Source organism: Mya arenaria, chromosome 6 (assembly GCF_026914265.1).
Source record: "Mya arenaria isolate MELC-2E11 chromosome 6, ASM2691426v1".
Lineage (NCBI taxonomy): Eukaryota > Metazoa > Mollusca > Bivalvia > Myida > Myidae > Mya > Mya arenaria.
The window spans coordinates 24,833,931-24,906,019 of NC_069127.1; the positions used below are offsets into that span (position 1 = coordinate 24,833,931).

The following is a 72,089-nucleotide window of genomic DNA, read 5'->3' on the forward strand; positions in this document are numbered from 1 at the left end:
GAACGTCGTCAGTGTAAACCCTGTCCAGAATTATGGTTAGAATGCTACATTAGCTCTTAACCCAGATTTTGACTGCGTCAACTCGGTGTTACACATTTTTTTGAAATCAGTCGGCCTGCATTTGACGTTATGGTATGCACGTAGACAAATTTTGAAATTTTGAGCCTGAACACATTCTAAATAGTTCCATTCTTTAATTGAAACATTCTGTTAGTGCTTTTGTCCCAATACATTTTACTGTTATTATGGAAGTGTTTGTGTTGGCGTTTTTGGGGCTTTTTATGTTTTTACACGATGAACATCATGGTATATATTCATTCGATCACCCTTTGCAATAATTGATATTATATAATTATGAAGACAACGCTCTAGAAGAGATGCTAACAGTACAATACTGTGTATCCTTTTCAGTTGCTTGCAATACATGAACAAAAATGACCCCTGCTTTGGTGCACAAGGCCAGAGCCCAAACGACAATGAAATATTGTCAAAAACAAATTACTTTCATGCTCGAAATCTTAAATACTTTGACAAAAATAACTTGATGAGAAATGTTGTTTTTGATATTTAAAAATTTGCTATTTTGAGTCAAGGTCTCAAACTCATACTGAAGACATTAGTGAATATGGTAATACATCAACCTAAAATACTTTAATCCATTTCTTTGACTAATTTGCAGAGAAGGAATAGCTCATATTTACTTATTCTGTGAAAAGAGTTTGAGGCTCATATTTTGAACGAAAGCCCTTTAATGAAATACACTTTATTTCATGAAGTTATTTTTGACAGGAAATGTGTAAATCATTGTTAAACGTGGTATTTGCTACATATAAGGCAAATTTACCATTATTGCTCAACTAAGTGAAGATGTGCAGTTTTTGTGTGTGTCAAACTCGGACTCAAGACGTATGGGAATTCGCCCCATTGATCTAAAATTATGAGCTGAGTTCAATCACGTGCGTCTGCCCAAATTTGAAAATCAGTGTTGCATGATTTTAATAAATCCTAATTTCTAGTGACCACTTTCCGCCAAAAAAATAAAATTGCTCGACATATCCAGTGGTACGACATTTGTATTATTATTTTGCAGTCTTCTCAGTTTTGTAACCTGGCTTTCCAATACCAAGATAACCATTACTACCTACCTATCTACCTACATACATACCTATTGGGTATTATAATTGATCTTTGCGTGCAATGATTCCATTACTAAATTTGATCCCAATTAAGCAACTCTGTGAAAAGAAGCAGTCACGCACTGTTGTGTAAAATGTGCCAGTTGAACTTTTAACCACAGATCGAGCAAAAATAATTGGAAATTGAATTTTCTTGTTAAAATCAGTCACTTATTTATGAACAAAAATAGAAATAAAACATTTTTACGTTTTGTAGAGGCCATGTAATGATTGTTAGCTTGCTTTATAAGTCACATTACTCATTCTTTTTGGCATATTCCTCTCCATGCCGAAGTATGTACGATTAAGAGTTTTCTTTTTATATCACTTGAGTGAGTTTTACTTAAATTTTGACGAAATAAAGTTTGCTATTAAAGTCATTATATGAATATGATCATTTAGAACTGTTGCACTCCTTCCTCGAATGTTCCAAACGCATTTTTTTCTGACTACTGTTCGTTTATTGTTATGCTTTTGTTTACAACAGTTTCGAAATTTCAAACATTTAGAATGCGATTAATATTTGTGTTTTTCAATATAATGAGCATATACATAAATCCAAATACAATAAAAAGGATGCCCTTTAAAGAACATTCCAGTACATGTGTCTAATGTATTTGAGCATCTTTCAATTTAAGTTTCGATAGCATCAATCAAATGTGCCACGGTGTTGAATCCGCTTTCCGTACCAATATTTACCACGGTTTATATCAACTAAAGTAAATGACTTACTTCTGGAAGATATATTGAAATTTTGATGTCCATGGAAACAGCATTAAAATAATATATCACATACATAGTAATTTTATTTTGCTGTAAGAAAGACCGGTCACTCAACAATTGAATTTCTCAAAATATTTTATACTTTACCAAGTTGAGGCTAACGATATAAGGAATTATTGTTTGATTGTTATCTAATATATTGTATCAATAACTATGTTAAGTTTTGATATATTGAAATATTTCAAATGTGGGAAGGTCATTTTTCAGATTTTACAGAATAGTCTCCCTTAATTATATTCAATTCATATTTTGGAATATGCCTCGACAGATCAATTACATGATATTTACAACTTTTTTGCATTTGAGTTAGGGTTTTAGTTTTATCATAGTTAATGTAATTTAGGGAAAGAAATGCTCTTATTATAGATCTCGAAAATAAATCGAATCAAAAGAAACATAATTAACCTATTTCTTTTTTACTTTTACGACAATTACTAGCGATTTCTGATCCACAACTTACCTAGAAATTTTGCAAACATACTGTTTAAATGCTTATTACGGACCCTTGCAAGGTTCGTGAAATGTTTACATGGCCCGATTCATCACAAGGTCACGTGTTACAGCTAAAGTGTCCCTACCGACAGCAATCAGGAACTGCAAGTACATACGCTTCCTGACTTCGATTTCATCAGATATATTATATACAATTTTGTAGCGAATGGTTATATAAAATCTTAGAGCCTTCTTAGACATTAATGTTTAGATAAAATGTTCTTACTGTCCTTGATTATAACGTATGTAGTTTGCTGAGAACCATATTATGACACAATGTCTGTTTAATTGTAAAACAATAACATAGTAATAGTACATAGGTATAAATAATAAATTCATTTGATGATAAAACAGAAAAGAAAGAGCTCATTTTTTATTATTGCTTTGTTGACGGTTTCCAATTTGTTGGAACAACATGTACCATTGCGAACGTTTGAGAGTATTCGTGTGGTTCTTTATAAGTCCATTCCATTATGATATAGACTTTCATTAAAGCAGACTTATTTCGCGAAAATGTCATTTTAATAAATGGAATGCTACATTTCAGTTGATATCACAGCACATGGCGTGACGCAGAGATATCATCTAGTCCACTTAATGACGAAAATGCAATGGAACTGCTGGAACATAGCCAGCGGACATAGAAAGGAGAGTTTGAGCTGAACACGTTGTAAAAGTGATGAGTCAATATTAATTTCATCACGGAATCATTTTAAGGTAGATAATTGTCATCTTAGTTTAAGTGATTAGTGGAGTGGTACCGTTTCCTTAGCTTTCTTACATTTGAAATAGGTAAACTGATAGGAGGTGTACATTATTTAGACCATTACACAATAACAAAGTTGTACTTATTTTCAAGTTTCATTTTAATGGTCTATAACCCAGGCTTTGCATAAAGCTTCTCTGTGCCAAGGTCAAATATACATGTTATTAAAAACAATACCGTACCGTGACCCTATTAAGAACTTCTTTGTTTTCAGATTATTTTAACGGAATGTCTTCATCTCTGAATGCCTTATCTAACTCTTGAGAAATACGACAAAGACCAATAAATCACAGACACCAGAAACAGCAGCTCAGAACAAACTGACAAAATCCTCAATGTTGAAATCGACACTGAAACCATCCCAAAACTCGAATTTCTGTTTCTGAAAATAAAATTCATTGATTTAATGTGTTTTGTTTTAACAAAATGTATAGAGCATTGAACTACTGTATGTTTTTACACATAATCAATATGTTGCGGGCCATTCCCGAAAAAAAAAGAGACACTAATCTGCTGCTATCCTCTAATTAGGATCTTACACTTCATTAAGACAGTATATTCCTAAGGGAAATGGTTTAATCTACATATAAGCTAATCCAAGTTTACTCGAATAAACAAAAGGGTAACATGTGTGAGTATCGCATTTTTATTTAGCCCAAATAATTGCCCAAGACTCATTTTCAATGATTTAGAGCGTCAAAACTATTTAAAGGGAGAAGATTCCTAAATTTATACAAACTTACATATAGTGATCTTTGTTTATATATATTAAGGCTGTCTTCACCTACAATTACCTATTAACTTAACATCGCTAACAGGTCCGACTTAGATATCATTAATGCGACTGTTCTTCAAAAAAGAAAAGAACAAAAATAGGCTAATTACGTATACGATCTTGTCGATTCCGCTTCTTGAGACATTCCTTATGATAGGAAGGAACTTTTTGACTGATTATCGCAGATAAAATGTTTCTACAAGCTATTAAGAATTTCTTTGAAACTTTGCTTATTCTGTGCGAGACGTTATTTCAAATATGAAATATTTTTCATGGCAAAGCCTTCATGGTGTCCAAAGAATGACATATTATAATTTGATATCAATTGTCTGGTATGACTTTTCTTTAAGTTTTCTTAACATTGATCAAAACCCACCTGACTCCATTTTTTTCAAACAGCATTGTAAGCTTCAGGAAAAAATAAGGTTTAACTAAAAGTGTAGTATGTTTTACTTTGTGATACTGACAAGTCGTGTCTTCATCAGATATCTGTGCGTTTAATCTAATTTCTTATCAATGACATTCAGAAGAAACCAAAACTCATATATGTTTCTCGAAATAAAACCGATATTCTCTCCGAATTTCTAATATACTTTTTATTTCAGTCAGGGCGTGACAGCTGTTGCCTGTATTGGGTTTATGACAAAATGCGGAGTGAAAACCGAATGGATGTATTGTCAACGTAGCTGGAGGCGCTGACACATAATGCTGCCACTGCACTCATATATATATTTTGGCTTTGATCATGGTCCACAAATGTTTACAGTCCAAATAGAAAACCTAAAAATGGTTTGCGGCGCTTATTAAAAGTTGTATTTGTAATGAACAATTCATGATAAGGGATGCTTTAAAAACGATATGACACATAATACACCTTCAATAATGTGTTTGAACGTTTCTGTTAAAAAATTGACCAATGTAATGGTACAAAAATATATTTTTCGAAGTAATGTATTTTTGGGGTTTTTATTGACATTTTAATTATACCGATACAATATGATAGTGCGCAGGTGGCTTCGAACTGTGAAGGCATCTCCTTTATTATTCCCGTGGTATTAATGGTACTGGAGAATGGCATCAGCGAGGGAAATAAGGTTGCTTTGCAAATCATCTCATGCGTTGGCTGCGCGTTTGATCTTATTGTATTTGTTTTAACTCCCATTACAGTGTTGGCATTTATGCACGAATAGCTTTACACCATAAAGTAAAACCTTAAAAAATGATACATTTTATAACTCTTTCAACCTTTTTTTATAGGAGTAGCATGCATGAATATGACAACAAAAGGCACTTGTCCTAAAATCAAGAACAATATTAAACGAAATCATATAACCGCAGTAATATTTTGAAAATGATTTAACCAGATTAAAATGGAGTGAAGTGTGCGTGCGTGCGTGCGTGCGTGCGTGCGTGTGTGCGTGTGTATGTGTGTGTGTGTTTTCGTATATCTTAAACAAGAGTTTCATCCCAACTTATAATGTTAAAGCATAGCACTATCCTCTCTTGACACTATATCTAAGGACGTTTTCATATACATTTTTCGCCATTTTTGATGCATGATCAACCATTGTATTTTGTACTCATGGGCTTATGTCTACTGTATATGCTTTCCAATAAACATTTATAATATATAAATGGTTCTGGTTAAGATTGCCAGATATAAATTTATGATGTAAGAAACTGCTTAACACAGGGTCAAGGACTGTACACCAGATTGGCACCCAAAAAGTTTTTTCTGTAACGGATCTCAGGACAATTATTTAATGAAATGTTTTACTCTTTGATATCATAATTGTAAAAAAAGAGTCGGAGACCGGGTTTGAAAAGGTGTCGCCAAAATTACAGTCCAGTGCTGTATCCACTGTGCTACGAGGGCTTACTCAACACAGAATATTTAAGCTATATACCTAACATGGTCATATCACGTGATAACATCGATTAGCCAATCACGCATAAGGAATATATTCTACTAGGTAGATATACCTAGTAATATTTTTTAATGGAAAAATACGAAAAAACTGCGAAAAATAAATTAATTGTAAACTATGTGGTACTTCAGTTAGTAAATTCCAATGCATTATACACTCAACATCTTTATTTCCCCCATGGCTGGAGATATTCATGGTATATACAAACATTTATAGACATAGAACGTATACAATATATGTATAATAATAGTACAGTTCAAAATTATTGCGTATTGGTGTCAAAATATTTATACAAACATTGCAGGATAGAGCTTCTTATCTAAGTATAAATAGAAAGCTTATATTCTACATGCAAATAAGATTAGTCTATTTGACTTCCATGATAGTATAGTTGTATGTGATTCGCCGCTTGGATGCAAAAATCTTATCAAAACGAAATACAAGAGATTTGGATCAGCGAGTTGTAGCATACATAATTTTGTTTACGTTAGAAGGATAACATGAGCATAGATTAATTGATAAGAATAATCCATAAATTGCCTTGCAGTTTTATATGAAAAATGTCACTATGTTGCATGGTCGTTCCCGCCTAGACGAAATAGCACAATGTAGAGCTTGGATTTTACTAACGAATAGTTAGTAAAAGTATCTGTTTAAACAGCTTGTAATAAATTTAAAACATAATTTCAAAAATACGACGTGTTGATCGATTTCCAGTAGTGGCTCGATTGGGGCCCGTAAAACCTTTACGCACCAGGTAAGGCTGTCAAGAGAAGAAAGAGTGTCACAAAAGTCGTGGTTGAAAGCTTCTTTTAGTTGGTTTCTAAAGTTTGCTTTTTGGAATAGTGTAGCTTTACATTCACACAGAACATGTGTCAGTTCTTCCTGGTATATCCTGTCACATTTAATGCAGGTTCTTGTCGCAAGCACAGCTGATCTGCACCATAGTTTTGCTATTAATCTAAGAGTCTCCCTGAATACACTTTTTCTTGAAACAGAGTATATTATAGAAGGCGAGACTACAGGGTGGAGGATTCGAAACAATATAAAGTCACAGTCATTTGCGGTTCGATTTTTCCAGGAGTTGAGTTCTAGTAATTTGACTGAGTTATTAACAATCCTTTTCCATGTTGTTTTGAGTGGTAATTGAAATGACACGGTAAGGTACTCATTAAGTAAAAATTGCAAATTGTACTGTGAGTATTCTGCATATGTCCGGGATAAAACCAAGTTTAACAGAGTAATTGTCTTCCAAATACATACAATATTTCCTGATGAAAATCTCTTTCGTTATACAATGTTGAGGCAAACTTTTATACAAAAACATCAGTTTGCGTTTATCGATCTGGCCACAGAGGCGGTTAAGTCCGAGCATGGATTCCGACATATCAGATCTAACTTGGGAGGGAAAACCTTGCACTTTCTTTGCCACAAGTGTTGAAATCGATCGACTGTTTTTGTGTCATTTACGGTCATGTTGTTCCATAGTTCAGAGCCGTAAAGTGTTATCGGGACAATAAACTTTTGGTATAAGCTGCATGAAACGAGAGGGCCTACTCCGAACGGATGGACACCCTGCCCGACCATAGAGAATAGGGCATTTTTCGCTTTTTGAATGCGTTGTGTTATGCGTCCGTGCAGTTTTAAGTTTGAATCCTGCAATATACCTAGATGAGAAGTGGATGTGACTTGTTGGATGATACGCTCACCGTACATGATAAGGATTTGGGGGACGCTGCGGCGTGGTGAAAATACTATTACATCAGATTTGTTGACATTCATTTCTATGTTCCAACGTTGACAATACGAGTAGACTATATCGACCATACACTGGAGGTCGTAGGGACAGAAAGCGACGAGTGATATGTCGTCTGCAAATGCGGGACTTCCGGAATTCACAGAAGGCAACTGGAGAGATGTCGTAATAACGCGTCTATATACACCAGGTAGTAGAAAGTGAAAAGTACCCCACCTTGTCTGACGCCACGTACGACGTCGAAGGCGTCTGACGTTAAGCCTTGACCGACGCGGATAATACATCTGAGGGATATATATGAGGATTGGATAATCCGTAGGGGTTTACCTTTGATACCAAGTCTACCTAGTTTAAGTAAGAGTGCTTGGTGTCGGACAGTATGGAAGGCAGCCTTTTGATCTAGGCATGCTACGTACGCGTGACTACCATTGTCAACAGCGTGGTAAATCATTTCCTGGAGGTTAAATGCGGCTGTCAAGCAGCTGAGACCCTTTCGAAACCCGTTTTGTTGGGGACTAGGAAATAGTGACTTGTTTAGTAAAAGGTTGGCGTATATTCTGTCGGCCAAGAGCTTTTCAAAGATTTTACAAAAACAAGGTATAAGAGATATTGGTCTATAGCTTGATGGATCTCGCTTATCTTTACCTTTGCCTTTGTAAATTGGAACCAGTACGCTTGTTTTCCATGCGCTTGGAGATGACTCGTGCTTGATTACAGCATTGAATAAGAATGTGAGCGCTCTAGTTATTGCTGGCCCACCTAGTAATACATGCTCGTTCAGTTTACCATCGTGACCAGGGCTTTTGTGTTTGGCGAGTGCCTGTGTGACCTTTTGTATTTCTTCCGGTGTGAAGGGAAGTGTGATAAAGTGGGAAAGGTCTCGATTTTCACTATTTACGTTCAGAAAGCTATTTAGTTCGGCCTCGTCACGGTAAGCGAGGGTATCTTGACTATTTGAACAGCTAAAGACGTTAGAGAAGTGGTGCATAAATCCTTCTGAGTTGAGTTGAGTTGAATTGTTGAGTACAATCCCTTTAAAGATTTAATCATTCATTATGTTCTTATTCTATTATTAAAATGAATTGATGATATGTTGCTTAGATATCCTTTAATAAATCCTCATCGTCTTTTTTGTTCAGCGTGTTTGTTAGAAAGAGAAATACATCCTTAGACAGAAACGTTACTCGGTAATCGTGCTAATCTTACGATTATGGCAAGTATATTGTTAAGCTAGTGGTGTTGGCGTCGTTGCGAAATGACTGTCTACTAGCTTTCATATGCTGGACGACCTTTAAGGTTATTTACTTCGCCATCCTCAAAATATTTGATATTTCAGCTCAAAAGTACTTGGTTTGGAAGGGGTATGCTGTTGTTTTTTTGGCAGCGGTTTTAAATAAGGAGTGAACAATTTAAATTGTTCAAGTACGTAGCATTTTGATATCAAATAGAATAGGAAATCGAAACTTCCGTTCTCAGTGAAATTACATGTACAACTGATTATATTTTTAACAAAGCTTACTTCCCTTTCCATTTACTATCTCCGAAATAATGACAAACAACCAAATTCAATTACTGATTTGTAATCTGTATCTTAACGCGCTGATTTGCTAGCAAATGCGCCAATGATTGAAGAACTCTATAAACTGCAGTAAGTTCACGCCATGTAGAAGACTGCACAGACTCCTCTTCACACCAAATTCCATGGGAAACCTCGTTTTCTGCAGTTACTACATAACCAGCATAACCAGTACAGCATGCATCAGAATATACTACTTTAGAGCATTTGTGCGATTCGTAAATATCTCTGCTATTAATACAGTCCAAGTTTTTCTGCCCAAATTTAATCTGACATACACTTTCATCAGACAACTTAATATACGAATCCCAACCTTTTGCCTGTACTATGTCAATTCTCAAACACCGTGTCATAAAATTATGAAATTATCTGACCTACTAAGCTGGCTAGTTTTCTCCCGTCTACACGTCTACGTACTTTAAGCGCTGTCAAAACATCGATTATAGTATTTTTGACCTTCATCAATCTACTCTCGGGTATAAAGATATTGCCTTCTTTAGAATTAAGCAATGTCCCTATATATATAAAACTTTGAACCGGGAGACATACAGACTTTTCTGCATTAGGAATAAACCCAGAGGCCAGCAAATCCTTTTTTTATTTCAAACCCGATTTGTAAAGTACCCTCGTACGAATCACTGCATCCAAAACCATCATCTAAAAACATATATACTAACTTTCCCTCAGTTCTCCATTTTGAAATAAGCGGTCTAGTTAATTTAGTGAAAACATAACAAGCTGAAGAAAGTCCAAAAGGCAATACTAAAAATTTATAGTACGATACAGAACCTCTTTCATCTTGCCATGCAAATCCTAGGAACAATGTGGCAAGAAAATTTCAAGAAAATGATAAGCACTGGTTAGATCAAATTTTATCATGAAATACCCTTTTTGTAAAAAAGCGAGTGGAACTTTAATGTCGTCATATTTAACGGTCTGTTTCCATAAGTGCTTATTTACAAACCTGAGATCAAGAATCAATCTTTTCTTCCCAGAACTTTGTATAGAAACTGTCAGTGGGTTCACAACAAGAGGAGCTGTATTACATTTCTGTATCAACGCTCGATCTGACAAATCTTAAATTGCTCCAGATACAAATTCAGATTCCTGCAATGCAGACTTATTATTTTTAACAAAACATTTAGAAGGCATACTGAAAAATGGGATTTTGTAACCAAACTCTATCAAATCCGTTATAAAACTGCTAGCATGGATATCTTTCCAAAATTGTAAATTTTCTTTAAGTCTACCTTTAACAAGAATATTCTTTTGGCCCTGTTCATATTCATAATAATCGTGAGTGAAACGTTCATAGTCAAAATTATACTCGTCTTTCATGTCCAAATAATTTCTTTGCAATAGGCTGGTCTCCATTTTCGGACTTAATGACATGGGGGCATTCTCTCCGGAAATGACGGAAGTCTCCACAAGCTAAGCACGACCCTCTGTTAATGGGACTTGCTCCGAAGACCGGAATGACTGGACCTCCCTGGTAACCTCGAAAGGATCTGGCAGGAAATGGCTGCTGCAGCATTGGTCTGTTAGAAACCGGAAATGGAGACACATTATTAGCGTCACTGGCACGACTAACAGTTGCAGGTGCGGGCTTACACTTCGTCGCAGGACGCTTGAGCTTGAGAGCCCGGTTTTCTGCTTAGTAGATTTTTGCCTCATCGTCGCTGTCGCTCGCTATCGGATTAGCTTCGTACAGTCTAACCGTCTCCCAACCACCTGGAGACGAGTCCGCTATCCGTATGAGCTTGTTACGCTTACGGAGTTTCTCTGTTACGTTTTTCAACAGTTCCATTCAGTAATCAACTTTACTGTGCTCCAAAGCCCAGCTGGCTTGTTTAGTGATATCTTCCAACTCCGCGTTGAAGTCGAATTGAACACTATTTCCATGAAATTTCCAAACTAAGTCTTTAGCAATTTTTAACTTTTTCACCTCAGAATTTACAGTATAATTGTTTCCCTGAAATTCTTCTCGTAAAGATGAAACTTCCTTTCTCTGGTGTCGCAGTTAAATCAAAACCTGCTGTAATTGATTTTCTATTTCTGTACCGCCACGTGGTTTTTCCTCGGTCATTGTTAAAGTAAGCAGACGAAAAAAATTTACGTTCGTGTTCATCGGCTGCCCAAAGCTGAATGAGCCTAAACTGAGATTTGCACGAAAACCTCGTGCAACTATTTAAACTTGCGACACCTGACGGAGTTATTTATCGATACAAAGGGAAATCAATTTTCTAATAATACTAATACTAATTCATTGCATTCAAACATAGAAAATTACATTTCTTTAAGTATTCGGAAACTACATCGTTATTTGAAAAATGTCCGGTATGATTAATGTCATATCCTTATTTGCACAGTTTTGGCTATTATTGTGACACTGGCTGGGAACAACCGATCACAACATTCTGGGATGAAAGAGGAAACACTTTTGTATTATTATCATTTATTATCATTAAGTTAGATTTTACAGTATCCGCATTCATTGAGCTGCCATTCGCTTACTAACTTTGATAGCTATCAGAAAGTGCATGTCTATTTGACAATATGATATGAATTTGAAAACAATGACCGTTTGTGCACTTAATGCATGCCTAAGTTGTTAGAAGATATGAAAATTATGACATGTGCTTGAGATTCAAATAACGATAAAGCCAAAATGCACATGAGTCCAGATGGTGGATACCATATCATAACTATTAACTGAAAATATGTATTTGGAGTAAATTGCATTTTTTGGCGTATTATATAATTACATTCATAACGAATTATTGTAATGAGTAGCCGAATCAAGATGTATCAAAATAAGTGCAAATTTGTATCCGCGTTGGAAGTATTCAAATTTCCGGACATGTATTATGTCTGTACTTGTGTTTAAATCATACTCGACCAATAAACGGACAGTGATAAACTTGTGACTTGTGAAATAAACGTTGTGAAGATAGTAGTTGATTAAACAATTGGTAAGTTATTTGTTTTTAAGGAATGTTCATTAAATCGAAAGTTAATTTATTCAATGACACGTGTTTCTCTTCTGAAATACTAGCATTTTAATGAATATTCACAAAAATAGAGGTAAATTTAATCAATGACAAGTGTTTCTCATTTGAAGTACTAGTATTAATTAAAGAGACACTTTTATTTAAAATCAATACATACACATGTACAACAAACATCAATTTTGACTGATAAACCTTTAACTACTTACTAAACAATGAATTTATGTAAAATATTACATACTGATAACAAGATTGTAACCGAGTATTTAATAGCAGAAAGCTAATAAATATTTAATTATTGGAGAATGCTTAAAGATTTGTTGTGGTATATTATAGTCTCATAATGTAGAAATACCGTGTTTAACGCTCATTTCTTTCAAATAAAACTCAGTATCCTTCATCAGAACCATTCTTTTCGACTTTTATTCATCCCTTTTTGAATATATAAACAATATTATTAATAGTGCATAGATAATGAATGTTCTAGTAATATTATCATTGTTTAGCGATTTTACGAGTGCATCGATAATGAATGTTCTAGTAATATTATCATTGTTCAGCGATTTTACGTTTAATTATATGTGTTACAATATCAAACACCCTTATTTGAAGCAATAAAAACGCAAAAAGGCTCCATTTTGATTTTTTCATGACTTTTCGACTTAACGATTTCACTGTGCATTATTTCACATTTATATAATAATCAGTGATCTCAACACACTCAGATTCGCAAAGACCCGACCTTCTGCTTGATAATCGCACTTAAAGGCGAGCAACAAGAGGTAATTCTTTGGATGTGCTATGTTGTTTTATCTGATTGTCACTTTGGTTTTAAACTTTGTGCCAATTTACCAGGGCGTTGTCTAAAATCACCTACCACAACATGCAATCCATTTTCTGGTAGCATCAATATAAATGTTTCTGCAGAATTCTGCGTGCAAAAAGTGTGTTGTTTTTCCAGCGCAAGTGTCGAAATATCACCTTTCTGGGAATAAATGCACTAATCAATATTGATAGGGGGTGGGGAGGTTGGGGGAAGGGGACATATATGACGATAAAGAGCGTGGTTGTTTCGCGACATATGCGATCTTGACAGGCCCACAGATCGCAACCCGAAACATAGACATACGACCCAAGGGATTTTGAAAAATATTCTTGCTTCAGGGACTTGGATTTCGACAAATGTACCTGCTCCAGGGGTGGGATTTCGAAATATAGTTCTGCTTAAGGGGTTGGATTTCGGAAAGGAACTTGGAGTGTTTCTAAATTCCAAGTAAGAGCGCGACACCCTCACCCCCTCACCGTCCAGCTCCCAAACATCCCCGACGGGGCAACTCATTGATATGTGCATATTGCGATGTTTATGTGGACTTATATATGCTTACGCATCTTCTTAATTAATTATTTAATTAATACTTTACAGGTGATAAATCCTTCAGATGCACGAATTGCACCAAAAATCTTGTTTGATTGAGAATATTCATTGACACTAGTTTTCTGATGTAACCACTCTTTGTAAAAATATCTTGCAAAGGACCGTATAAATTTTGGCCAGAAAACCCCCCAAACAGAAGCAATGATATATTATATAAATATTGACTGCCTTGAGGGCATATTGTCAACCTGAGGTAAATTCTGTCGACCGAGGCGAAGCCGAGGTTGACAGTGTTTTCCGAAGGTTGACAATATGCACTGTCACCCTCAAGGCAGCCAATATCTATTTTATTATACCGAACAAAAACTGTAGTATTTTAAAGACTAAAACTACCATTTTCACTGACAACTGCGAATCTTGCTGCCATTTTGGCAAGAATTGTCGGCTGGTAAACAAAGCGCTCAGATGATACAAAGTTTAAGTAAAATACTATCAGTAAATCCCGTATTCATACCGTATTGCCAATTTCATATGTTCTATAGAAGTGAGGTTTTATCATTAGTGCATTTTAAGGTTGCAATGCCAGTTTTATATTAATCATAATGGTTCACATACAAATCCAACATGGCGGCGTATTTGTAGCGTGTTTTCAATTTCATGACGTCAGAGGGTGACAGTGCGGCAGAGGGTGATAGTGCGGGGTGATAGTCGAAAATATTGCCCTGGCGTTTTTACTATATGTTCTATAGAAGTGAGGTATACTACTATTAATTATTATAGCCTAAATGGAGGCACTCGGCCGAATATGATGTTTCATTTGTGGCCAGCAAACATGAACAAGGAGGACAAAACACAGAGAGCAATGCTCCATTTTGTTGGATTAGCCGTGCTTCTCTGTGGGGTTGTTGAAAGCATCAACATATGTTCCATGCGTAACGGCTCAACCACTGATTGTCAAATCGGGGGCAAAGTCTATAACTGCAGTTACCAGCGCCTGACCACTGTCCCATTTATTGGGCCGGGAGCTGACAAGGAAGTCTGTTTCCTGTAAGTTCATTTCTTTTAGATTAATAAAGGTTCCTGTTATATACTAAAGCGTAGTCGCAGTATATAAAAATGGTGTATGTTATTATCGATTTCATCTATCAAAATAAAAATTAGAGGAGTATATAAAATGACCAGTTACATTCCACTTAATTAAACAATATTTTCTTGCCATCTTATAATAAATGGGTGCTTGCTATTACAAAAGACGCATTTTCATGTATTTCAGGGATCTCTCTCATAACCAGTTGGTGGAAGTGAATGATGAGATGTTTAACTTTCTGCCCAACTTGCGATTGCTGTACGTATATACAATCGGGATACCGCCAGATTACTAGTGCATGATATTTGTTACTGTTAAAGTGTGACTTTAACTCATGGTAATTCCTTTTTATTTATTTTATTTTGATTTATATCCACTAGAGGATGCAAGTGGGGAATACGAAACTTCTCGGCCATTTTCCATCATAAACAAAGCCGGATATATATGGACGGTTCAAAATGTCAGAAATCTAAACAGTTTAACTCACTGCAAGTAGATCGCGTAGTAATTTCAATTTAGCAGTATAACTGAATAACTTTATTCTATGGAATCATAATTATTTATGCAATATATACTTCAATAACAATCAATTAAGACTTAGTCATCCACAATACACGTAAAAACTTCAATTAATTAATACTATTATTTAACAGTTAATGAACTACTTGTACTGATTTACTGGCGTATATCCGAGGTTGTTTTCGATGGAAACTGGCCGAGGAGTTCCGAATGGCAAATGGGGTGCGTTAATGAAATGGAAAATGACATGTCAATATTTTAGAAACGTAATGCATATAATATACCATAATGCACCAATTAAGACTATAAATAGCCGGAAACATATTTGTATCTCCATGTTATGATCAGTATTGATGTTAAATAAATTGTACATAAACTATATTCGAAACAGAATTGACAGTTGCGTTGAAACTGTACACTTGGTATTGAGTCAATTTTATAATATACCGATGATTATGGGACACTGAGTGTTAATGATTTTAAATGTCTGTTTTAGGGACTTGAGATGGAACAGAATCAAACATGTCAGTAGATACGCTTTCTTCACATTGCCTATGCTCTCAACGGTGTAAGCTATCCAGTTGGTAAAAAATAGAATGCACACTATAATATATACACTTAATATTTTATCGTGCATATAAGGGGAAAAAAGAAAATACTACATTTTCTTGCATACCGGACGTGTGTTTCCGGTCACGTAACCGGTGCTGGAAAAACTCGTCTTACACCCCCCATGTAAGATCAGTCACGCGCAACAACGCGCCACTTCTCATTTCTTTTATTGTATGGTTTATGAAAAGTATATTATGCATTTTCAATAAAGCACAATCAATAATATAAGTATACAATACTTATAATTAAAATTAAAAATAAATAATCGTAAAAGCGCGATTTTTTAAAGGAACTATTTGACGTCGATAGTGATTTGATATTACTGCGCTTTATGACGTCAGTAAACAACGTCGGACGCGCTTTTGGGTGAAATGTACAAAAGTGCGTTTTCTACGTCACCTTTTCCACAAATTCATAGTTTTAGGCATGCACGAAAAAATATCAACCATGTTTATCAAAAAAAAAATAAAAAAAATCTAAATGTCTTCGTTGTTGCCCGATGTTCATTGGCTATTCACTGAACTGTCACATCCGTTCAGTCTTCACCATAAGGTTTCAAATGATTTATTCTATATATTGTATCTGCTGATTTCACTTTTGAGAAAATTTACAAACATGACCTCTGCCATTCGTCGAAAATCTATGGCAAACACGAATACACTAAAAATGAGCTGGGATCAATATTGTTTTTCGAAAATATGAGGTATCAGTTGAATCAATAAACTATTAATATCTGATATATTTTTTAAACAAAGCAAACTGTGCATATCATTGATGATGCATTATACAGTTTGTGTATACCACGTGATAACCTGCGTCATAAATGCTACGTCAGAAGGCAATGGTTTGCTTCTTACGAAGACTTAAAACAAAAGTAATTTTACTATTCATTCGCCATTTTAAATGAAACATAGCACAGTAAACGCCGCTTACAACGCCTCGCCTTTGGTGTTATACTAACACTTGATTGAGAGTTTAGTTTTTTTAAGCACTTTCACAAAACCGCCGCCTAATAGAGCACTGTCAAAACATTATTTTGGAAACAGTTTTATCGAAGTGTTTGAGAAAACTCATCATCTAATCAAACTCCTAATAAAACGAAGGCTGGACTTTGTAAGCGGCATAGACTGCCCTTTGTTTCATTTAAACTGGTGAAGAAAATAATACATATGTTTGTTTAAAGTCTTCATTCAAAGCAAAATGTTGCCTTCCGACGTCGCATTTATAACATAATTTATCACGTGGTATACACACACTGATTAAAGCCTTTATTAAATTCAGATGGCTTACTGGTAACAACATCGAATGCGGATGTGAAGAGAAACGTGTGGAGTCTTTTAGAAACAACCTACGTGTTAGATATGGGAGAGACCTGCAAATCGATGGCTTCTGTGCAGATGGAAGTTTTCAGTGCTCAGAAGGTATTTATTATTTTCAGCTTTACTGTTTACAAGTTTTATGTTTACAAAAATATTATGAACATGCTGTACAGCAGTCCATGTGGTTAAATATTAAAAAGAAATATATCAAACAGAGGCAAATGCATTTTCTGGTTATTTTATATGCTATTATATTGACTCTAGATTAACTCATTTATTATTGTCTTCGGTTGGGTATTTTTTTCATTTCTTTCATTGGGTAATGCAGCCATGTTCTAGTATTTATTTTACAAAATATATATCACTATCATTGGCTAACTGAATGTTTGGTTATTAACTGGTGGGTACAAAGTATAAAGAATGTTTGATTCCCAAAATAGAGTACTGGTGCTAGGGTGTGTTGACAGTGTTGCACCATTATATGATTGGAAAGTTTTAATACTTTTTCGATTTTGTGTCTTTGAAGGATAACCCTATAGACTGTGTGCAAACTTAGCATCTCCGAAGGTTATATCATTATGCTTTGTGGGAAAATTGTGTCTCCGAAGGAACATTCTTTATACCTTTTGTTCCCGAAGGATCACTCTTTATACTTCATATCCCCGAAGAATCACTCTGTTTACCTTGTGCCCCAAATATTCACTTTTTATACTTTTGATCCACAAAGGATTACTCTTTATACTTTATATCCATAAAGGATCACTCTTTATTCCTTGTGCCCCATAAGATCATTCTTTAATTTTATTTGCCCGAAAGATCACTCTTTATCCCTTGTGCCCCTAAGGATCACTTTTTATACTTAATTTCAAGAATGATCAGTCTTTATACTTGATTTCCCCGAAGTATCACTATTTTTAGTTTGTGCCCTAAAGAATCCCTTTTTATACTTTATATCCACGAAGGATTACTCTTTATACTTTATATCCTCGAAGGATCATTCTTTATACCTTGTGCCCGAAAGATCACTCTTTTTATTTTATTTGCCAGAAGGATCACCCTTTATTTCTTGTGTCCCGAAGGATCAATCTTTATACATAATTCCAAGAAATATCTCTCTTTATACCTTGTGCCCCGAATAATCACTTTTTATACTTTCTTTCCCCGAAGTGCCACTCTTAATACTTTGTGTACCGACGGATCACTCTTTATACTCTTTCTTCCTGAAGTTCCACTGTTTATTCCTTGTGCCCCGAAAGATCACTCGTTTTATTTTATTTGCCAGAGGATCACTCTTTATACCTTGTGCCCCGAAGAAGCACTCTTTATAACTATTTCCACGAAAGATCCCTCTTGATACCTTGTGCACCGAAGGATCACTCTTTATACTTTATTCCCCCCAAAGTATCACTCTTTATACCTTGTGTCCCGAAGTATCACTCTTCATACATTGCGCCCCAAAAGTATCACTCTATATATTTGTCGTCCCCGAAGTATCACTCTTTATAGTTTGTGTCCTTGAAGGATCCATTTTTGTAATTTGTATCTCCGAAAAATCAAACTTTCTTATTGCATGCTTAAAATTAGAGCACTGTTTCAAACAGTTTGTTTATTGTTTTATTTCACCGTAAGTTTTCAATTTATACACCTAAAACATAAAATAAAAAATGAATATCATATTATTTAAACTTAACACTCGGAAAACGTACTTTTGTCACAATCTTTCGGATCTTCTTAATACACTACCATCCCTCAAATGAAGAGGATCATGACGTGTAAATGATATAAATGGACGTCATGTTGTTTGATTGGCAGACATAGTTCAGGCCAGTGCCACGTGCTACACATGCCAACAAGTTGAAACTATCAGTCAGTGCTTACAAAAGCAACAATGCGCAAATGAAAAGGTAAGTTTATCAAGAGTAATATACCAACATATTTCATTGTTTTGAGTTGGTAGTGCCAATAAATAAGTGCTAAAGTTAAACATATTTAGAACCACGTTTTTAAAACTATATTGTATGCTAAGTTTATAACAAATATATAAATTAACAGAAACTAAGACGTCTTTATCTAGAGAAGAGAACCATATATAAGAACCAAACGAGATTGGATGAAATAAATCAAAACTTGTTCCACACCATCCTCACGTAAAACAGAAATGAACATCGCTATCCATAATAATTGATGGCATATCACTGCCGTAAGATAACCTGATTCCGTCCGCTCATTGTTTTGTGTTAATCACTTATTTTTGCAATAATTATCTAGCTATCTAGTTAAAGGCCTAGTTTAAGCCTTATATAAATGACACCTCCCAAACAACAACAACAAAACAACAACAAATGTGTACAGAACACAACCCCTGTTTATTGATCTTAATCTACTTGCCTTGATCCCTCTTATCAGATCTCTGATCTGAGTATACTGCTGTGCAGTTTTGGAAGTTTTATTACAGAAATGGACCCTAAATGGCCCTGAGCCAATAAACAAATACACAGGAAATTGGCCCCTACTGTGACAATAGTGCAATTAGCAAGAGATGCAAAGCAGGGGATTATCATGCCAAACATTCCTTAAACCAGGCCTTTAATACTTTCGGTAAATAAATAACATGATACTTTAAACAGGCTTGAAAGTGCCCAGAACTGCCACCTCTTACCTTTTTATGCTGTACAACACTAACAGATAGTCTAGTCATGATTTCAATAAGTAACACAATTACTGGTTAACTAGATAAGAATCGTGTTACCTATCTATAATCTATCAATAGATTTATACAACTGGTTATCTTCTTATGACTTGCGAATTCCACTTAGTGAGTTGTAACACAAATATGATGTAAGAGAATGAGCGAGCGTAAACAGGTTATCTAACGGCAGTTATTTGCCACAATAAGTATATGTTATACACACATTAATTTAGATCTGCATGCACTATGTTGAATGAATTCGGCTCACAGGATTTGCCACTTGTGTGATAACAAATGACTCGGACAGATCTTGTCAATGTGTAATTAACTCTTGTCCTGTATTTTATACAAATGTATTGGATAAAATAAATCATCATACTGGTGATGGGTCGGTAGGTCTGTCGGCCGGTGAACTTTGTTGCAAATTTCTTCCACAGTTGTCGGTGTATTGTTTCGAAACTTTGTACACAAGATAACCACAATTTAAAAATACATGAATATACTGATTGTATTAAACACTTTGTAGAAAACAACCACAGTTTAAGAAAATAATGCTTTAAGAATTGCTACACATTACTAGAAACTGAACAATTCTTGACATATGTCAGTTTATAAGCAAAGATTTTCTCATAAAAGTGTTGAACATACTATTTAAGTATATAATTGAATTGAAATGTGTCCAAACGTTTAAAATTAAGTTGGTTTCTAATATCATAGCCCTCCTATAGTCATGAACCTTTATGCATCACTCTGTTTTATAGCGGTGGAGAGGAGTAGTAACAATTCATGTGATTGCTATGGTTCATTCCATTGACTAGTTTAATGAGCTGGTTCGATAGCGGCGTTCAAGAGTGTATTTCACTGCTGTGATAGACGTTGTTTAAATTTTGGACTCGTTTAATCAGCTGGTTTGTTTTACAGGGGGTATGTTTCTCAGAAATGGAATATAACGGACAGAGCCTCACCTTTTCGGCAGGATGCAAAGACTACGAGAATTGCATGACGGATCTTCATTTGACATGCACAGACTCCTCGGCTGGCAAAGGAGGCACACTCTCTGCCAACTGTAGATTTTGCTACAAGGGGTCGCTGTCAAATAATATTGTTGTTCCAAGTATGTTTATCCTTTACTTACGAGTGGTATATGCAGAACGCAGAACGTATCAGACATGCTCGTAGTGAAGGAGGCAAACTTTTTGCTTTCAAATAATATTGTTGTTCCTGGCATGTCTATGCTTTCATTGCGAGTAGTATATACAGCATGGTGGAAACACGATCACCGTGAAGTGTGATAATGCTAAGCAGATATCATTTGCGACAGAAGAGCCACGTATGATAGAGTCAAGTATCAATGAATATACACATGGCATGTGTTACTGAATGGCAGAGTCAAGTATCACTTAATGTATTGAAGACATGTGTGTCTGTATGGCAGAGTCAATTACCCTTGAACATACTCATGTCATGTTTTTCTGTAGGGCAGAACCAAGTATCATTGAACATACTCATGGCATGTGTTGCTGTATGGCAGAGTCAAGTATCATTGAACATACTCATGTCATGTGTTGCTGTATGGAAAAGTCAATTACCCTTGAACATACTCATGTCATGTTTTTCTGTAGGGCAGAGTCAAGTATCAATGAACATACTCATGTCATGTGTTGCTGTATGGCAGAGTCAAGTATCATTGAACATACTCATGTCATGTGTTGCTGTATGACAGAGTCAATTATCATTGAACATACTCATGTCATGTGTTGCTGTATGGAAGAGTCAATTATCCTTGAACATATTCATGGGATGTGTTTTGCTGCATGGCAGAGTCAAGTATCCTTGAACATACTCATGGCGTGTGTTGCTGTAGAGCAGAATCAAATATCATTGAACCTATTCACGGCCTGTGTTGCTGTATGGAAGAGTCAGTTATCCTTGAAAATACTCATGGCATGTGTTGCTGTATGGCAGAGTCAATTATCCTTGGATATACTCAAGGCATGGGTTGTTGCATGGCAGAGTCAAGTATCCTTGAACATACTCATGGCATGTATTGCTGTATTGAAGTGTCAAATATCATTGAACATACTCATGTCATGTATTGCTGTATGGAAGAGTCAATTATCCTTGAACATACTCATGTCATGTGTTGCTGTATAGAAGAGTCAAGTAACCTGAACATACTCATGTCATGTGTTGCTGTGTGGCAGTGTCAAGCATCATCTTTGAACATACTCATGTCATGTGTTGCCGTAGGGCAAAGTCAAATATGCTTGAACATACTCATGGCGTGTGTTGCTGTATGGAAGAGTCAAGTATCCTTGAACATACTCATGCCATGTGTTGCTGTATGGCAGAGTCAAGTATTCTTGTACATACTCATGGCATGTGTTGCTACATGGCAGATTCAGATATCCTTGAACATTCTCATGACATGTGTTGCTGTATGGCAGAGTCAAGTATCATTGAACATACTCATGTCATGTGTTACTGTATGGAAGAGTCAAATACCCTTGAACATACTCATTGCATGTGTTGCTGTATGGAAAAGGCAACACCATCCTTGAACATACTCATGGCATGTGTTGTTGTATGAAAGAGTCAATTATTCTTGAACATACTCATGGCGTGTATTGCTGTATGGAAGAGTCAAGTATCCTTGAACATACTCATGGCATGCATTGCTGTATTGAAGAGTCAAGTATCCTTGAACATACTCATGGCGTGTGTTGCTGTATGACAGAGTCAAGTATCCTTGAACATACTCATGTCATGTGTTGCTGTATGGAAGTTGGTGCGGACTTTTCGTTGGTTCCGTAATATAACTCGGTACAAGGCGTTGAATATACTTGTGTTAGATTATTTCTTCCGTTCTTAATGTTATGTTATGATATTGTTTCTTTACGTCTTTAGTTCTTACAATAATAATATCATTGAAGGCAAATTATTTGAAGCAACTTTGGTCAATATTTTGCCGTGATTCAATTATAAAAAAAATAATTTTATGCATACTTATTAAAAGACATAGAACGGATGTTTATTTAAGTAAAAGTTACTGTTAATTAGAACAGCTCATTTAACAGAGCATAACTGTCTTTAAATGAAAATAATAATAGCTATTTTTGTTATGATATCAAACAGAGCCATTACAAGATAAGGCTGATTATTCAAATAGCGAGTACTGTCTTTTACATCGTGCTGTATATACCATAATGGCTGGCAGTTATCAATAACAATGTTTGATTTTTAAAATTCGAAACAATGTGGTTAATACATGATTCTTTATCATGTATTTTATATGTCATTAATATTATTTCTTATAGATTTTATATCGAAGTACACCATCGGTGGAAAAATAACACTGTCTGCAAAGGTAATGCCCAGAACAGAGAACTACACAGCAGAAGTAAGTGAAGTACTCTTTTCTGATAATGCTTATGTGACAGTATGTTAGTATCATTTGAATCATTTGAAAGCTCTGTGAGTGCAGCAAAAATTTCATTTTACAGGAAATAATTAATAAACAAGCTCCCTTGGCAATTTTTTTTAAAAAGTCAGTAAAGAACCAATGGTTATTGGAGCTACCAGAAAACACTCTTATTTGTTGTTTAGTGGTTCTGGCCATATAAACTAGGTTAAACACTAGACTCGTGTGACAGTGAACTCGAGTTTCACTGACCGTACAAAGGCGTGTTTGTCTATATGTGATGTTTGAAAGTTAGCGTCTGTCGTTCAGTGTCGTTTGGGCCCATAACTTGTGCATAACAATTTTGACTACTTGGTTGTCATTGTGTTATTGTCACCTGCATGTGTCTGATCAAAGCTCATGCCATATTGAACTGAGCACTTTCTGTTTGGAAACGATCAGATGTTTATTTGCTTTTTATCGTTTTGAATAAAGAAATCCCTATCGAGCCCATACGAAAAATTTCAATCTGCCTTCTATTTCGCAGCTTAGAAATCTCGTAAGTCAAGCGCCTGGCGATATAGAGGTCGGACAGCTTGAGTTCAGGTTATACATAATACGTTTACTACATGCACAGTTGTTTACATAATTAGTTACGTTACACATATTACTTGCTTTTTAAGATAAACGTGTAAACAAAATATGTATAACTTGTGTGACTTTTGTTTTCCTTTTCTTCAATTACCTTCTACTATTTATAGTACTTAATCTAATAGGCGATGGCATAATGCATTAGTCAATTGTAATCACGCCCCAAGGTCCGCGGAACAGCCAAGCCCGGGTAAAATCCCCACCGTGCGCGGGTGAACAGCTAGTAAAATCCCCGCCAAATGTCCCCGCACCTCGGGGATCCTAGGAAAGGCGCATTCCCCGCTATTATTGCTGCGAATACAAAACCACCGCATTCACCCGGCACTGCGGGGCCACCTGGAAGTTAAAAACACGGCCCATTTCCCGGGCTTTCCCCGGTATTCCACCGGACCTTGGGGCCGTGGTTACAATTGACTGGTACATAACATATTATCGCTTAATTATCCTTTATTGTCTGGTCTCTACATGCCCGTCTGATAATGAAAAAATGTCCATTTTTTAACACTCTTGAAGACGAACGTCACTTTTACTTGAATGTCAATTGTATGCCGACCTACAAAAATGTTTATGAAACCATATATAGACCGAATTGAAGTTTCTTCCGTTGATGACCTCTGAAAAACTGTTGTTAATAGAAGTTTGGCTATGCATATATGCGTATGTCTTATGAGCATTATACAGATAATATTTTTGCTATTAATACATCCTGTCTTGCGACTAATGACTTATTTGTATTACAATGTACCTTTTCTAATGTGTATACTCATGGACATATTGTCTAATGTATTATGAAATTAACTATATATCACCAAATGCATCTGAATGCTCTATTGGTTAAGATGCCCGTCTTTCGTCTTAGTAACGCTCAAGAGTTTATAAATGGGCAATGTTTAATTTAATGTTTAATTTAACAAATCTAAAACTTCAACAAGTAATTCCAATTTCTTTAAGAATCTGAATCATGGATTCACTTTTAAACGAATTGTACTTGATTGTGAAAATTCGTTTTTTTTTTTAATAATTATAGGTAAACTTTTATTATTTATATCCTCTGAGGTTTCAAAAAATGTCATTGAAAGTTAGTTTATGTTTAATTCTTTGTACTGATTTATTGCTGTACTATTGACATACAGGACCAGTATTCATAAAAAAACCTTAGTAAAAAATCAACTGAGGGAAACTTGCTTTTTTGTTTTAAGACGAAGTTAAAACCAAATACGAAAGTTAGCAAAACGGGAGCTTTTATAATAAATGTGAATGAATAATGCTTATGAATAATGGAGGGTATTGTTTACTCAGAAGGTTAATGAATATTGCTTCTGTTCCATTGTTTTCACAGAAACGATGGCCTCCTTTTAACGTTCCGGATGTACGTCACAACAGTGTATTTTGAAACATTGGCGCACGTGTTAAATGGGATTGCTAACGAAATGAGAATCAATATTCAAAGCATATCCTTTAATGCCCTTGTCGAGAATGGGAGTGCCGGTAATTTATATTCATATTTACATAGAAATAGGTGAAGAGCACTTGACCTTCACGTGGAACACGCCATAAAAACTTCGAACATATATATTACCTATATGGTCCTAAGATAGCTATTGTGATCGGTCTATGTTTGGAGTCCGTTGTCCGGTGTCCATCGTCCGGCGTCAACAATAGCTTATGAACATCATCTTCTCCTAAACCAACAATTTCGAGGAAAATTTATAGGAATGTTCCTTGGGTGGTGCTCTTTTAAATTTATTTAAATAAAATGAATTCCATTTGGAACTCTGGTTGCCATGACAACCTAAAGAAAAAACAACCACAAAACTCTTCTTGACCAAAACTATGAGGCCTAGAGCTAGGCATTTGGTATGAAACATTGTCTAGTGGTTGTCTACACTGATGTCATAATTTGCCCCACCCCGTGGGTTACACGTTTTTTATAAACACCATTCATTAAAATCTAAAAGTTGTTAAGTTTATTCTTGAAGCAAGGGCAGAAAATCTTGCTAAATTGTCTTATGTTGGAGATTAAATTATTGTATATTTTAAGAAACGAGGGAATGGATTTATATTTTATTAATTCTTCAAAATAGTCACTGTTCAGGTAAGTATTGCTCTTTTTAAAGGTTAATGTAATCCTTGGATTACATTGAATGTGAAATTTTGACCTACTATCTTATTTTTGAAGTTAGAGTAATGAAAGTTGTGTAGAGTTTTGAAAATACATATCAATGTTTGTCCTCTGAGGGCATTGACTGTGACCTTTTGACCTTTATTATTTTTTAAAGCTACAGCAATACAATTTGGACCATGTGTACAGTTTTCAAAACAAATATCAACATAATCCTAGGATAACGTTGGATGTGACCTTTTCACCTACCTTTTTGAAGGTACAGCAAATAAATTTGGATCATGTAAACAATTTTGAAAACAAATATCAATGTCATGTTAAGATGACCGTGACAGTGGCCTTTCAACCAATTACTTATTTGTGAAGTTGTAGTTATGAACTTGTGACCATGCGTAGAGTTTTGGAAACAAATATGGTATTCTTGGATGACCTTGACCTTGCATCAAACATGGACCATGTGTAGAGTTTTGATAAAAATATCAATGCTGTGCTTTGATGACCTTACTTGTGACTTTTTGACATATCTTCTTATCTTTGAAACTGCTGTGATGTAATTTCAAGCATTTGTTCAGTTTTGTGAAAAAAACATCAATAATGAATATGGCAGGCGATCTTTCGACTTAACAATATGGCCCTCTTGTAAGACTTAGTGTGTTTTTTGTCTTCAGCAATTTCGGAATTAAAAAGTTAAATAGTAATAACATAAGTGTTGCAATACCTGGAAAAGAAATTCGGTCCCAATACATGAGCGAATCCCTTTAAACGGAGTAGCTTTTTGGATATTCGACAACTAGGCCTCTCTCTGTAGTTTATTATTGTAAAATAAGAATAACAACCACCTTTCTATATACCTTTTGTGTATTTAAAATCATCTCAGTCACCAAGAGTGGAACTACAATGTCCATCGGTCGGTTTTGCGGGTGATCAGCCGGTTAAACGGTCTGTAAAACCACTACTTGAAAGCGCCATCACTCGAGCAACAGCGCCACCACTTTTTTTAAATATGTACATATTTCCTTTTTAAGAAGTGCTTATTAGTTTGTTGTGGCGGCGTTGTTTGTATCGGCGTAAATATTGTACATAATAATTGTATTTACATGCGCCAGAATTTTCTTACGGTGTAAGTAAGCAACGAAGTAAACTTGAAATGTTATTAGACCTCAAAATATTCACAAGTCGGGTTCGGGAGAAAGTTCCAGGCACAACCGTTTGTCAACTATTATATAGTAGCCAATCGTCAATAAAAGTGTTATTACACGGTGCAACATTTTTCGATTTTCGAAATATGTCCTTTAAATAGAATATTATTATAATAAAACATATCATTCTCACGTATGTAGAACACACAAGGCACAGCTGCACCACGGAAGTATCGACATCTCATTTTTTTTCAAAACAGATAAGTGGTGGAGCTGGCGTTTAGTAGCCTTGCTCTAGCAGTAAAGATGAGTTTTGATTAAGAGATATCATAAGTAAAGAGGACAGTGAGATTAAAATCATCGACGATGTTGAGATCATATATACACTACGGTTATATGGGAACCTGTTGTTCAAAGTAGCATTGCATTTTTTATACATTATGCTCCACCTAAAACGATTTCAAACACTGTTTTGTAAAGTCATAATTACCATTTTATAAACTGGTCTTGTTTATACTTATGGATATGTTTCAGTCGTAATATGCTTGGTTCATGCTTGTAGGTACCAACGCCTTCTATAAAAAGGTCGTTTGATACCTCCTGGGTTATACATAACGAATTACGTATATCATCGGCTGTGAGCTAATAGTTAAACGCAATTCTTATTTTGGACTTTATCTTATGTCTTAATATATGGCGTATGGGCTTGTCCCTGAACAACTTCCCGATGCCTTGTTGCATAACACATTTGTTCGTACTTTATGAAGAACCTGTCCACTGCCCAGAGATCAGTGAAGATACGCCCCGAGGACTCTTTGTTTGGCCAGTGACCATAACCGGCAACGAAATTACGGTTACCTGTCCGATTAATGCGAAGGAAAATGCAACTCGAAAGTGGTACATTAATTTGTTTTAAACAATTTTAGTAGTTTTGATCATACTTGTTATATTTCAAAATAAAGGTTTGTTTGTCAGATTGTCATATGGCCATACAAATTCGATTCTATAAAGAGGGTAAGGTTCGAGTTATAAAACTTACCTGCCGTGCAAGAAATAGACTGAAAAATGCCCTAAAAGCAATTATTTCACTCTTTTAAATACATACTCTCGCTAGCAGATTTTACTTATGATATCAGTGCCTGTCCATACATTTGAAAAAAGTTATGTTTCTGTGCAAATATTATATTGGAGTTATGTAGTACTTTGTTTTTGAATTCTGAAAACCTACTTGCCATGCATAGACCCTGGCATTCCATCGATCCGTGTGCCACTAAGCAAGACAGCTATGTCATATATATATATATATATATATATATATAAATATGTATAAAATAGCTATTTATTGTATCCATTTCATTTCTATTGCATTGTTATATTTTTTGCGGAGCATCCAGTAATGAAATGTTCTTAATCTCCACTTTGTAAAACAGTAACTACAAAGCAGAGTGGGAAAGTGCCGCAATATCAAAGTGTTTGTTCAAGGACTCGTTTGCCAGAAAATTAGAAGAAATGGACAATGTTTTTGTCACCGACGGTATGTATACGATAAGATGTGTCAATGAATTAAATAATATATGTTTAAGTTGACTTTAAGCATTAACAAATCTTTGGAGAAGTGCGAGGTTATTTACTCAAAACAGTAGTTTAGATCTCCAGTGAACACCTGGCCGGTATTTATAAATCATCTTAAGTCATTCTTTAACTGAAGTTGTTTCCTTATTGTTCTTTCGTCAAGTTAAACGAAGTGTTTCAGTGAAATCAACGTAAAATTATGTATATTGTTGAAATTGAACACAACATCGAATAGTTAATACACCATTTTTAAAGAACTCGCGACGAAACCACGTCGTCTGTAACAAAAAAGGTACAGTTACAGGATTTTTCCGATCGTTATTTAAATGATAAGGCGGAAATCCGTCATTGTCCATGTGAGCTATGTCACGATGGTGGGGGACATCACCTATGAAAAGGCACAACGGAAAAAAACACCCATTTTGTGCACTTTTTAAGTCAATTAAACAGCACCGAATAGTAGATGGTACTGTTAAACTGGTCGGGTACCGGGTACTATAATTTAAACCCATGGATCCTCCCAAACGAACCATTCTCGTGGGTACCAAGGTAACCGTCGATGTTCAAAAAGCAAGCTGTATACAAAGAAGAAGTATTGATATTAATATACATTTTTTTCCAGAAAATGTACAGGAGCTTGTCAAGAACTTAAGTTCTGCATCAAACAACTGGACAACGTACCATGAGCATCACGTAGACATCACTGTGAATGTCCTTGAAAACGTAATGAATTACGCTACCACTGGATTGTCAACTGCAGTTTCAGAGGATTTAGTTAGCGTTATCAGTAACGTTATGAACGTTAACGATTCTATTCTATCAAAGGCTCAAAGCACGGGCAAAACGTCACAGAGGTACGAATTCAAATAGTAACTCCTTCATTTCAGTCTTCACTAATGAGTAGCTCACAAATGCTTAAGTGTCCAATTACAAAATTTACATTAGCTTATTTTATTATATCAATATACATTCAAAGATCTTGCTAGTAAGGCCTCAATAACGAGTACTTTTCCGCAGATCTAACATGAATGTTGTTTGGTTCAGCATGGTTCAGATTGACCTCTCCTTGAAAAGTAAAGATTCCTTTAAGTATACTACTTTTACACAATGTGTAGCTTTTTCGTGTCAATTGTCAGGTGTGTACAATGAAACTGAATGTATCTTTGGCGCTCTTACTTTTGACATAATTGTGTTCTTTGCATATATCAGGGATGAGTTGCAAAGGAAGTGAGAATCGCATAGCGTTTGTTTTGTGATGTTTTGAGCCCTGTTTAAAATCAAACAACGACTTAAATCGTTGAACAGCGCTATCCGGTTAAAAATAGAAAAAGTTAATAATGCGGGAAATTTTAAGCCCCGCCAACTAAAAGTCTATGTGTTTTTAACATGCAAATGTTTATGCAACGACCTGAATAGCGCTATTCACGAGATAGCAAATGCCACCCAAGCGTACCTAGGTGGATAGTATTCTAATTTACCGTTGCAAAAGCGCTCGATAGCAAACAGCTTAAGCAAATCACCACATTATGAACTGTATTTGAAATTATGTTTTAGAATGGTTGAGCTGGTTGAACTCATCGGAGAAAGAGTTAACAGGAGCCGAAATAAGTTTCAATCGGTGAAGCAAAATGTAGCTGTTGTTGCCTTAACAGATGCGGACAACGAAACTAAAGGATACACATTGTCTTTTAAAAGCAACAGCTCTGATCTAACGGATTCGGGGGTATAATTGATATGTTTCTTTTGCCATTAATTAAAACGTAGAAAGTAGTGCCAGTATATCTAACGTTATTATTATATAATAGTGCTTTAAACTTACTTAAAGTGAAGAAGATGTCCTCGAAAATAAAATTATTGGTGATGTTGGCTTTTTTGCTGCAACTATTGACACAAGCATATTTCAAGGATATGAAATGCGTTTGCAAACCTGACGGCTCATGGTCACACTGTGTCATAAAATTGTCATAAGCTTTGATCGTCCTGAGTGTATTGAAAAATTGAACTCAAACGAAAGCTTAATACACACATTCGTCAAACATTTAAAGTATTCCTTCAAACAATAGACGTCAAACAATGTTCTATATATAACGGCCTATTCTTACTTTAAGTTTTATGAAACCGTCTAAAAAATGTGTTTCAGGTGAATGTTGTTGTTGGTGAAGCTGATGTTGACAACGGAAACTCTGGGATAACCGTCCCCGGCAATGCAAGCACACGTAGAAATATTACGATTAGCATTCTAAATAATGAAAAACTGTTTACGGTAATTGTTTGATATTCTATTATAGTTGTTGATAATATATTTACAGAAAATACAAAGTATTGTACCTGGCGATATACAAGACTGACTGATAGGTTTGCCCATCTTATTTATACTAATAGAATAACATTACATGCCTAAGACAATCAACTGACTGACTGGTTTATGTTTAACAACAGTAACGAACTTTAAACGGCTTGGTCATCTTTACAGTCACAAGAAAGAAGGCATAATGTTAACAAGACGGGCAAGAAAGCAAAACATCGACATATTAACAGCAGGGTAATCGGTGCTAGAGTACCGGGCTTCAATGTGTCGAACTTGACGACCCCTGTTAGGATAACGCTGCAACATAGGAAGGTAACCCTCTGCTTGATACTGTGTATTCTTATTTAAAATTTAGTTAGGTGGTAAATTGCATTATAATATATCTTACATGAAAATTATTTTGCAGAAGGGAGGTAATGTGACATGCGTGTATTGGAGCGAAAAACAACATTTGTGGAAAACGGACGGATGTTCTGTGCACAAAACAAATGCTGATTACACTGTGTGCCACTGCGAGCATTTGACTAACTTTGCTCTTCTTATGGTAAGGGTTTTTGAGGGGTCAATTGACAGTTTTCACTTGATAAGATAATTCTACAGTATTGCATGTAAATGTTTTGGAATCTAGAATGATCTATTAAGATACTTCAAACACAATTATATCAAATTCGTTGACAAAGTGTGTTTTTCGAATGTCGATAATTGACTGTTTTTAATACTATTATTAAAGTACTGGTCAATGAACTTAAATAAATAAGGAATTTTACTTCTATGAAAATTATTTTTCTTACTGAAAGGATATACACAACACTGGAGAAACGTTATCGGATACAGAACGGAAAGTCCTAAAAATGTTATCTCAAATTGGGTGCGGCTTGTCGTTTGTAGGTGCAACACTGACGTCCATCACACATTTTATGATGTAGTAAGGATTTTCCCAGTAATACTTATTTGTATGCTGACTTATGATAAACACATTTTATGGCTTATGAAAGGACATTTTACAGTTTCATTAACCCATAGTGTTAAATTAACTAGAACTTAACAATACATGCAACACTTGTTCTCCTGACTTTTCACAGTATGGTTAACCGATAGTGTTAAAATAACGATACCATAACAGAATATGTATCACTACTACTGTTCCGAGTTGTGTAATAAGTGAATTCCAATGGCCTGTTTATCATTATTTCAGTAGTTCATTATCGTCACGTTTAAGATAATTAAGATTGATCATGTTAATAGTGTTTACGCAACATAAAAAAGAAAGAAAGGCAAACAAAGCTACATAAATACTTGATAAGACGTGTTTGCATTCCAAATGTAGATTGTTGTTTTGTTTTGTTTTCAGTTATTCAAAGGACAGGCTGTTTAAACAATTCAAGTAAGGATGCTGAACAGTCCGGTTGTTTGCTTTACATAAACAAACTATCAATAAAAAATCAAACACTGTATTGTTATATTATAAAAGTAAATATTGTTATTACAATAATAAATCTATAACTATCTAAGTGTAACTTGATATTATATGCACTTTAACAATCATCGCGAATGAACCAATGTGTTGATTGATCATTTTAAATACCCTTTGTCTTGTTATTTTTTCCTGTGACATAAATGAAACTTTTTGCCCAAATACATTTATATATGATTACAATGTGTATATTGTGTTTTAACCGTGCTCTCGTACCCGTTTGCAGAGACAGGTCCTCGGCTGGTCAAACATCCGTCACCGTGGCTTACCTTTGTGGCGCTATAAGTGTGATTGACCTTGTTTTTGTAATTGGAAATTTTGGGTTTGCCGAAGAACCACGGTTTTGCAAGGTATACAGCTATTTTAGTTGACACTTGCGATGTGCTTTTTTAATTTATTTAATATTTAGTTAAATAAGCGTGTCCCCTGAAATAAGTTTATGATATTTGATTAAGCAATGCCAAACATACGTATATATGTAAAGTGTCCGCGGACGGATAGGTTTTTTGATTCCCGATCGAAAAACAACAACAACGCATTTAACATGGTTATTTATTTTGCCGAATAGTTTTAATTTCCTTTTACTAATATTTCGTCTACAGAATTGGAACCAATATTCTTCATTTTGTACTTGTATTCTTGGTATTTCATATCAGGAAATGATGCATTCTGTGTGATTCCAATGAACAAAACACTTAAATACAAGTTTTATTTTAACTCATTTTGCAGTGGAAAGATATCTAACAACTGAGAGGCTCAGGTGTCTATATTCTGCACAGGAAGTCACTCATTCGTTTTTTTTTCAGGATTGCTAGATAGAATTTCGAACTAAGGGTTGACAATAAACATAAAAAACAATTTGATATGGACTTTGTGATAAAGGATTGCGCTCGAGAATCATGAATAGGCGTCCTGAATCATAAAATTGTGTATCGCAATTCTTTAATTATAGAAAGGATGCATCTAAAGCTGCACTCACACAGATTTGCCATTTTTACAACTTTTTTTATTTTTTGTCTTGGAAAGGGCAAATTTTTGCGTTAATATTCGCAAACCAATAATAAAAGACTGCTGACAAAAGATCAGATCACAGATTTTCATATTTTCTTTCGAAAATTAATGTTTTATGACTTAAACCGTTACAAACGGTTTAAGGAAAATGCATAAAACATTGAACTTAACTTTAAAAATCTGCGATCTACTCTTTGTCAGCAGTCTTATATAATTGGTTTCCATGGATTTTTACAAAAATTGGCTCGTTCAAAGACAAAAAATAAAAAAAAGTTGTAAAAATGTTCAATCTGTGAGTGTGCAGCTTTAATGACCCTTGTGCGTACAACAGACTTCTACCCGGAGTACATCTGCCCATTTTAAAATTCAAAAAGATTCAATATGCAAGCGGTAGCTTGATGTTTTTCATTTGTGAATTAAGTAATGAATTACTATTATTATTATATTTGTTTTCTTTACTTTTTATTATTTATTTCATAAAACAGGCTTTTAATCACAAAAGCAATTTACCATGGACTTTATTTTTTTCAAGGCAATAGCTGTGGTTTTGCATTTCGCTTTTCTGTCAGTATTCTTATTCATGGGGGTCATGTCTGGGCTCCTGATATACAAATTGGTCAGGCCATTTAAGGCCCAGGGCGAGGTCGGTGGAAGATACTTTCATCCAGTAATTGCTGCTATTGGGATCGGTATGTAGGACATTTTACAGTTTATATTTTAATCAATGTAAACAATGTATACGATTATCCTTTAAAGTTTTACTGTTGAAAGAACTCACCATATTACAGTGGTATGTCAACTAGCGGAACCGTGCGCGTGTGGACTGGCTGTACAGCCGGGAAAACTAGTTTATGTTATCACTGTTTTCAGTGCTCTAAACCATCTTGAATCTTGTATCTTGTAATATAAATTATGTCAAGGTTAAATTTAGTATGCCAAGTGGGATAGCACAAAATACACTAACATTTGAATTATTTGAAAATCATTTAAAACTAGACAACAAATCCTGAAAATAGAAAACCACTGTGGGGTGTTTAAAGAGTTTCATTTAAACTACCATTGATAAAACAATCACAGTCTATCAGTATAAATTTTATACATTTTGTTATTCCGAATAATTGCTCCTACAGAATGTTGCATAAGTAATATGTTCTATTTCTTTTTACCCGAATATGCTATACAAGTTATGTTTTGCAGGTTTACCTATTTTGGTAATTGCTGTGGCTATGTGCGTTAATATATCTGAGATTTATGGATATCAACCTTCAGGAATGTAAGTTTAAATTATAGTCCTCTATACATTTCATTACATTGATATATCATGGCATTACTAGTATAATTTCTACCACTAGCTTAGCTCTTTGCCAATGTAATTTCGTATCAAATGAAAGTTTAGACAGTGCGATTTTATAGGTTACTAACTTGTTACTGTTACTTGTTACCTTAAATCGTATATTTTAGGTGCTGGATAAGTCGATTGACATTTCAAGCCACAGTCATTCCAGTGGTATCTATTATACTTTCCGAGAACATTTGCGCTGTTCTGTTGTACTTACATGTGCGAAACAAGATGCGAAAGAAAATGAATTCGGCGAACATCGAAATGCACAAATGGAAACAAGTCACCGACATTATGCTCAATGCTGTAAAAATGGCATTCCTTTTAGGGATACCTTTTGGGTTTGCATTTTTCGCAATAGGCGATGCAGCATTTGTTGTACAGATACTTTTTGTACTTTTCAATACGTTGCAAGGTGTATTTATATTCATTTTCTTCTGGATCAAAGACAAAAATGCACCAAAATACTGTAAACACACCCTACTTTGTTTCAAATCTCCGTACGAACAAAGGCAATCCCAACAAGCAAGTGAAGGTCAGTATTTTCTTTATCAAATTGTTTTATAGACGGCGTTTTAAATTACGCGTTTTTGTGTTTATCCTATTCCGTAGAATGTCTGTTTTATTCGAGCAAGCGCATGCAATTTTTGAATTTAATATCCATATTTAGTTTAAGCTTATTCCTTAGAATGTTTGATGTATTCATTAGAGCAAACATACGAATTATTCTTTTATGAAATCCAGATGTGAGCGAGCTGGCAACTGCCAAGCCAAGCACGTTTGCATCGACTGCAAACAGTAAGTTGTTTGTTAATTTATAACAGTCTTATACAAAAAATGCTATAACTGATTTGGCTGGAGCTATTTTTGATGGTTGATTTGTTTTTTGTACACTTTTAAGACATTATTTGGATCAACGTATACTTCAAACAAAATAAGTCATCAATTGAATAAGTAAATCAATTTTGTTACTAATAAACATTAGTTGAACATCGTGACTTTTCATTTGTAATTTTGTTTCAACCAATCATGCACTACGTATTTATGCATAATACGTTCCAGTCTGTAATACAGATTATGTGGTACCAGTCTGTATTGCAGATTCTGTCGAACCAGTCCGTGTTCCAGATTCTGCCGTGGAAAAAGTGGAGGACGATGTACCAAAGGCAACAGGTAACTCAAATAATATATTAGTACATTTAAATATATCATAGATACGTCGCACTTAAAGCTACTTTCCTATGGCTAACCATCAGCTACTAAGATACAAGCTTCAATATGTGTCTGTTTATACATACAGGTGATTGCTTAAGGTATGAAATGTACTTAGCTTTTTCGTTTTAAGGCAGTTGTTTCAATACATTTTCCTTTTTTTATTCGCTACATTTATCGAAACAATTCAAACGTTTTAATTTTTAAGTTGACAGCAAAATCCTTGATCAAATTTGAGTAGCAAGTGGGTGTTTTCAATATGATATTGTAACAATAAACGGATATGCAGTTTATGTATCCTATTGAAAACAATAACATTGATAGTTGGCAAGAGAATGGTGTCTTTTTGCTGCCAAGATTTATAATTGCAATGATAGATTTTATTTTGTAAGATTGTTAAAAACATGAACGAGTGTCTTGACTGATATTCTATATACATGAAATATCTTAATTGGCATTTATTTTTTGTAGTTTTCAGAGGTGGTTGGAAATTTTAAAGGAAAAGTAAGTTTCAATGTGGATGGCGTTCCACAAGTGTATTTAAATAATCTGACAGCTTCATTGAGATCTTATGCCTTATCTATGAAGCTCCTGTATAATTCTAAATGTTCTGCTGAAGCCTTTCTGACAAACCTGTTGTGCCACTTCCGTGACATTTCTAATACAACAAAACATCTAAGCGAAGCATACCATCGAACATATAGCCCAGTATTCAGCTGAATCGTTATTAAAACGTACTATCCTGGATTCGCAAACACCAAATGGAGATCGTTCTATATATTTTTTGTTAAGCTCTAGTTGATCTTATAGTTTTATATCTATTTAAAAAATACAAGGTGCTCCTAAAAACTAGTGTCTTTTCTATAATTGAAACCGTGTGTGAAGTACGAGGGCTGTTCGTAAATTTCTTGAACATGTACTGTTTCTTTAAATATAAATATAGCTTCATATTACATGTAATACTGTTCTATCTTTTCCAAGAGTCACATATTTAAAATATGTATTTTGTAGATATGCCCATATTGAATTTGAATAAACTTTGCGAAGGAAAGTAAGGGTATGAACGTTAGAGTATTTTGCAAATTATTTGTATTGGATTTTGAAATACTGCACGATACAACTTTCAAATCAAACATAACTTAGATAAAAATGATATTTAGTAACTAACATGACTCTATATATTTCATTCTACATTACCATTGATTTTGTTGTTGTTTGTTTTTATTCCTCTTCAAGAGTATCTATGTTGAATATCATATTCAGTTTTTAACTATTTTGCATGGTAGGTTTAAAGTCAACATGTATATATTTGTATTCCTATCGCAGGTTTAGCTATAGGTTTATGAGAGAGTGATGCACCTTGTCATTTTTAGCTATCAACATTCTGCTCTAACAATATAAAGGCGTTTAAATTACAAATATTAATCATCACTGAAATAATGCTTTATTTATTACTGTATTCGGAGTGTTTTGGCATATGACTCCATTTTCTTAAAATATTTTACATTTTCAAATCATTTTGAAGGAAAGATTAGCTAATACAGGTCGCTTTTATTTTTGATAATGTTTTCCTTATTTGTTCCCAGTTTTAGTACAAAAATGCTTTCTATTATGAAACTCTATGATCACACAGTTTTAAACTTAATATTTTTTAAGGCAGACTGTGTGGGATGTTTATAGTTTCAAACAATGACTGCATTGTATCTTTGAAAAGTTTTTGCATTAGGTGCTCTGAATTGTATCCCTCCGTCTGCAGATAGAGCTGGGATCTCTGATCATAGAAGTACTTGGGGTTTACCTATACGTTTATTATTATGTGTTTCCTCAAGTTAATGCATACTTTGATAAGATTTACCTTTTGCGTTTTATCTTTATTAAGGATTGTTGGGATAAGAGTGAGGTTTGTGCACATAAACTGGTTTAAACCCCCAATAAATTTACATTTTACTGACCGTTCCAAGGCGGTACCTAACAATTCTTGATAAACATATCTTTCTTTTTTTATATAGTATGTATGCACTGTGCTGTTTGTGGAGTTTTGTGCTGTTCCTTTATGTTTTATGTTTCTTGTTTGTGATTTTATGTTCTATGTCTTTGGTGTTAACCCCGTGCCACTAAACCGGGTCTATGTTTAAACCTTTTGCTACTGAGCTTGTTCAAACTGACGGTGTAATATTGTAAGTGTGAACAAATATGCGATTTCTACTCTATTGAACAAACATATGTATCCTTTACATGTGATCAAACTAGTTAAGTTCAATACATGCTTTGTTAAATGATATTGGTTTGTCTCACGTTCGGTATGTACATCTTGTGTAATACAATTTATCGTTAAAACGCCGTAACTGTTAAAGGTGCACTCTCACAGATATACCATTTTTACAACTTTTTTTTATTTGTTTGTCTTGGAAAGAGCATTTTTTCCGGGAATATCTGTAAACCAATAATAAAAGATTGCTGACAAAAAATCAGATCGTAGATTTCGATATTTCCGTTCGAAAATTAATGTTTTATGGCTTAAACCGTTACTAACGGTTTAAGAAAAATGCATAAAATATCATTTTTTGAACTTAAATATAAATATCTGCGATCTATTTTTTAACAGCAGTCTTATATACTAGTAATTTGATTCCATGGATTTTCGCAAAATTTGGCTCGTTTCAAGACAAAATATAAAAAAGATGTTAATACGTTCAATCTGTGAGAGTGCAGCTTTAAGGGAGCTTTGCATCGAGAAGTAAAGTTGGTGAACAAGCTCCTGTTCGAATTATAAGAGTTTAAGGATGCATTATAATTTGAGCGATACTATACCATTTAACCTGGTTATACAACTTTTGAAATTTACATGTAGAAATAGTAATTGTCCTGCTGTTTGTGATCAGATTGAACACTCATGTAATATGTAATATTTGAGATTTCCATGCAATTGGTGATCAATAACATTATTTCTTTGAATGCAATTACTTTCTTGAGTTAGGAAAGAAATAAGTACCAATATTATTTTTTGCACATCCGTTCTTTATCTGAACTTTTCTAAAATTCATATTCTGTTTGACCTGCATACATGCAAAATGCAAGATAATTGTATTACGTATATTTATCCATAAAACGATTCACATGTTTAATGCAATATGTTTTCGACTTCTGAGCTTGTTCCTGTATTTTTCATTGTTTGATTGTATTGTTTAATGGAATACATTATTGTAAATATTTGTTTATGTTACAGGAATGACTCTTTTCCGTGTGCTGTTTGTTTCAATTATTCACTAGTATAAAAACATAGATGTTTTGACGAGTGTAAATATATATATATATAATTTATATATATATATATATAGAAGAATGTATACAAATGTATGTAAATAAAGCACTGGTATATATACTGTAACGATATTTTGTTTTCAGCGAGCTTAAACAATGCCTTTTGTAAATTTACTTAATAAAACATGGTGTCAGTCAAATAAACAAAACACGATCGCAATGCCATTCTGCACCGAAGAGATGGCCATTTCCGCCCAACATCCGATGTACAATCATTTAACTTTCTTCGGCTTATTCAATGCTTATGTTTGCAACTATTTGCAATAAAACTGGTTTAACTAATTCATCCTAACAGCGGCGTCGAACAGATATTTTCAACACTTCAAGATATTCGTTTGTCACGTACGTTTGTAGGATCATATTATTCCAAGATCATATTAATCACAGGACTGGGAAAAACAGGATCCTATTCTTCACAGTCTAAAACTTTAACATATATGATTTATCAAAATAGTGGTAATCAAGAGAATCATATTTTGTCAATGGCATTGGTGTTTGATCAATTTTATTATAAAAATGAAGTAATACAAAGAAATAAAAAATAAATAAAAATAAAATAATGATAATAGTATCATGAAAGTAATAATAACAACAACAGCAGCAAGAACAACAAGAACAACAACAACAATGACATCAATAACAACAACACCAACAACAACAACATCAATGATAATAAGTGGTGGTAGTAGTAGTAGTAGTAGTAGTAGAAGTAGTAGTAGTAGTAGTAGTAGTAGTAGTAGTAGTAGTAGTAGTAGTAGTAGTAGAAGAAGTAGTAGTAGTAGTAGTAGTAGTAGTAGTAGTAGTAGTAGTAGTAGTAGTAGTAGTAGTAGTAGTAGTAGTAGTAGTAGTAGTAGTAGACGGAGGATGAGCAGCAGCAGCAGGTGGTGAGTGGTGTAGGTGGTAGCGGCATTTGTCATCTTATATTATAAGACTGTGTAGCAATAAGGGTCCATGTGAAGGTCATTTCCAACTTCCCTACCAAGTTTGAATAACCAAGACCCAAGCATTCACTAGTTATCATCATACAAACGTTTACTGTATGCGGTTGCTGTGATATAGACTTTGACCTGGTGATCCAAAACCATGCCAAGTTCGAGCATCATAAGCCCAAGCGTTCTTTAGTTATAAATCGGACAAGCTTTGGGATACCGACAGACTGATCGACGGGAAGACCTACCGACCGACTGACATGTACAAAACAATATAAAACTAAATCTACTTTTTTGATAGAGAAAGTGAAAGGTTATTGTATGGCATAATTAGTATCAATACACGTAAGTGTTGTAAGATTTTCTTCTTTACTTGCATTACTTTGTAATTGAATAGGCTTAGTCGAGTTTAAATTTCAATGATTATAATACTATTATATGTATAAAATGACCACAGAAATCGCAGAAATTGGCACACACATGTTCATTTGGTTCATCAGATTCAGATTCTACTTGTTAGCATAGTACTGCATACCATGAGTACACCTTGTAGCAGTGTACAATGGTCAATGTTGTAAACATTTTGGAGATCTTCTGATTTTTAAAAAATATTTTCAACTTTATTTCCTAAAATAAAATTCGATAACACATGGCTCGAATAAAACTAATCGATGTAGTTAAATTGTATATAATAAATAACTATTTGGTTCCATATTTCATATTCCAATTCAGCAAAATCAAAAGAACACGAAACAATTTGCAAACGTTAAAAGGTTATCTTACGGCAGTTATATGCAACCATAGTTCCATAATGATTGAAAAACCGTCTTGAAAGGCTTTGAGAAAACGTTCACTTTCGGGTTTTACCTTTTACAAAAATCCAATCCCACAATTGTTAGAATACTGGTCGATACTTAAACAGTAAACCTAGAACTTTACGACAATAAAGTATAAAGCAAACATACTTAAGCATAGGCTTACTGTCCTAGATTAAGACGTTAAGTTGGCGTAGCACCATGTTATGATGTCTGTTAAATTGTAAAAGAGTGAAATTGTAATATATAGGTATTTATAATAAATTTATATGATAATAAAACAAAAAAGGACAGAGATTATTTTAATAATTGTTTGTTGATGGTTTATTCTTTCCAATTTGTTGTAACAACATGTAACATTGCGAACGTTTCAGATTATTCGCGTGGTTCTATATAAGTCCATTCCATTTAGATATAGACTTTATTTGAAGCAGACTTTACTCGTGAAAATGGATTTTAAATAAATGGAATGCTACAATTTAGTGGATATCACAGCACATGGCGTGATGCAGATATCTAGGAATCATCTTAACGTTAATTATTGCCATCTTAGCTTAAGTGATTATTGGAGTTGTACCATTTCCTTAGCTTTCTTACATTTAAAATAGGTAAATTGGTAGGAGGTATACATTATTCAGTCCATCACACAATAATTTAAATTGCTACTTGTTTTATTCGCTTCTTTCAATCGTCCACAGTCTTTGCAATAAACGTCTCTGTGGTCAAATATATTTTATCAAAAACAACACCGTACCGTGAGCCTATTAAGAATTTCGTTGTTTTCAAATAATTTTGTCTTCATCTCTGAATGCCTTATGTAATTCTTCAGAAATACGACTAAGACCAATAAATCACAGACATCAGAAACAGTAGCTAAGAACACATTTGAAAATACTGACAGAATCCTCAATGTTGAAATCGTCACTGAAACAATCCCAAATCTCGATTTTCGGTTTCTGAAAATACAATTTTTTAATGCATTGATTCAATGTGTTTTGTTAAATCGAAGTATATAGAGCATAGATCTACTGTATGTTTTACACATAATCATTACTCTGCGGGCTATTCCCGAAAAAAGGAGACAGTAATCTGCCGTTATCCTCTAATTCGGATCTTAGACTTCTTTAAGACAGTATTTTCCCAAAGCAAAAATGGTTTATTCTACATATAAACTAGTCCCAGTTTTCTTGAATAAAATAATGGGTAACAGGTGTAAGTATCGCCTTTTCATTCAGCCCAAATAACTTGCCCAAAATTCATTTTCAATTATTAAGAGCGACAGAACTTTTAAAGGGAGAAACTTCCTAAATTTATACAAACATATATAGTGAGCTTAGCTTATATAGATATTAAGGCTGTTTTCATCTACAATTAACTTAACAACGCTAGGTCCAACTTAGATATCACTAATGTCATCGTTAAAAGAAGAAAAGAACAAAAATACGTTAATTTCGTGTATGATCTTGTCGATTTCTCTTCTTATGATAGGAAGGAACTTGTTGCTTGATTATCGCGGATAAAATGTTTCTACAAAGTATTAAGAATGTTTTTGAAACTTTGCCTATTCTGTGCGAGACGTTGTTACAAATATGAAAGGTTTCTTTATGGCAAAGCCTTCATGGTGTTCAAAGAATGACATATAGTAATTTAATATCAATTGACTAGTATGACTTTTCTTTAGCTATTCTTAACATTGATTAGAACCCACCTGAATCCATTTGTTCAAACAGCATTGTAAGCTTCAGGAAAAACGTAGGTTTCTCTAAAAGTACAGTATGTTTTACTTTGTGATATTGAGAAGTCGTGTTTCCTTCAGATATCTGTTCAGTCGTGCGTTTAATCTAACTTCTTATCAATGACATTCAGGACAAAAATCAGCTGTGTTTCTCGAAATTACCCGATAATATTCCTGAATTTCCAATATACTTTAATTTCAGTCAGGACGTGACAGTTGTTGCCTGTATTAGGTTGATAACAGAATCCGGAGAGGAAAGCAAATGTATGTATTGTTATCGTAGCTGGAGGCGCTGACACATAATGCTGTCACTGCAGTCATTTTTTTTTTTGGCTTTGGTTATGGTACACATTGTATACTGTTCATATCGAAAACCTTATATCACTATACTTAAGTCTTAGCTCATCTGTTGTTTAAAGACAGAAAGTCGAAGCATTGTCTTTACATTGGTGCAGTCGTCGTCTTGCAAAATACTTTAACCTTGGTCACAACCTGAATGCGAATTTGCGAAAAAATGCCTATTACTCCTGCCTTAATCATTTATGTGTAATGACCTTTTATTCAACTTGAATAATACACACCAATAGCTGACGTGAACTGCATTTGGGTTTGCGGCGCTTACTAAAAGTTTTATTTGTAATGATCAATTCATGATAAGTGATAATTAAAAAACCCGATATGACACACAAAAATACATTCAATAATGTGTTTGAACGTTTCTTTTATAAGATTGACTAATGCAATAGTACAAAACTATATTATTCGAAATAATGTCATTTTGGGGGGATTTTATTGACATTTTAATCATACCGATAAAATATCAAAGTGCGCAGATGCTTCAAACTGTGAAGGAATCTCCTTTATTATTCCCGTGGTGTTAATGGTACTGGAAAAGGGCACGAGCGAGGGAAATAAGGTTGCTTTGCAAATCATCTCCTGCGTTGTCTGTGCGTTTGATCTTATTGGAATTGTTTTAACTGCCGTTACAATGTAGACATTTAGGCATGTATAGCTTTACACCATAAAGTAAAACCTTAAAGTGACGCTCTTATTCAAAATCATTATATTCCCATTTATAACAAAAATCAATTTTGAGTGAAAAACCTTGAACTACTTACTTAATAATGCATTTATGGAAAATACTAATTACTGATAACAAGATTGTTACCGTGTATTTAATAGCAGAAAGCGCAAAACTATTAAATGATTGGTGAATGCTAAAATATTTTCTGCGGTTAACTCTCGTCTCTATGGTAGAAATACCGTGTTTTATGCTCATTTCTCTCAAATTAAACTCGGTACCCTTCTTAAAAACCATTGTTTTCGACATCCTATTTGGAGTATTAAAACAATATTATTATTTGTGTTAAACCTTATTTGGGAGTAAGAGTTCATCTTTACTAGTTTTTCACATAAGTATTTAAAAGGTGATACATTTTATAACCTTTTCAACCTTTCTCTTTAGAAGTAGCATGCATGAATATGACCACAGTAGGCATTTGTCATAAAGTCAAGAACAATATTAACGGATTCATATACTCGCAGCTATATTGTGAAAACGATTTAACCAGATAAAAATGGAGTGAAGGCATAGCTAAACAGCTCATGTAAAAGGATTCGTCGTATAGCGATCAGCATGTTTAGAAAACAAACTCGTCACATTTTGACATAAAGCATTTGCTACAATAAATCCTATATATTATATACACGTGTGTGTGTATGTCTGTGTGTGTGTGCGTGTGCGTGTGTTAATTGTCCTTACTTTTGATATATTTTTGTTTTAACATGAACTGATGGTATGTTGCTTAGATATTCTATGATAAACCATCAACGTCGTTTTTGTTCTGCGTGTTTACTAGAAATAGTAATACATCCTTAGACAGAAACATTACTCGTTAATCGCAGTATTCTTACGAGAATGGCATGTATAAATTTAAGCTAGTGATGGTGACGTCGTTTCGACCGTACTGTCTACTAGCTTCCATGTATTGGATGGCTGTTGAGGTAGTGTATCTCGTCAAAATATTTGAGATTTTAGCTCAAAAGTACTTTGTTTGGATGGGGTATGATGGTTTTTCTGGCAGAGGTTTTCAATAAGGATTAAAAAATTTCAATCGTTTATGTACGTAACATTTAATGAAATATAGATTAGGTCATCGAAAATAGCAGTTTCAGTGAAAAACAACTGTATGTATATTTTACAAAGCTTACCTCTTTTAGTATTTGGAAATTACATCGCTATTTGATAAAATGTTGGGTATGATTAATGCTATATCCTTATTTTCACAGGTGCAGCTGTTATTGTGACACTGGCTGTGAACAACAGATTCCAACATTCTTGGATGTAAGTTGAATAACTTTTTTATAATTAATATTTATTATTGTTTAGTTCTGTTTTTGCAGTAGCCGCATTCAATGAGCTCTTATTCGCTTACCAACTTTGATAGCTACCAGAAAGTTCAAGCCTATTTGACAATAGGATATGAATTTAAAAACTATGACGCACATGTGCTTGAGATTCAAATAACGATTAAGCCACAGTGCACACTATTCCAGATGGTTGATACCATATCATAACTATACACTGAAAATATGTATTTTGGAGGAAATGGCTTTTTTGTTGTTGACGTATAATACAAGTATATTCATAATGAATAATTTTATTCAGTAGCCGAATCAAGATATACCAAAATAAGCGCATTATTGTATCCGCGTCGAAAGTATTCAAGTTTCCGGTAATGCATTATTTTTCTGCTTGTGTAAAAAACTGACTCGATCAATAAACGGACATTGATAAACTTGTGACTTGTGAAAAAACTTTCTAAGGATAATGTTTAATTTAACAAGGTAAGTGTTTTTAATGAATATTCATAAAAATTAAATCAAAGACACGTGTGTCTCATCTCAAGTACTAGTATTAATTAATGTATGTGGGGTGTTCGCGAAGTTCGTGTAAATGACCTATAATTCGTGTTATATTGCTAATAAATAAATGAAAAATATATCACAATAATGTTACATGAATTACAATACTCCATGATAAATAGTATACGAATCCATTAACAAGTTTGATAGTTACATCAGTTCCAACACATTCACTATACGTGACTTGACGCACGCCCAAAACGTAAACGATATGAATTAACGTCACACGTCATCCATGTTAAATGAACGGTGCACTTTTTCTACGTAGTCACCGCACAATGCTACACATTTGTGATGTCTCGCAACCCACTTGGTAATTGTCTCCAGGTACCAGTCTATGTTAAGTTGTGAAACTTTTCGACAGGTCGCCAATGTCGAATCAGCAACGTCCTGGAAGCGTTGTCCACGGAGGGAAGTCTTTATATCAGGAAAGGTCCTGAAATCCATGGGGGCTAAATCAGGGTTGTAGGGATGTTGTTCTAAGACTTCAAATCCCAGTAATGTAATCTCTAACTGTGTAGAGTTGGCCCTATGTGCAGGAGCATTATCTTGGTGCAGGATAACCCGATTAAGGTCCAAATCCAGCTGTTTCCTCATAAGAGCCTTGACGAGATCCCTTTTCAAGACCTGAAAATGCTAGAAAGTGTTGCAATATAAATACAATGTATTTACTAGTAATATTATCATTTTGTTATGATTTTACGTTTAAATATATATTGTAACAGTATTAAACACCCTTATTTGTAGCAAGATAAACGCTAAAAGGCTCCGTTTTGATTTGTTTCCTGACTTTCCAACTAAATAAAAAATACGATTTCGCTGTGCATTATTTCATTAATATAGTAATTAGCGATCACAACACACTCAGACCCGACCTTCTGCTTGATAATTGCACTTATAGGCGAGCAACAAGAGGTTATTATTTGGATGTGCTTTGTTGTTTTATCTGCTTGTCACTTATAAACTTTGTGTTAATTTATAAGGGCGTAGTCCAACACAAACAATTTTTAAATTCACCTACTACAACATGCAATCCAATTTCTGGTAGCTGAGATTTCAATGTTTCTGCAGAATTCTGCGTGCAAAAAGTGTTGTTGTTTTTTCAGTGCCAGTGTCGAACTTTAACCGTTCTGTGTATAAATGCACTCATCAATGTTGAGAGTGGGTGGGGAGGTTGGCGGCCGGGGTCATTTAGGACGATAAACAGCGGTTGGTTCTTGACATACGTGATATTGACAGGCCCACAGATTGCAACCCGATACATAGGCATACCACCCTAGGGATTTCGAAAAATACTCGTGCTCCAGGGATTTGGATTTCGACAAATATTTCTGCTCCACGGGTGGGATTCCGACAAATATTCCTGCTCCAGGGGTGTGATTTAGACAAATATTCCTGCTCCAGGGGAGGGATTTCGACAAATATTCCTGCTCCACGGGTGGGATTTCGACAAATATTCCTGCTTCAGGGGTGGGATTTTAACAAATATTACTGCTCTAGGGGTGAGATTTTTACAAATATTCCTGCTACAGGGGTGGGATTTCGACAAAAATTCCTGCTCAAGGGGTGTGATTTCGACAAATATTTCTGATCCATGGGTGTGATTTTGACAAATATTTCTGCTATAAAAATGGGACTCCGACAAATTACCCTACTGCAAGGGTGGGATTTCGTGAAATTTTCCAGGTCCATGCTCAAAATTTCGAGAAATATTCCTGCTTAAGGGGTTGGATTTCGAATAGAAACTTGGTGTGTTTCTAAATTCCTAGTAAGAGCGCGCCGCCACCTCCCCATCCCGCTCCCCCACCATTCCCGGCCGGGTAACTCATTGATATGTGCATATCGGGATGTTAATATGGTTCGATATATGCTTACGTATTTTATTAATTTATTAATACATTATAGATGATAAATCCGTCAGATGCACGAATTGCACTCAAACTCTTGTTTGATTGGGAATATTCATTGGCACTAGTTTTCTGATGTAACCACTCATTGTAAAAATATATATTGCAAAGGACCGTATAAACTTTGGCCATAAATGAACAAACAGAAACAATGAAATACATTTAATTATTATTAGCTAAATGGAGACACTGGGCCGATTATGATGTTTCATTTGTGGCCAGCAAACAACCAGGAGGACAAAACACAGAGAGCAATGCTCCATTTTGTTGGATTTGCCGTGCTTCTCTGTGGGGTTGTTGAAAGCCTCAACATATGTTCCGTGCATAACAGCACGGAACATACTTGTGAAATCGAGGGCATAGTCTTTAACTGCAGTTACCAGCGCCGGACCACGGTTCCCTATATTGGGCCGAAAGCTGACATAAATGTCTGTTTCCTGTAAGTTCATTCATTTTATTTTGAAAAGGTTCCTGTTATATTCTTAAGCGTAATCGTAGTATATAAAAATTGTGTATGTTTTTATCGATATTATCTATCAAAATAAAGATTAGATGAGTATATAAAATGACCAGTTACATTCCACGTAATTGAACAATATTTTCTCGCCATCTTTTAATAAATGGGTGTTGGCAATTACAAAAGACGCTTTTCATGTATTTCAGGGATCTCTCTCATAACCAGTTGGTGGAAGTGAATAATGAGATGTTTAACTTTCTGCCGAACTTGCAACAGCTGTACGTATATACAATCCGGATGCCGCCAGATTGCTAGTGCATATTTGTTACTGTTATAATGTGTATTTCATTCATGGTCATTCCAAGTTATTGTTTTTTTATTTATATCAAATAGGGGATGCAAGTGGTGCATCTGGAACTCCTCGGCCATTTTCTATCGAAAACAACCTCGGATGTATATGGACGGTTTATAATGTCAGAATTCTAAACAGTTTAACTACGCTGCAAGTTGACCGCGTAGTAATTTCAATTTCGCAGTTTAACATATGAGACTTTACTCTTGGGAATCATAATTATTTATGCAATATACACTTCAAATACACGTTAAAACACTTGAATTAATTAATGATATTACTCAAAATTTTACGAACTACTTCTACTGATGAACTGGCATACAACCGAGGTTGTTTTCGATGGAAATGGCCGAGGAGTTCCGAAAGGCAAGTGTGGTGAGCTGATCAACTGGGAAAGGTAAAAAAATACATATAATTTACCAGAATGCACCAACTAATACACAGCCGTAAACGAACCTGTGTCTACATTTGTGATATCTTATTAGAAGCGATCAGTATAACGTTTGTGAATTGTACATTAACTATATTCGCAACAGAAGTGACAGTTGCGTTTATACTGTACACTTAGTATTTTCAATTTTATTATAAACCAATGATTATTGGACACGATATTATTATTGGTGTTCATGGTTTTTATTGGTTTTTAATGGTTTAAATGGTTTCTGATGTTTGTTTTTAGGGACTTAAGATGGAACAGAATCAAACATGTCAGTAGATACGCTTTCTATACCCTACCTAGACTCTCAATCGTGTAAGCCATCTAGTTTGTATAAATTATAGTGGATTCCTTAATATATACATGAATTATTTTATCGTGTACATTAGGGAAAAAAGAAATGACTACATATTATTTACTTGTATGTAAGATGCTAGTAGTAATTAAATCGAATTTCCGTGAAGCACATGCATGCGTGAACTAGCGTTAAACTTCATTACTGAAGAAAAATAAATCTAAATGTCTTTGTTTTTGCCCGATGTTCATTGGCTATTAACTGAACTGTCACATCTGTTCAGGCTTCACCATTAGATTTGAAATTATTATATAATCCTATATGTTTTATCTGTTGAGTTCAATTATGTGATACATTTACAAACAAGCCCTCTGCCATTCGTCGAAAATCTATGGCAAACACGAATATGCTAAGATTGAGCTTGATCAATATTGCTTTTAGAAAATTTGAGGTATGAGCTCAATACATAGGAGATTGATAATCGCATATATTTTTAAAACAAAATAAACTGTGTATGTCCTAATTTGTGGAATGCTGCATTATAGTCTTTATTAAATTCAGATGGCTTACTGGTAACAACATCGAATGTGGATGTGAGGAGAAACGTGTGGAGTATTTCAGAAACAACCTACGTGTCAGGTATGGAAGAGGTCTGAAAATCGATGGCTTTTGTGCAGATGGAAGTTTTCAATGCTCAGAAGGTATGTATTATTTTCAGCTTTATTGTACATGGATTACAAAAGATTGCATTTAAACTTTATAAGTTTCATGTTTGCAATAAAATATTAACATTTTGTACATCAGTTTTTATGGTTAAGAAAAAAAAAATCATACAGAGGCAAATTCATTTTCAGTTGATTCTATATATTTACTGTATTCGGTTGGATTTTTCTTTGGTTAATGCAGCCATGTTCTGGTATTTATTTTATAAAAAATAACACTTTCTCACACCTCAGATAAGTAGATCCAAAAATGACCATGCTAGGAATTCTTAGCTTGCCCACGGGCAAGATAAAACAAGTACCCGTATGGAACTCCTTTTTTTGTTATCACACAATTACCTCCCATGTTGAAGACCGTCGTCTGTAGCATCAATGAAATCTTATGGCAATATTTAAATTCCTTATTAATAATTTTTCGCTTAAAATGGTACCATAAAACGTTTTCACGCTCAATTCAAGAAATAATGCTGCACTTAACTCAGAATTATTTCAAGAACGATTTGACTATTAACATAATCTGAATCATTCCGCGCATATCCATGACAATCATGAATTATCACATATCTATACGCATTTGTTTTTACAATGCACAAAAAAGTTCCACCGAAAAAGGTGGGTGAAAAAGCATTTACCTCGTTTCCGTAAAACACCGTACGGTTTGGGATGAACACTCTCAGCCATCGAAGAAACATATAATCATTTGCTAACTGAATGTTTGGTAAGCAACTGGTGACTAGTCAATTGCGTTTGATTCCAAAATAAGAATACAGGTGCTACGGTGCATTGACAGTGTTGGACCATTTTATGATTGAAAAGTCGAAAATGAAGTCACCTTTTAATACTTTGTTCCTACTGTGTGTCTCTGAAGGATCGATCTTTAGACTGAGAGCATACTTTGTATCCCATAAATTTATACCCGTATGCTTTGTGGGTACATTATGTCACCGAGGGAAAATTCTGTATACCTTTTTTCCCGAAGGATCACTGTTTGTACCTTGTGCCCCGAAGCATCACTCTTCATACCTTGTGCCCGGAAGTATCCTTCTTTATTCTTTATCTCCCCGAAGGATCACTCTTTATACTTTATTTCCCCGAAGTATCACCATTTATAACTTGTGCCCCGAAGTACCACTATCTATATTTTTGTATTATTTTTACTTAACGCTCAAAAAACATATTTTTGTCAAAATTATTCGGATCTTCATAATACACTTCCATCAAACCAAAAAAGATGAATATGACGTGTAAATAATATTAATGGACGTCATGTTGTTTGATTGACAGACATAGTTCAGGCCAACGCCACGTGCTACAAATGCCAACAAGTTGATACTATCAGTCCGTGCTTACAAGAGCAACAATGCGCAAATGAAAAGGTAAGTTTATAAAGAGTAATATACCAAAATATTTCATTGTTTTGATTTGGTAGTGCCAATAGTTAAGTGCTAAAGTTAAAGGTGTTTAGAACCACGTTTTTAAAACTATATGTTATGCCAAATATATAAATGAACACAAACTAACACGTCTTTATTTATAGAAAAGAACCATATATAAGAACCAAATCGAAATCAATTGGATAAAATAAATCAAAACTAAATCAAACACCATCCTCACGTCAAACAGAAATGAATGTCGCTATCAAATATATTTGGTGGCATATCACTGCAGCCAGATAACATAATTACGTTCGCGCAATGTTTTGTGTTAACCATTTTCGCGATAATCATCTGGCCATCTAGTTAATACCTTTTCTGTAAATAAATAACATAATACTGGCACCTGTTATCTAACTGGTTAAATAGATACGACTCGTGTTACCACTTATTTTTACATGCATTTCTGGCTTCTAGCCGTGATTTAATATCCACTTAGTAAGTAACATAAGAACTGGTTAACTACAAACGATTTGTTTAACCATTTATCTTTAACTGGTTATCTTCTTATGATGTGCGAATTTCAATTTGTGATTGGTAACAAAAATCTTTTCTAGAAGAATCTGGATATCTATGTCGTTTTGAAAATTGTCGCGAAAATTAAGTGCTTAACACGAAACAATTAACGAAAGTAAACAGGCTCTCCTACGGCAGTTATTTGCCACCACAATTATATCTGTTAATGAGATGTACAACAAATGTGTATCCATTCAATAAATATATATTTTATTATTTAATTGAGATCTGCATGCTCGGCTTACATGATTTGCCGCTTGACATCAGTTGACTCGGACAGACAATGTCAATGTGTAATAGACTGATGTCCTATATATTATATAGCCTAAAAGAGGATAAATGTTTGTTTTTCAGTGTAAGATCGTAACATGTTTCACCAAGTGAGCACCGAAAGAAATATTAACCTTTGGTGTTCATAAGGTGAAATATATCGATATTTTACACTGAAACATTTTTTTTACTATCTTTATATTGGATTTAAAACTCATTTAAAACAATTTGTTTTAGAAAAACGCACCAATTTGTATGCGCTCGTAACATCATTTCCGTAATGACGTCGTTGAAACAGTGTATCAGCTCTGTGCGCGCCGAAGTTTGGTCTGAAACTGAGACCGCGCAGTTTCAAAACAGTAAAATTCATCAATTTAATATCTGGTCGGTAGGTCTGTCGGTCGGTGGTACATGTTGACTTTGTCGCAAACTTCCATTACGAGTATTGTTTCGAAACTTGGCATATTCAATAATTAATTAACAACTAATTATATGAAATACTTTGTAGAAAATATTTTGAACAGTTAAAGAAAACAGCGCTTTAAAAATTGCTACACATTGTAGTTACCAGGAAGTGAGAAATACCTGCCATGTGATAGCTGTTGTTTATTCCATTGGCTATTTTAATTAGTTGGTTTGATAGCCGGTTCAATGGTATATATCACTGCTGTGAAAGAAAAAGTCTAATTTATTAAATCCTTTAATCAGCTGGTTGACTTTACAGGAGGTCTGTTTTTCAAAATTGGAATACAACGGACGGAACCTGACCTTTTCGACAGGTTGCACGGATCACTCTGCATGCCTTCGGGATCCTTATCTGGGATGCGCGTCGAGTGACGTAGGCCTAATCTTTGCTTCCTGCAGCATTTGCCACAAGGGGTCGCTGTCAAATAATATTGTTGTTCCAAGTATGTTTATCCTTTAAATACGGGTAGTATATGCAGAACGATGGACACATGCTCACATTGAAGGAGGCAAACTCTTTGCCAGGTGTAGGCTTTGCTTCAAGGGGTTGCTGTCTAAAATTGTATTGTTCCAGGCATGTTTATGTCCTCTCTGCGATAAGTATATAAAGCATGGTTGATACATCAGATATCATGTGATGACAGAAGAACTACGTATGGCAGATTCAAGCATCCTTGAACATTCTCATGGCATGTGTTGCTGTATGGCAGAGTCAAGCATCCTTGAACATACTCATGGCATGTGTTGCTGTATGGAGGAGTCAAGTTTCCTTGAACATACTCATGGCATGTGTTGCTATATGGCAGAGGCAAGTATCCTTGAACATACTCATGGCATGTGTTGCTATATGGCTGAGGCAAGTATCCTTGAACATACTCATGGTCATGTATTGCTGTATGTTAGAGTCAAGTATCCTAGAACATACTCATGAAATGTGTTGCTTTATGGCAGAGTCAAATATCCGTGAACTTGTCATGGCATGTGTTGGTGTATGGCAGAGTCAAGTATCCTTGAACATATATATGGCATGTGTTGCTGAATGGGAGTAAGTCCGAACATTTTGTTGGTACTATAATATAACTGGCTACAAGGCGTTGAATATACTTTCTTATGGTAATTTCTTTTAATCTTAATCTTACATTATGATATTGTTTTTTGACGCCTGTTAGTTCTTAAGTGAAAATCTCATTTAAAGCACATTATTTAAAGCTACAGTGGGCAACATTTTCCTTTGATTAAACATATGAAATAATATTTTTAAGCATACTGATTAAAAGACAGAGATTTGTCTTATTTGAGGAAACGGTTTCAGACAAAGCAAATGTGTTTGCTGTTGCTGTTTTCATTTCAAGATAAACGCTGAATTGTTCAAAAAGCGCTGTACTGTCTTTTTCATCGTGCTGTGTGTACCATAATGGCTGGCAGTTATGAATAACATAGTTAGATTTTTAAAATTCGAATTACTGTGGTTAATACAGCCATTATTCTTCATTATGTATTTTATATGGCATCAATATTTCTTATAGATTTTATATCGAAGTTCATCATTGGTGGAAAAATAACACTGTCTGCAAGGGTAATGCCTAAAACAGAGAAATACACAGCAGAAGTAAGTGAAGTATTCCTTTCTGACAATGCTAATGTGTCTGTATGTTGGTATCGTTTGAATAATTTGAAAGCCCTTTGAATGCAGCAAAAATATCATTTCAAAGGGAATATTTAATAAACAAGCTTCCTTGTCCTTAAAAATAAAAAAGTCAAGTAGACACCAATGGTTATTGGAGCTACCAGAGAACAATCTTATTTGTTGTTTAGAGGTTCTGGCTATATAAACTAGTTCAAACACCCACCTGGAGCAGTGATTACGAACAGTCTCAAGTCTGAGTCCAGGCATAATTTCACTAGGGCAAAACTTTATTTCATTGTTATATTCCTTCTAGCAAAGCATTGATGTTATTATTTGCTGAGCTGAAATATATTAATATTTGAGTGTTGTGAAAGAAATTATATAAATATAAATATTGTTCCTTCATTAAAATGCTTTTCTGAGCCTGAGTCTAGACTTGACTTGAGACTGTTTGTAATTATGGCTTCAGATTCGTGTGACAATGAACTCAAGTTTTACTCACCGTTCAAAAGCGTGTGTGGTCTATATGTGGTGTTTGAAAGTTAGCGTATGTCGCCCAGTGTCGTTTGGGCCCCTAACTTGTGCATCTCAGCAAGGTTTAAAATTAATTTTTACTACTTGGTTGTCATTGTATTATTGTCACCTGCATGTGTCTGATCAAAGCTCGAAATCGGTGTATTTATTAAATATTGAACTGAGGATTTTCTCTTTGGAAACGATCAAATGTTAAATTGTTTTTATCGTTATGAATAAAGAAATCCCTATCGATGCCATACGAACACATTTCTGTTTTGCAGCTTAGAAATCTCGTAAGTCAAGCGCCTGGCGATATAGAAGTCGGACAGCTTGAGTTCAGGTTATACATAACACGTTTACTTTATGCACAGTTATTTACATAATTAATGCCGGTACATATATTACTTGCTTTTTAAGATTAACATTTAAACAAAATATGTATGATTTCTGTGACTGTTGTTTTCCTATTTAAACTGCTTAATCTTATAGGCTATGGCTTAATGCATCAGTCAATTGTTACCACGCCCCCAAGGTCCGCGGAATAGCGGGGTCTTTGACTTTCGGTCCAGCCAAGCCCAGGTAAAATCCCCGCCCTGCGTAGATGAACAGCTGGTAAAATTCCCGCCAATTGTCCCCGCACCTCAGGGATCCTAGGTAAGGATCCTAGATCCTTTCCCCACTATTTTTGTCGCGAAGACAAAACCATCGCATTAATCCGGCACTGTGGGGCCACCTGGAAGGTAAAAACACTGCCGATTTCCCCTGCTATCCCCGGTACACCCCCGGACCATGGGGCTGTGGTTACAATTGACTATTGCATAACATATTATCGCTTAATTATCCTTTATTATCTGGTCTCAACATGCCCGTCTGATAATGAAAGAAAATGTCCATTTTGTAACGCTTTTGAAGACGAACATCACTTTTTACTTGAATGTCAATTATATGCCGACCTACAAAAATGTATATCAAACCATATAGACCGAATTGAAGTTTCTTGTGTTGATGACCTCTCAAAAACTGTTATTAATAGAAGTTTGGCTATGCATGGCCAAATGCATGTAAAGGTGAGACTGCTCTATTGGTTAAGAAGCCCGACTCTCGACTAAGTAACGCTCAAGAGTTTATAAATGGGCAATGTTTAATCTAGCAAAACTAAATTTATTTAAAACAAAATAGTACACAACTTCAAAAAGTAGTTTCGATTTCTTTATGAATCTGAAGCATGGAATCATTTTTAAACGAAAGGTGTTTGATTTTGAAAGTTTCGTTTTTTTTTAATAATGCTAGGTAACCTTTTATTTATATTCTCTGAGGTTTCAAAAATGTTATAGAAATTTAGTTTATGTTTAATTATTTGTACTGATTTATTGCCGTACTATTGACATACAAGCCGGTTTTCATAAAAACCCTTAGTAAAAAATCAACTTTTTTTCAAATTGCATTTTGGTTTGAAGAAAAATTTAAAACTAAATACACAAAATATAAAATTAGCAAAAAGAGGTCCAACTAATAAATTCGTATAAATAATGTTTATGAATAATAGAGGGTATTTAACATAGTTCGTGTTTTTTTCAAAAAATAGAGAATGTTCATGAATATGGCTTCTGTTCTATTGCATTCACAGAAACGAAGGTCTCCTTTTAACGTTCCGGATGTACGTCACAACAGTGTATTTTGAAACATTGACGCACGTGTTAAATGGGATTGCTAACGAAATGAAAAACAACATCCAAAGCACATCATTTCATGCCCTTGTCGAGAATGTGACTGCCGGTAATCTATATTCATTTTTACATAGAAAATATTTGTGGAGCACTTGACCTTCACGTGGAACACGCCATAAAATCTTCGAACATATATATTATCTATATGGTCCTAATATAGCTATCGGTCTAAGTTCGGTGTCCGTCGTCCGGTGTCCATCGTCCGGCGTCAACAATAGCTTATGAACATCATCTTCTCCTAAACCAACAATTTTGATGAAAATTTATAAGAATGTTCCTTGGGTGGTGCTCTTTTAAAAGTATTCAAATAAAATGAATTCCATGCGGAACTCAGGTTGCCATGACAACCTAAAGAAAAAAACAACAACACTCTTCTTGACCAAAACCATGAGTCCTAGAGCTAGGTATTTGGTATGAAACATTGTCTAGTGGTTGTCTACCAAGTTTGTTCAAATAATGCCCCTAAGGTCATAATTTGCAACATCCCGTGGGTTACAAGTTTTCTATAAACACCATTCATTAAAATCTGATAGTTATGTTAAGTATATTCTTGAAGCAAGGGCAAAAAATCGTGCTAAATAGTCTTAAGTTGGAGATTGAATTATTGTATATTTTTAGAAACGAGGGAATGGATTTATATTTTATTAATTCTTCAAAATAGTCACTTTTGAGGTAATTATTGCTCTTTTTAAAGGTTTATGGTTAAAGTAATAATTATATTTCTTTACTTTCTAGAAGATTCTTTCTGACTTTTCCATCGGACTAGATCTAATAATTTGCATGGAAAGTGAATACAACTTATATAAACAAGAATTAATTTAACGTATAATGAAGAAAATCTATGTTGTATATATTGGAGGTTGAATAATAATATTGTTTGACCAGTGTGTATTTATTTCCAGTCCAGACTTGCTAAGGCAGTTTGTTGATTTTATGGTAGGGTGCCCTGGATGATCTTTTCTGCGACCTTTTGACCATGCTCACAATTTTGAAAACAAATATCAATGCCGTGTTAAGATGACCGTGACAGTGGCCTTTTAACCAACTACTTATTTGTGAAGTTGCAGTTATGAACTTTTGACCATGCGTAGAGTTTTGTACACAAATATGGTGTCCTTGGATGACCTTGACAGTGACCTTCTGACCTACTTCCTTATTTGGGAAGCTACCGCCATGGAATTTGAACCATGTGTACAGTTTTTTAACAGATATTAATGTTGTCATTGAATGACCATGACTGTTATCTTTTGACTTCCTTTGTTATTTTTATGTTGCAGAAATGCGATTTAGACCAAGTGTACAGTTTTCAAAACAAATATCAATGTTATCCTCTGATGAAATTGACTTTGATCGTTTGACCAACTTTTTTAATTTGGAAGCTACATCAATGAAATTTAAACCATGTGTACATTTTTTAAATAGATATCAATGTTGTCCTTGGATGACCATGACTGTGACCTTTTGACCTACTTTATTATTAATCAAGCTGCAGTTATGAAATGTGTACCATATGTACAGTTTTAAAAACAAATATCAATGCTATCCTCGGATGACCTTGACTGTGACCTTATGACTCACGTTTTTTAAGCAGCAGCATTAAACTTGGACCATGTGTAGAGTTTTGATAAAAATATCAATGCTGTGCTTTGATGACCTGAATTGTGACTTTTTGACATATCTTCTTATCTTTGAAGCTGCTGTGATGTAATTTCGAGCATGTGTACAGTTTTGTAAACAATCAATAATGAATTTGGCAGGCGATCTTTTGACTTAACATTATGGCCCTCTTGTTAAACTTTAAGTGTGTTTTTGTCTTCTGCAAATTCGGAATCAAATAATTACGTAATAGTAATAACATAAGAGTTGCATTACATGGAAACGAAATTCGGTCCCAATACATGAGCGAATTCCTTTAAACGGAGTAGCTTTTTGGATATTCGACAACTAGGCTTCTCTCTGTATTTTTTATTTTAAAATAAGAATAACAACCACTTTTCTATATACCTTTTGCGTATTTAAAATCATCTCAGAAAATGTACATCGGTCGGTGTTTCGGGTGATCAGCCGGTTAGGCGGTCTGTAAAACCACTACACGAAAGCGCCATCACTCGAGCAACATCGCCAACACTTAAATATGTACATATTTCCTTTTTAAGAAGCTTATTAGTTTGTTGTATTACGGCGTAAGTTTTGTACATAACAATAGTATTACTTACGGTGTATGTAAGCAACGAAGTGTACTTCAAATGCGAACAGACCTCAAAATATGCACACGTCGGGTTCTGAAAAAGGCTCCAGGCACCACAGTTTGCCAATTATTATATCGTAGCCAACCGTCAGTAAAAGTGTTCTTACACGGTACAACATTCTTCGATTTTCGAAATATGTCCTTCAAATAAAATAATAAAATAATAAAACATATCATACTCACGTATGTAGAAGACTCAAGGCACAGCTGCACCACGGAAGTATCGACATCTCATTTCTTTGCTCTACTGAAAATTGGTGGAGCAGGCGTTTATTAGCCGTATTCTAGCAGTTAAGGAATTGTTGCGATTAAGATATATTATAAGTAAAGTGGAAAGTGAAATTTAAATCATCGACGCTGTTGAATTCATATATACATTAAGCTTATATGGGAACCTATTGTTCAAAGTAGCAATGCATTTTTTATACTTGATGCTCCACTCTTCAACGATTTCAAACACGGTTTTGTAAAGTCATAATTACCATTTTATAAACCGGTCTTGTTTAAAATTATGGATATGTTTAAGTCGTAATTTGTTGGTTCATGCTTGTAGGTACCAACGCCTTCTATAAAAAGGTCGTTTGATACCTCCTGGGTTATACATAACGAATTACGTATATCATCGGCTGTAAGCTAATAGTTAAACGCAATTCTTATTTTGGTCTTAACCTTGTGTCTAAATAATTTGGCTTGTTGGCTTGTCCCTGTACTTCCCGATGCCTTGTTGCATAAATAATTTGTTTGTACTTTATGAAGAACCAATCCACTGCCCAGAGATCAGTGAAGATACGCCCCGAGGACTCTTTGTTTGGCCAGTGACCATAACCGGCAACGAAACTACGGTTACCTGTCCGATTAATGCGAAGGAAAATGCAACTCGAAAGTGGTACATTAATTTGTCTTAAACAATTTTATTAGTTTTTATCATATTTGTTCAAATTAAAGGTTTTTGCATTTGCCAAATTAATATGTACTTATTTTGCCATGGGTATGAATTACATTTTGTCATCTTTGCATCTTGTTTGTTTGTCAGCTTGTCATATTGCCATACGAAATCGATTCTATAAAGAGGGTAGGTTCCAGTTTTAAAACTTACCTGCCGTGCAAGAAATAGACTGAAAAATTGCCCTAGAGAAAGCAAATATTTCACTCTTTTTAATACATACTCTTGCTAGCAGATTTTACCTATGATATGAGTGCCTGTTCATACATTTGGAAAGTTTCTGTGCTAATATCATATTTGAGTTATGTAGTGCTTTCATTTTGAATTATGAAAACCTACTTGCCATGCATTTACGCTGGCCTTTCATCGATCCGTGGACTTAGCAAGACATCTATGTTATATATATATATATTAAATATGTATAAATTAGCTATTATGTATCCATTTCATTTCTTTTGCGCTGTTATATTTTTTGCGGAGCATCCAGTAATGAAACGTTCTTTATCTCCACTTTGTAAAACAGTAACTACAAAGCAGATTGGGAAAGTGCCGCAATATCAAAATGTTTGTTCAAGGACTCATTTGCTCGAAAATTAGAAGAAATGGACAAGCTTTCTGTCACCGACGGTATGTATATGATAAGATGGGTCAATGAATAAGATACTATATGTTCAAGTTTGCTATAAGCATTAATAAACCTTCGGACAAGTGCGAGGTTATTTACTCTAACAGTAGTTTAGATCTCCAGTAAACTCCTGTGCGGGTATTCATAAAACATCTTAATTCATTTTTTAACTGAAGTTGCTTTCTTATTGTTCTTTTGTCAAGTTTAAAGAAGAGTATAAGTGAAATTAACGTAAAATTATGTATATTGTTGAAATTGAACAGGACATCGAATAGTAAATACACCATTTTTAAAGAACCCGCGAAGAAACCACGTCGTCTGTAACAAAAAAGGTAAAGTTACAGGATTTTTCCGATCGTTTTTCAAATGTAAAAGCGGAAATCCGTCATTGTTCATATATGTCACGATAGTGGGGGACATCACCTATGAAAAGGCACATGGGTAAAACAACCATTTTTAAGTCACTTAAACAGCACCGAATAGTAGATGGTACTGTTGAATTGGTCGGGTACCGGGTACTATAATTGAAACCCGTCGGTATCCGTCGATGTTCAAAAACCATCTGTATACAAAGCAGAAGTATTGTTATTAATATACATTTTTTCAGAAAATGTACAGGAGCTTGTCAAGAATTTGAGTTCTGCATCAAACAACTGGACAACGTACCATGAGCATCACGTAGACATCACTGTGAATGTCCTTGAAAACGTAATAAATTACGCTACCACTGGACTGTCAACTGCTGTTTCTGATGATTTAGTTAGCGTTATCAGTAACGTTATGAACGTTAACGATTCTATTCTATCAAAGGCTCAAAGCACGGGCCAAACGTCACAGAGGTACGACTTGAAATAGTCACTCATTCAGTTCAGTCTTCACTAATGAGTTGCTCACAAATGCTTAAGTGCAATTATAAAATTTACATTATCTAATTTTATTATATCAATATACCCTCAAAGATCTTGCTAGTAAGGCCTTAATAACGAGTACATTTCCGCAGATCTAACATGAATGTTATTTGGTTCAGACTTGGTTCAGATTGACCTCTCTTTGAAAAATAAAGATTCCTTTAAGTATTCTACTTTTACACAATGTGTAGCTTTTCCGTGTCAATTGTCAGGTGTGTACAATGAAACTGAATGTCTCTTTGGCTCTCTTACATCTTGCATCTATCAGGGATGAGTTGCAAAGGAAGTGAGAACCGCATAGCGTTTGTTTTGTGTTGTTTTGAGCTCTATTTAAAATCAAACAACGACTTGAATCGTTGAACAGCTCTTTCCGGTTAAAAATAGAAAAGTTAATAATGCGGGAAATTTTAAGCCCCGCCAACTGAAAGTCTATGTGTTGTTATCACGCACATGTTTATGCAACGACCTGAAATGAAATAGCGCTATTCACGAGATAGCAAATTGCCACCAAAGGGTACCTAGGAGGACCAGTATTCTAATTTACCGTTGCAAAAGCTCTCGAAAGCAAACTGCTTAAGCAAAGCACCACATTATGAACTGTATTTGAAATTATGTTTTAGAATGGTTGAGCTTGTTGAACTCATCGGAGAAAAAGTTAACAGGAGCCGAAATGAGTCTCAACTGGTGAAGCAAAATATAGCTGTTGTTGCCTTAACACATGCGGACAACGAAACTAAAGGATACACATTGTCTTTTAAAAGCAACAGCTCTGATCTAACGGATTCGGGGGTATAATTGATATGTTTGTTATGCCATTAATTAAAACGTAGAAAGTAGTGCCAATATATTTAACGTAATTATGATATAATATTGCCTTAAACTTACTAGAAGAGAAGAAGATGTACTCAAAAATAACATTGTTGGTGATGTTGGCTATTTTGCTGCAACTTTTGACACAAGCATATTTCAAGGATATGAACTGCGTTTGCAAACCTGACGGCGCATGGTCACACTGTGTCATAAAATTGTCATAAGCTTTGATCGTCCTGAGTGTATTGAGAGAAGTTCACTAAATATAAGTTTGATGACTTTTCAAAATAGACCACTGCTGAAGCTAGTACATGGGGCGTAGACAGAGTTACACTAGCAAGTAATTCCTGCGAACAATCTCAAAAGATGTGTGATTGTACTGTCATTTCTGGAAAAACAGCACTTTTAAAATTTTCATTTTTTTCCGAGAAATAATTGAACTCAAACGAAAGCTTAATACACACATTCGTCACACATTTAAAGTATTCCTACAAACAATAGATGTCAAATAATGTTGCACGGCCTAGGCTTACTTTAAGTTTTTATGAAACTGTATAAAAATTGTGTTTCAGGTGAAGGTTGATGTTGGTGAAGCTGATGTTGACAACGGAAACTCTGGAATAACCGTCCCCGGCAATGCAAGCACACGCAGAAATATTACAATTAGCGTTCTGAATAATGAAAAACTGTTTACGGTAATTGTTTGATATTCTATTACAGTTGTTGATAATATATTTACAGAAAATACAAAGTATTGTACCTGGCGATAATCAAGACTGACTGGTTTGCCTATCTTATTTATACTAATAGAATAACATTATATGCCTAAGACAATAAATTGACTGACTGGTTTATGTTTAACAACAGTTACAAACATTAAACGGCTTGGTCATCTTTACAGTCACAAGAAAGAAGGCATAATGTTAACCAGACGGGCAAGAAAGCAAAACATCGACATATTAACAGCAGGGTAATCGGTGCTAGTGTACCGGGCTTCAATGTGTCGAACTTGACGACCCCTGTTAGGATAACGCTGCAACATAGGAAGGTAACATTCACTTCCGACTGCTGTATACTGAGTATTTTTATTTAGTTAGGTGGTAAATTGCATAATGATATATTTTATATGAAAATTATTTTGCAGAAGGGAGGTAATGTGGCATGCGTGTATTGGAGCGAAAAACAGCATTTGTGGAAAACGGACGGATGTTTTGTGCACAAAACAAATGCTGATTACACTGTGTGCCACTGCGAGCATTTGACTAACTTTGCTCTTCTGATGGTAAGCGTTTTCGTGGTAGTTAATTCAAAGTTTGCAGTTTATAAGATAATTCTAAAGTATTGCATGTACAAGTTTTCGTATTAAGAATGATCTATTCAGATAAATTCAAACACAATAAAATGAAATTCGTTGACAAAGCGTGTTCTTCGAATTTGGATAATTCACGGAAAACTATTTTTTTTATAATATTAAGTACTGGTCAATGAACTGGTCAATGAACTTGAATTAATAAGTAATTTTACTGCTGTGAAATATTTTTCTATCTTAAAGGATATACACAACACTGGAGAAACGTTATCGGATACAGAACGGAAAGTACTAAAAATGTTATCTCAAATTGGGTGCGGCTTGTCGTTTGTAGGTGCAACACTGACGTCCATCACACATTTTATGATGTAGTAAGGATTTTTCTTAGTAATACTAATTTGTATGCTTACATATGGTAAACAAATTTTATGGCTTACGAAAGGACATTCTATAGTATTGTTTACACATAGTGTTAAATTAACTAGATCTTACCAATACATTTAACACTTCTACCCCTGACGTTTTACATTATGGTTAACCGATAGTGTTAAAATAACGATACCATAACAGAATATGTATCACTACTACTGTTCTGTGTTGTGTAATAAGTGAATTCCAATGACATGTTTATCATTATTTCAGTAGTTCATTATCGTCACGTTCTTGATAATTATGATTGATTATGTTATTGATGTTTGCACAACGGTCTGTGATAAAAAGAAAAGCAAACGCAGCTACACGGATGCTCGGTAAGACGTGTATACATTCCAAATGTAAATTGCTTTTTTGTTTTGTTTTCAGTTTTTCAAGGGACAGGCAGTTTAAACAATTAAAGTAAGAATACTGAACAGTTAGGTTGTTTGCTTGACATAAACAAACTATCAATAAAAATTCAAACACTGTATTGTTATATTATAAAAGTAAATATTGTTATTTCAATAGCATATCTGTAACTATCTAGGTGTAACTTGATATTATATGCACTTTAGCAGACATCGTATATTATCCAATATGTTGATTGATCATTTTGATACCCTTTGTCTTGGGGTTTCTAGTGACATAAATGAAACTTTTTGCCCAAATATATTTATAAATGCTTACAATGTGTACATTGAGCTGAAATCGCGCTCGTTTGCAAACATCCGTCACCGTGGCTTACCTTTGTTGCTCTTTAAGTGTGATTGACCTTGTTTTTATAATCGGAAGTTTTGGCTTTGCCAAAGAACCACGGTTTTGCAAGGTATACAGCTATTTTAGTTGACACGTTCGTTCTGCTGTTTTAATGTGTATAATATTTAATTAAATAAGCGTGTTACTTGAAATAAGTTTACGATATTTGATCAATACCAAACATACGTATATAAATATGTCCGCGGACGGATAGGTTTTTTGATTCCTGATCGAAAAACAACAACAACAACACATTTTTCATGGTCATTTATTTTACCGATTAGTTTTAATTTCCTTTTACTATTATTCCGACTACAGAGTACAATTGCATACAATATTCTTCATTTTTTTGTACTTGAATGTTTGGCATTTCATATCAGAAAATGATGCATTCTGTGTGATTCCAATGATCAACACACTTGTATGCATTTTACAGTATTAGTTTTAATTAATCTCATTTTGCAGTGGAAATCTATCTTACAACGGAGAGGCTGTGGTGTTTATATTCTGCACAGAGTGTCACTCATTCGTTTTTTTTCAGGATAGCTAGATAGAATTTAGAACTAAGGGTTGTTGCTATAAAAACAATTTGATATGGCCTTTGTGATAAAGGGTACTCGCGAATCATGAATAGGCCATTCGAATCACAAACTTATGTATCGAAATTCTTTAATCATAGAAAGAATCCATTTAATTACGCTTGCCCGTACATCGGACTTTCACCCGGAGTACACCGGCCAATTTGAAATTCAAAAAGATTCAATACGCAAGCAGTAGCTTGATGTATTTCATTTATGAATAAAGTAATTAATTACTATTATTATTATACGTTTTTCTTTATTTTTTACTTTCTCTTCATATTATTTATTTCATAAAATAGGCTTTTAATGACTTCATTTATTTTCAAGGCAAGAGCTGTGGTTTTGCATTTCGCTTTTCTGTCAGTATTCTTATTCATGGGGGTCATGTCTGGACTCCTGATATATAAATTGGTCAAGCCATTTAAGGCCCAGGGCGAAGTCGGTGGAAGATACTTTCATCCAGTAATTGCTGCTATTGGGATCGGTATGTAGTTCATATTGAACTTTATTTTTTAAATAATATAAACAATGTATACGATTGTCCTTTAAGCTACACTTTTGAAAGAACTAACCATTTCACAGTGGTATGTCAACTACCGGAACCGTGCGCGTGTGGACGAATGCATGAATATAATAAGGAACTACTTTTATAAATACATGTTCCAATATTTGTACCTATTTTAAACTTTATGCTTTTATTCCTAGGTCAAAAGCTCATTGTTATGTTTGAATTTGTTATTCATGTTGAAAAATAGCTCATTGAGCATGTGTTTCTTGCTATCATATACCCGACTTTAACTAAAGTTTCTTGTAGCTTGTATCTTGTTATTTAAATTCTGTCAAGGTAAAATTTAGTATGCCAAGTGGGATAGCTCAAAAGACACTAACATATGAATTATTTGAAAATCATTTAGTACTATATCATAATTTCTGAAAATAAAAAAACGACCGTGGGGCGTTATGCTTCATTTAAACTACCATTGATAAAACAATCCATGTAATATGTTCTATTTCTTTTTACCCGAATATGATAAACAATTTATGTTTTACAGGTATACCTGTATTGGTAATTGCTGTGGCTATGGGCGTGAATATTTCTGAGATTTATGAATATCAACCGTCAGGAATGTAAGTCTAAATTATAGTCCTCTATACATTTTATTACATTGATATATAATGACATTACTAGTATAATTTCTACCACCAGCTTAGCTCTTTGCCAAAGTAATGTCGTATCATATAAAAGTTTTGACAGTGAGATTTTATAGGTTAATAACTGGTTACTGCTCACCATTTTATGATAATTGGCGATTCAAATTTTTTTTTAAGTGTAATAGAACCTAAAATCGTATCTTTTAGGTGCTGGATAAGTCGATTGACATTTCAAGCCACAGTCATTCCATTGGTATCTATTATACTTTCCGAGAACATTTGCGCTGTTCTATTGTACTTACATGTGCGGAACAAGATGCGAAAGAAAATGAATTTGGCGATCATCGAAATGCACAAATGGAAACAAGTCACCAACATTATGCTCAATGCTGTAAAAATGGCATTCGTTTTAGGGATACCTTTTGGGTTTGCATTTTTCGCAATAGGCGATGCAGCATTTGTTGTGCAGATACTTTTTGTACTTTTCAATACATTGCAAGGTGTATTTATATTCATTTTCTTCTGGATCAAAGACAAAAATGCACCAAAATACTGTAAACACATCCTACTTTGTTTCAAATCTCCGTACGAACAAGCAAGTAAAGGTCAGTATTTTCTTTATCAAACTGTTTAATAGACGGCGTTTTAAATTACGCGTTTTATTTGTTTATCCTATTCCGTAGAATGTCTGTTTTATTCGGGCAAGCGCATGCATAATTCTTATTTAGTATCCATATTTAGTTTAAGCTTAATCCTTGGAATGTTTGATGTATTCATTAGAGCAAGCATACGAATGATTCTTTAATAAAATCCAGATGTGAGCGAGCTGGCAACTGCCAAGCCAAGCACGTTTGCATCGACTGCAAACAGTAAGTTGTTTGTTAATTTATAACAGTCTTGATGTAACAGTTTTGCAATTACTGATTTTGCCGGAGCTATTTTGGATGGTTTTTATGTTTTGGGTACACTTTTAAGATATTTTTTGGATCAGAGTATACTTCGATCAAAATAAGTCATCATAGATTTAATAAGTAAAATCAATTTTGTTACTAATTAACATTAGTTGAACATCGTGACTTTCCATTTGTAATTTAGTTTCAATCAATCATTCACTAAGTATTTATGCATAATACCTTCCAGTCTATAATACATATAATGTTGTACCAGTCTGTATTGCAGATTCTGTCGAACCAGTCCAGGTTCCAGGTTCTGTCGCGAAAACGAAGGACGATGAAGCCATGGAAACAGGTAAATCAAATAATACAAAAGTACATTGAAATATATCATAAATACGTCACACGTAAAGCTAGTTTCCTATGGCTAATCATCAGCTACTAAGATACAAGTTTCAATATATGTTTGTTTGTACATACAGTTGATTGCTTAAGGTATGAAATGGACTTAGCTTTTTCGTTTTAAGGCAGTTGTTTCGACACATTCTTCTCACTTTTCCCTACATTTATCGAAACAATTCAAACGTCTTAATTATTTAGTTGACAGTAAAATACTTGATCAAATTGGAGTTGCAATTGGGTATTTTAAATATAATATTGTAACAATAAAAAATGGTGGCATAAAAGTGCCGTAAGATAACCTGTTAACGTTTCCGAATTGTTTCGTATTAACCACTTAATTTTCGCATATTCGCGAAACTTTTTCGGAAAGATAAATATCATCAGCCTTAAAACTGGCTTGAAAGTGCCCAGAACTGTCATATGTTACCCATCTAGCTGTACAACATTAACAGGTAAACTAGTTATGGTGTGCGAATTCCACTTAGTAAATAACATACTAACTGAGTAACTAGGTAAGAATGGTGTCATCAGTTACCCATAAATGCATTCCAGATTCAGGCGCTAACAGGTTATCTAGTTATAGTTTGCGAACTCCTCCTAATAAGTAATATACTAACTATGATAACTAAAACAAACAAATGTGCAGTTTATGCGTTCTATTGAAAACAATACAATTGATAGTGAGCCAGTCGGGAGTGTGTTTTTGCTGCCAAGATTTGCAATACGTATTTATGCATAATACGTTCCAGTCTGTAATACAGATTAAATCGTACCAGTCTGTATTGCAGGTCCTGTCGAACCAGTCTGTATTCCAAATTCTGTTGCTAACAAAGTGAAGGACGATGTACCAAAGGCAACAGGTAAATCAAATACTGTAATACATTAGTACGTTTAAATATATCATACATACGTCACACTTCAAGCTAGCTTCCAATGGCTAATCATCATTTACTAAGATACAAGTTTCAACATATGTTTGTTTGTACATACAGTTGATTGTTTAAGGTATGAAATGGACTTAGCTTTTTCGTTTTAAGGCAGTTGTTTCAATACATTTTCCTTTTTTTTATTCCCAACATTTATTGAAAAAATTAAAACGTTTTAATTATTTAGTTGACAGTAAAATCCTTGATCGAATTGGAGTAGCAATTAGGTATTTTTAATATGCTATTGTTACAATAAACAGATATGTAATTTATGTATTCTATTGAAAACAATTGCTGCCAACATGTATAATTGCAATGTTAGATTTTATTTTGTAAGACTGTTGAAAACATAAATAAGTGTCTTGATTGATATTATATAAACATTGTATATCTTAAATGGCATTTTTTTTGTAGTTTTCAGAGGTGGTTGGAAGTTTTAAAGGAAAAGTAAGTTTCAATGTGGATAGCGTTCCACGAGTTTATTTAATTAATCTGACAGCTTCATTGAGATCCTATGCTTTATTTAATATGAAGCTCCTGTATAATTCTAAATGTTCTGCTGAAGCCTTTCTGACAAACCTGTTGTGCCACTCCCGTGACATTTCTAATACAACAAAACACCCAAGTGAAGCCTACCATCGAAAATATAGCCCAATATTCAACTCATTCGTTATAAAAACGTACTATCCGAGATTTGCAAACCCAAATTAGATATCGTTCTATATATTTTTTAAGTTCTAGTTGATATCAGTTTTATATCAATTATATCAATTTAAAAAACACAAGGTGCTCCTTAATAAAACTAGTTTCTTTTCTGCAACTGAAACAGTATGTGAAGTACGAGGGCTGTTCGTAAATGTTTTGAACAAGAATTGTTTCTTTAAATATAAATATAATAACATATTTCATCTAATGCTGATATATCTTTTCCAAGAGTCACATATTTAAAATACGTATTTTGTAGATATGCTCAATTTGAATTTGAAAAAAACTTGCGAAAGATAGTAATGGTATGAAGAATGTAGTATTTTGTAAATGATTTGTTTTGGATTATGAAATACTTAAAAAAGTTTGCTCGATAGAACGTTTAAATCAAACAAAACCTAAGATAAAAATGATATTTAGTAACTAACATGACTGCATTATTGCATATAAATGCATACATTACCATTGATTTTGTTCTTGCTTGTTTTTATTCCTCTTCAAACGTATCTATGCTGAATATCATTATTCACTTTTTAACTATTTTGCATGGTAGATTTAAAGTCAACACGTATATGTTTGTACTCCAACCGCAGGTTTGGCGAAAGGTTAATGGAAGAGTGATACACCTTGTCCTGTTTTGCTAACACCATTCTGCTCTCATAGAGACCAGTCTGGGCGCCCTTCTGTATTCTTAGAATTAAATGCTTAAGATAATCAATTATCTCCATTTCTTTATTAAACTTATAATATGATTATAATTGAATACAGTCTGTACATAGTTTGCAGGTGGAAAATGAAACACAATTCCAATTATTTTCTGTCAAATTCATATTTTTCTAGTCTTAGCATCATCATACACTGTGCCTTTTTCTTCCTTAGCACCCTGTCGCTTTTCCTTTATGAACCTTGGCTAAAACTATACACTATCTTTTACATTAAAAGACTTGCACTGATGCCGTTATGTGATCAATCAGTTTAATTAATGATTAGAATAAGCGTTTGTATTATTTCTGGTTTTCCATTCAATTAAAATGCAGTTTTTATTCTAGTATTTGTATTCTAATTTTAGTTTTTAGTTCCCGAATGCCGTAGCAATATATTGGCTTTTAAATTACAAATATTAATCAGTACTGAAATAATGCTATATTTATGATTGTTTTTCAGAAGACGTCAAGGCAGCAAAATTTGACATTTGATTCCAACACTCATCAAGTATGCAAATAGTTATATGGTAACGTTGGTTTGGATCTAGAAAACAGAAATCATTGTCGTTTTGCAGTTGCTGCTGTTAGAGTTGTTAGCCACACCATTAAATAAAGAAGAACAACATGACCAGTGATCAAATTATGAAATATGTAATGACTTATTGGTGCACCCTTGGCGACACGGTATAAACACCATTATGGTATAGAAACCATTATATTTGGTACTTTTAAAGTGTACATAATATATACATTACTAACGTATACAACTCTTGTGTAGCCATATAACTTATAAACAATACAAACACCTCATTTATTCAATCCCCCGCGCAGTGATAAAATCTTTCGCCCAGTTGGAATATAAGATGATTTTTTTCTCTATACACTAGATGATTTTGTTCTGTATTTTTTGTTATCAAACTGATGGTGTGATATTGTAAGTGTGAACAAATATGCGATTTCTTCTCTACTTAACAAGCATATGTATCCTTTACACGTGTTTGATACTGGCTATCAAACTCGATAAGATCAGTACATGCCTTTTTTAAATTATATTGGCTTGTCTAACGTTCTATGTGCACATCTTGTCTAACTCGGTTAATCATTTAAACACACTGTAACAGTCAAGAGAGCTTTGCAAGACCGGAACGTGTAAGACTACATGGAGAAGTTAAAATGGTGAATCAAGCTCCTATTTGAATTATTCAATTTTATGGATGCATTTTAATTTGAGAGATACTATACAACTTTTGAAATTAAGATAATAGTAATTGTCCTGTTGTTTGTGATCAGAATGAATGAATAAACACTTGTGTTAGCTGTGTGATTCCCATGCAATTAGTGATCAATAACATTAACATATTTTGAATGTAATTACTTTCTAGAGTACCGAGAATGTTTTTGCGCTTCCTTTTCTAAAATTTCTAAAATTCGTATCATGTATGACGTGCATAAAATGCAAGATAATTGTATTATGTGCATTTATCAAGAAAACGGCTTGACTTGTTACCATAAACAGGGTTTATCTTTTTTTTAAATTTTCGACTACTGGGTTTGACCCTGTATTTTTCATCGTATTATTGTATTGTTATAGGATTCATTATTATAATATTTTTATGTAACAGTACAGTCAAGACCCGTTGGCTCGATATCGCTTGGTTCGAATTTCTAGTTGGCTCGAATTGGATGTAAAGGACCGATTTAGTTTTACTCATTATAAGCATTCCCGCTTGGCTCGATTTTCGCGAGGCTCGAAGTATTTTGGTCGGTCCCTGGGATATCGAGCCAACGGTTTTCGACTGTGCGCTTTTCCGTGCTGTTTGTTTCAATTATTAACTTGTATTAAAACATGGATGTTTTGACGTGTGTAAATATATATATAGAGAAAAGTATGAATACAAATGTATCTCAATAAAACATATATATACTGTGTTAATGATGTTTTGTGTTCGGGCTAAAACAATATCTTTTGTAAATTAACTTAATAAAACATGTTGTCAATCAAATATACAAAACACGATCACAATGCCATTCTCCACAGAAGAGACGGCAAATTCCGCCCAACACCCGATGTACACACATTATACGTTATTCGGCTTATATAATGCTTATGTTTGTAAGTATTTAACTAATTTCGCCCAACAGCGGTTTCGCACAGTTATTTTCAACACTTCAACATT

At 34.4% G+C, this 72,089-nt stretch overlaps 2 protein-coding genes across 2 annotated transcripts; both read left to right on the top strand.

Moving 5' to 3' along the window:
- The first annotated feature begins 13,018 nt into the window (after positions 1–13,018).
- LOC128236946 (adhesion G-protein coupled receptor G6-like) lies at positions 13,019–39,461 on the top strand. The gene is made up of 26 exons (XM_052952086.1): positions 13,019–13,041; positions 14,415–14,681; positions 14,908–14,979; positions 15,737–15,808; positions 17,134–17,273; positions 18,984–19,075; positions 20,782–20,974; positions 23,178–23,260; positions 23,808–23,866; positions 25,251–25,399; positions 27,940–28,069; positions 28,603–28,706; positions 29,367–29,598; positions 30,299–30,467; positions 30,885–31,007; positions 31,218–31,364; positions 31,459–31,596; positions 31,850–31,977; positions 32,404–32,436; positions 32,753–32,876; positions 34,070–34,226; positions 34,735–34,810; positions 34,999–35,411; positions 35,621–35,674; positions 35,978–36,049; positions 36,560–39,461. Exons 2-26 carry the CDS (start codon positions 14,440–14,442, stop codon positions 36,583–36,585), a joined length of 3,228 nt encoding a protein of 1,075 aa, XP_052808046.1. The 5' UTR covers positions 13,019–13,041; positions 14,415–14,439; the 3' UTR covers positions 36,586–39,461.
- A 6,160-nt stretch (positions 39,462–45,621) lies between these two features.
- Positions 45,622–71,830, top strand: LOC128237649 (adhesion G-protein coupled receptor G6-like). The gene is made up of 29 exons (XM_052953241.1): positions 45,622–45,735; positions 47,897–48,159; positions 48,384–48,455; positions 49,209–49,280; positions 49,822–49,961; positions 51,267–51,358; positions 52,926–53,109; positions 54,193–54,275; positions 55,091–55,149; positions 56,437–56,585; positions 59,541–59,670; positions 60,251–60,354; positions 60,616–60,684; positions 60,960–61,191; positions 61,881–62,049; positions 62,643–62,765; positions 62,972–63,118; positions 63,215–63,352; positions 63,623–63,750; positions 64,181–64,213; positions 64,517–64,619; positions 65,458–65,614; positions 66,183–66,258; positions 66,490–66,887; positions 67,098–67,151; positions 67,450–67,530; positions 68,366–68,437; positions 68,918–68,950; positions 70,373–71,830. Exons 2-28 carry the CDS (start codon positions 47,921–47,923, stop codon positions 68,941–68,943), a joined length of 3,330 nt encoding a protein of 1,109 aa, XP_052809201.1. The 5' UTR covers positions 45,622–45,735; positions 47,897–47,920; the 3' UTR covers positions 68,944–68,950; positions 70,373–71,830.
- The last annotated feature ends 259 nt before the right edge of the window (positions 71,831–72,089 follow it).

Bases quoted from the DNA above. Each gene is read 5' to 3' on its own strand.
- LOC128236946 (XM_052952086.1), top strand. From the start codon at position 14,440: ATGATGTTTCATTTGTGGCCAGCAAACATGAACAAGGAGGACAAAACA. The intron at 23,867-25,250 runs GTTATACATAAT...TTGTTTTCACAG, and splicing joins GTCGGACAGCTTGAGTTCAG to AAACGATGGCCTCCTTTTAA. The intron at 31,978-32,403 runs GTAAGGATTTTC...TTTTGTTTTCAG, and splicing joins ATCACACATTTTATGATGTA to TTATTCAAAGGACAGGCTGT.
- LOC128237649 (XM_052953241.1), top strand. From the start codon at position 47,921: ATGATGTTTCATTTGTGGCCAGCAAACAACCAGGAGGACAAAACACAG. The intron at 60,685-60,959 runs GTAAAGTTACAG...ACATTTTTTCAG, and splicing joins CGTCGTCTGTAACAAAAAAG to AAAATGTACAGGAGCTTGTC. The intron at 67,152-67,449 runs GTAAGTTGTTTG...ATGTTGTACCAG, and splicing joins GTTTGCATCGACTGCAAACA to TCTGTATTGCAGATTCTGTC.